Source organism: Vulpes lagopus, chromosome 10 (assembly GCF_018345385.1).
Source record: "Vulpes lagopus strain Blue_001 chromosome 10, ASM1834538v1, whole genome shotgun sequence".
Taxonomy (NCBI): Eukaryota; Metazoa; Chordata; class Mammalia; order Carnivora; family Canidae; genus Vulpes; species Vulpes lagopus.
In genome coordinates, this window is record NC_054833.1 from 85,098,184 (window position 1) to 85,170,272 (window position 72,089).

At 49.4% G+C, this 72,089-nt stretch overlaps 1 pseudogene; it reads right to left on the reverse strand.

The window, feature by feature from the left end:
• Window positions 1-4,093: 4,093 nt before the first annotated feature.
• On the reverse strand, window positions 4,094-59,884 carry LOC121500941 (annotated as a pseudogene).
• Window positions 59,885-72,089: the final 12,205 nt, after the last annotated feature.

The window sequence follows — 72,089 nt, forward strand, 5'->3', positions numbered from 1 at the left end:
AAAGGAATGAAAATAATTTCCGAAGAGATCCTGAAAATCTGTTAGAATGAGAAAGTCGCATTGATTCTTTCAATTATGATGAGGAACATGCATCTGTAACATGCATTTTAATAGGCATTAAAGACATTTTAATGAGAAAACAATTTAAAAGTTGATAAACATGTGTCTTTTGTTGGTATGCAGCAGAGATTTTTTTTTTTTTAGGGTGGAGTGATGGGGGTTTGGAGGAACATTAACACCAGGTTGCTTTATTAGGTACTGTGTTGTTCTGAATATTTTAGTAGCTGAAGTTCAGACTGGGTGCATGAGGATTTGGGTGTGACTATGTATAGGGTCTGATGTTGAGGGAAGAATGAGAATGTCTGTTTTAGAGGTAGACTGATGTCAAACCCCAGCATGCTGGTATCCAGTAGCCAATATCACATGACTCAAAACACTCATTATTCCTGCTCAAAACAATGTGGACTTGAGAAGAAGGCAAAGAAGTCTGAGAATGTAGTCTCACAGAAACACGGGCCTGGTTGAGGAGAAAACTGTAGGTTACCTGGTGTGGAAAATCAATTGCCTTTTAGGGCCTTTTAGGGCTCTGTCTTTGGAAACATTTTTGGCCAGAATTTTGTCTCTTGATGCAGTCATTGTACCAACTCTGGTTTTGAGAAAGGAGTACCAGCTGGTCTAATCCTGGATGTTGGCTGGTTTCGTGGCTGAGCAACTAGATGTGGCATGTGACTATTGCTTCTTAGAGGTTTCATCCACCAGTTGTGTGGATAGCAGCTTAGTTATTCAGACTTACAACATGCCAGACACCATGTTCAACATCCTACATGGAGTCCAAGTAGGGCTTATCTGGGTTCTCTGCACAGGGTCCCACCAGGCTGCAGTCACGGGGTCAGTTGAGCTGTGTTCTCATCAGAGGCTTGACTGAAGAGGGATCAGTGCTCACTTTTCCTTAGGTGGTTGGCAGAATTTATAGCCTTGCTATAAATTCAGGATTTATTGCTAAAATTACAGGATTTATTGCTAAAATTACAGGATTCATGGAGACTTTCTTCTTCATGGCCATCAAGAGCGAGCCTGCTGCTTGGAACTTCTGATTTCAGGGAGGGCTCCTACCCCTTTTTAAAAGGGCGCCCTTGATCGGGCTAAGCCCATCCAAGGTAATATCCCTTCTGATGAACTCAAAGCTGATTAAGGAACTTACTTACATTTGAAAAGTCCCTCTATGTTTGCCACATTCTACTTATTAGAAGTAGGTCACAAGTCTCACCCACATTTAAAGGGAGGGGACCACACACAGGCAAGGATATTGGGGAGCAGTAGTCAGTGAGGTCACTCCAGGGTGTGTTCAGCATAATTCTAATACAATCTAATGAGCTGGATGCTGTTACTGTTATCATTCCACCAGTGAGGAAACCAAGGCTTGCCAAGATAAAATTGCTTGTATAAGGTCACCCAGCTAGACATTGGTTGAGCTGGGATTCAAACCCAAAATGTTTGATTCCAGAGTCCTTCATGGTAATATCCTGTGTTTCCCTGGTTAGAGAATAATGAGGCAGAAAAGCTCTATGACAGAGGCCATAAGGACTCTGTCATGTGTAATGGGTATCATAAAAATATAAGGGTGAATTTGCTCTTTGACGTAAGCAAGTACTGAATAAACATTAACCACCTGGTTATTCTCATGTTTTATTTTTTTTTAACCACAGAAATAATGTTTAACAGAATTTCTTTGCCTGGTAGAAATACACAGTAGCTGGAGTGAGAAAGAATACAGGAGTCAAGGTTAACAAAAGCTTACATAAAGGACTGCTCAAACTATATTTCACTGTTGATCTTGAAAGAATCAGGATGACATATTCATTTAGCAGCCCTAGGCTTTTCCCACACATTATCTCAGATTGTCTTCCAAGCATTCATCTGAGCATTACCATCATTTCTACAGTAAAGGTGGAGAAATAGGAAGGTCATTGAGGGTTGAGTGACTTGTGCCAGGTCACACAGCTAGTAAGTTGCAGAGGTAAAGTTTGAACCTGAGTCCAGAGTTAGCACACTGCTCAGTTTTGGTGCATGGCAGTCATGATGAGCTGTATTCTATGGTACAACTATGACTTGTGTTTGCTCATATAGAACCTGAGTTTCTTGAGGTCTGGACCCATCTTTGTACCCTGTGCCTTGCAGGATCCAGCATAGCTGGCTGACCCATTTACTGAAACCTGAGTTCCCAGCTTGTCATGGAGGTACTAATGAGTAGGCACGGGGACCTAAGAGTCAATTAGAAACCAGCATGCTTCATACACAGCTCCATGTCCATCCCAACTTGGGTCCAAAGGTTCTGCTCCTCCAAGCTGAGCAATGGTGGAGAAAGTACTATCTCAAAAGGGTGCTGAACAATGGCTGTGCACACTGATGTCAGGTCACCAGTCAGCTCAGGTTTATGCCCCCCCCCCATAGGGATTGGGGGTGGTCTTCTTCTCAGCCTTAGCCATCTCATTGGAGTTTGTGTTTGTTTCCCTTCTTCTGGGCAGGTGGTTAATGGAGTAGGGATATGGGTCATGGTTTCAACTCACTTTTTGGTGGGGATCAGACCAGGACACCTTTTTGCCCCTTAAGTTTCATAGTCATGTCATAGACCTGCCTCTATCTGCGCTCTTCTCTGTGCGTTTTGGACCATGGCAGTGGTTGCTGAGATGGGTCTCAGGACCAGAAAGTCACAGCTCCATCATCTCTGGCTTTTAAACCTCTCTCCCACACAAAGACCCAACTTTTTCTTTCTTTCACCTACAAGAAATTAGAGCCATCAATAACTTTCCAAATCAGGCTATTACCACTTCACTCCAGATTCCTTCCTGAGTCCTGAGAGGGACCGTGAGAGCTTTGGCGGGTAGGGTGTGGGAAGAGCAGCAAATTGACTGCAGAAGAAAATCAGGGCGTTCATTGAAGATGCATTTTCCGCATGAAGAAATGTTCAAGAAAGGGCACCTTTTAGAATCTGTGGGAACATGCTTGAGGTCTACCAGAAAGGTTTGTGAATCACAAACCTGGGCAGTGGCTTATGATCGATCTGGTTTAAATGCATCTCTCCACAGAGCTGCCAGACACATGAGCTATTGGTAATTATACTTTCAGGAGCTAAATCCCCCAGTTTCACATATTTTATAGGGAGCACAGTTTCCTCTGTCGCTCTTGCTTTAATTCTCTCTCTCCCTCTCCTCCTGTGTCTAATTTTTTTGTGCCTGAGAAAGATGTAGACATCACAGAGAATTAACTACATTTGGGGAGGTGACTTGTGTATCCAGCTTTACAAATCGCCCAAAGCAATCCTGCTTTCTGGATTCTTGCGTGTAGATGTTTCTCTAATGACTGCTCTGCGCACAGATTCTATTAACCTCAATCAGCAGCTTCCCAAGTAGACGCAGATCTTTTCATGCCAGAGATTTCTGTCTTATCCTTCTTAGGAGCTGCTACGGCTCCAGGTATAATATCTGATTCACAAAGGGCTGCATAAATATTTGTTGGTCAATTTAAAACAGACTCAGATGAAATAGGATGTCAGAAACAGGAGCAGTTGGTATTGGTGAAATAGTTTAGTATCTCAACTCCTTAACATGGTACATCAATCTGCAAGATTCCCAAGCATCCTGTGAAGGAATTTCTACTACTATAGACATATGCACATGGTGTGCATAGGGCATTGCTGGAAGAATATTACAGTACTAGCATTGGGTTAACATTTAGTACCTCCCATGTACTATGAAGGGGCATGTGCTGCTCCTTGGCTCGCCCAATGTCCATTCCCTCCAGTTTTTTTTTTAAGTACCTAATATAACTTTAATAAATGTTTGTTGATTAAATCAATATAAAACAACAACCATCAAATTATACAATCATCTGATTTATAGAAAGATGCAACAATACTTAAAATGATACAAAATACTGATTTCAAAACATCAAAAAATGAGTATATTTAACCATACTCAGCTCATAACAGAGCAAATGGGTAAGAAGAATAATTCATACTATAGCATATTGCTAATATGAACTGGCAACAGAAAAAGTTGGTAAAAGAAGGCAGAAAAACTCTATCTTTTAAGAATTAGAACCGAGGGGCTCCATAATCATCTGGCATCCACTTAATGTTGTACCTATGGTTAGAAATGTACATGATGGGGGGCAGCCGAGTGGCTCAGCAGTTTAGCATGATCTTCAGCCCAGGGCCTGATCCTGGAGACCCCGGATCAAGTCCCATGTCAGGCTCCCTGCATGGAGCCTGCTTCACCCTCTGCCTGTGTCTCTGCCTCTCTCTGTCTCTCTGTGTCTCTCATGAATCAATAAATAAAATATTAAAAAAAAGAAATGTACATGATGAGAACTCCAGGGATCTTCTAGATCCTTCGTTTAAGGTCCCGGTCAACTGTGGCCACAATGTAACGTTTGTGCTGAGTTACTCTCTGTACTCAGCAGTCATCTGCATAGGTTCCTTTGTGTGTGCATGGCAATTGTTCAAATCTTGGATCCTTGGCAATCCTTAGAGGCACTCGATACTTTGGCCAATTTCTCAATTTCAGCCATTACACAGTCAGTTATACAAGGGATACACTTGGCATACAGACAGTCTATCACTGAGTGTACTAAGTCAAGTTTGGCTTTCATGGAAAAGTTGATAAATTTGGTATCAACCAGGATGTGATATGGTAGGTCCAGCTGTGTGTTATATTGGAAGAATAAGCAGGAAGGATGTTGGGGGACTTCTCTTTCCTTGAGTGCACTGGGATCTTTCTTTTCTTTCTTTTTAGGTTTTAATCTATCCTTCTCTTTAAGCCTCTGATCTCGGAGACTAAGCATTTGCTTCATGGTCACATACTTTCTGCTTTCTTTTGCTTTCCCATGTTCACGCCGCACTCTTGTTTCTTCTGGAATCCAGTTTTTAAATCAAAGAATCTTGGTTTATTCATGTGACATGTGCCCAATTGGAACTCAAGTCACACAACCTAGTTTCAGTCAATGAGACCCAAATGAAAGTTATTGGGGAGAGTTACTGGAGAGAGACTTTCCCAAACAAAAATGCAAGGACATGCTGAGGGAAGAAGCTTTTTGCCCTTCACCTCTTTAACCTTCTCTTTAATTTCTGCTTGGAAACTGGAAGTAATGCCTGGAGACACAGCAGCCAGTTTAGGGCAATGAGCATAAAAGCCAGAAGTAAAGGTGGTGGAGCAGAAGAGAGAAGAACCAGGCGACATCTTAGACGTCGATGCGGATCATTACCCCAGCTCAGGACCTCCCATTACTGTTGCATGAGTTATGTTAAATACCTTCATGGTTTCAGCCACTGTTGGAAGATTTCCTGTTATCTGAAGCTCACTGGGTCCCTCTGTGCTGTTGCTACTCTTCCTGTTAGCCTCATTGGTTGGGTATTATTAATTATGTTCTGCAAATAAGAAAGTCACAGCTCACCAAGAGGTTTATCACATGCTTAAGATCACAGAACCAGAGAGTGGTGAACCTCGACATGAATGTCTTATTCCAATCCTATATTTTCTCTCTAGGTATGAAGAAGGGAAAAGGACTGTATTTGTACAAGAGAATCACATTTATTCATTAGATTATTCATTCAATAAATATTGAAATCTGTCCCTGGTGACATTCTCATGAATAAGGCCTCCTGCTCCCGAGCTCTTGTCTCCTGTGGGAATTTTGTGCCTTGCTTTTTACTAAGGGGGAAGGCAATTTCACACCAGCATCTTCACCCTTCTGCCCAGGCTTTCAGTGTTCCTGTTGGACCAATAGCATCCCAGGGAAGTGAGTTGTCAAGGGAAATAGGGACCAGAGAAGGTTTTATCCATTTGCTACTTACTGAATCATGGACACCAATTGTCTACAAGGCAAAGTTAACTTGGGTTTTCAATTAAATAGAACACTTGGGACCAGCATCTCAATGCTGATGTAGCTTCCAGGATGAAAGCAATATAAATCCAGTGGGCTGGGTGTGATTACTGATTTCATGTCTGGCTTGGAAAAGCAAAGATGGGTGCACCTGTGAAGAGGTCCCCATCTCCATTTGCATATTTTCTAGTTGGTTTTGAAAGGAGTCTGCAGGTTAGAGACAGGAACTGCATAGTCAAATGGCATGGCTGCTGCCAAATTAAGGGACTTGAATAAAAACTAACAAAAGCAAACGTTCAGTAAGTACACACCTGTTCTTGGCTCGTGCTAAGCACTTGTGCTACATTGCCTCACTTACCCCAAGACAACCACATGGGATGGTTGTTATTATTGTAATTACCATTGTAGAGGTGAATCATGGGATGGCCAGAGAGGCCCAATGGCAAGCTCAAGGCCCTACAGTAACATGGGTCACAGATATCTGGCCCAGACTCTCTTCCTTTGTCATTGGGCTGGGAAAAGGGGAGTCTGAAGCTGCTGCCTAAAGTCAAATGTGTCTATTTATCACTTAATGAGCATCCCTGTTAGGTGCTCGGATGCAAAATCAGTAAGACCAGATGCTTCTTTCTGAGGAAACCTAGGTTGGGGTGAGGAAGTAATGAATTCACTGAGAAAACAGATCAGATATTATATAAGAAAATATTTCCAAACTCTCTGCTTATAGCTCTATTCATTCCAGCTGTGCTTGCAACAACTTGTTTCCCTAAAGTCAAGAACTCAACAAATTCTTGAGACCAATGAGACTTAAGATTTACTGATTGCCTCCTATGTGCCAGGCTTCATTCAGTTTACCTCATTTAAAACTTAGTGTACCTAGGAGGACTCTCTTTGTATAGGTTGTCCCCAGAATAAGATCTGGAGACAACAATTCGAGTGCAAGTTGTTTATCCGGGAGGAGTATGAGAAACTGATACAGGAAAAAGGAGGCATTACCAAAGGTCTGTTATCAATGGGTGTCTAGAGCTTAAACCCACAGGAAATGATGTAAAATATGTCTCTAATTTACTATGATGGTGATGATAATGAAGATGTAATGACGGTGATGGTGATGATGGTGATAGTGATGATGATGGTGATAATGGTGGTGACGATGATAGTGATGGTAACGATATAATGATGATGGTGGTGATGATGATGATGATGATGATTCTGTAATGATGGTGATAATGGGGATGGTGGTGGTGAGGATGATGATGGAGATGTTGGTGATGATGGTGACAGTGGTGATGCAGTATTGATAATGATATGATGATAATGGTAATAATGATGATGGTGATGAGTCCTTTCTTAAGTTTGAAGTATAGTTTGTACTTTAATGGAATTTCTGTCTTTGTAGAATACATTCTTGGATATTGAAAACCTCAAGGTAGGAGATTCAACTTTAAGACACATGCAATATGAACAATAAATAGATGAACTCATACCAAGTATGTTCTGGAATCAAGAGAAATTCAGCCCAATCTTTTATGCCTTCCACAGAGTGTCTTGTAGGATATTAATCCCAATGAAAGTAGAAGTTAATACTGCATTGAAGCACCTAGAAAGGGGCTGATACATCGTAACCTCCAACAAATCTTTGTTGAGTGAAGGCTGTGTGTAGACAGTGTGTTCAATGATGACCCTGTGGAAGTCTAGTGGGCCTTTTTTATTAAGAAGTGTTAAATTTCAGTATAGTTTTTTGGCATCATTTTGTTTGCAAATATTTGTCTTAGGCTGGAGTACAACCACACAGAGTGAACTGTATAAATCTTAAATATACATCCTGTTGAAGTTTTACAAAGTGAACACACCCATGTAACCACCACCAAGATCAAGGTGTGGGGCATTACCTGCACTCCAGAAGCCTCTCTCATGCCTGTTTCCCAAAATTATCCCTCAAAATAAGCCCTCTTGACTTCTACCACCATAGGGTAGCTTTGCTTATTTCTGAATATCATTTAAGTGAATCATGCAGTATTACTATTTTGTCTGTCTTTTTTTTTGCTCAGTATTATGTACACGATATTCATTCATGTTTCTGCATATAGTAGAACCTCATTTCTTTCCATTGCTGTAAAGAATTTCATCGCAAGACTATGGCACAATTTATTTATCCATTCTACTGTTATTGGACATTTAACTCATTTCCAGCCTTTTATTATTATGTTAATGGTGCTACAAACATTCTAGTACATTCTTTTGAACTCACTTTTTTTAAAGTGTTTACCAAGAAATGGAATCCCGAAGTTCCAGGGTGAGAGTATGTTTAGTTGTAATGGGTTCTGAGAGACACTTTATTGGAGTGTTTGTGGGAGGTGTGCTCTCCACCAGCAATTTGTGCATGTCCTGGATCTGCAGTCTATCATATGCTGGCTCAAATCTTGTTCTTGCTGCTTCTGAGCTATGCGATAGTGCAGTTCTGAGAGTTTCAATAACTTGACTGTTGATAATTGTAAAAAGAATTATAACTTGTCTACTTTATGCTTGCAGAATGCATGTGTTTACATATGTAGAAAAAGAACATACTAAGTACAGTCCTGGCTTCTAGTGTGTGTTCAAAAAATGATAGCTCTGATTATTCTTATTGTATTTATCTAAAATATTTAGTGCAACATGCTACCCTCTTCTGAAAAAATCATAAATTTGGTGTAATTAGGTTACTTAATTTTGATGTTTTACAAGAGGAAGGATGTGATTTGAAGCAAGTGTCGGGGGTCTATGAGCTGTATCTTGGAGATGCCCTCTTAGGAACTGTGCAGATTGTCTGACACTGTGTTGTTTTGGAGAACACGGGGTTTCCACGAGTGCCTATCAAGGGTAGAGTAATTATTGTCTGTGACAGAACACATCAGTCAGCTAAAATTATCATTCTAGCCAAGCATGTAACTAGGATCAGCTAAATATGCAATCATGAAAAATGCTTATGAGGTTAAAGATTTTTCTTCCCTTTCACATGGTTACTGGGGCCATGAATAAATGATTGTCTTGGCAGCTTCATTTCCTACAAGGTTTCCTCCTCACTCCATTGTTGGAACATGCTGACTTTTCTACATCTCAGGGTCTCCTCCTTAAATAACTATCTCCTCTTTTGCCAGTGACTTTGTTTTTAGCCCAGCCCAGAGGTCAGCCCCTCAATGTCATCCTCTCTCCTGCTGGTGCCTGAGCTGCTGGAGAAATCTGTCCCCCTCCCTCATGCACATGCCATTGCTCTGTGGCCCACTGCTTCTCTTAGTGTTCTAGGGGCTTTTCAGAGCCAGAGATTTCTAAAGTTCACATCTGTGACTCCTGTTGCCTACCCAATAAATGACTGATAAATTAATTGACTCACAGAACATAAAACAGGACATCTCTGATCTAACTCCAAACATCTATTCTATTCCATTCTATTGTATTGAATGCAATCTTACTGGGTGCTGACTTGCTCCAAGTCATTTAGAGAGGCAGGATAGAGCAGTGGTCAAGTACATGGGCTTCAGGTTCAGGCATGTTTGCTGGCTTTACAGACTGTGCTGGGCCTGTCTGGGCTGCAACTGCTCCTCTGCAGTCTAGAACTGCACTGGGATTTCAGTGGCACCTGTGATAGTGGCCACTTGGCTTCCACAGACAGGAAGGTTGACAGTCTGCTCCATGGCACTGATGACAAAGGACCCTGGGAACCAGGTTCCAGCAGAAGATGGTGCCTTGGGACGTTGCTGCCAGACCTGGGGGATGTCTGGGTGGGACAGTGCCTGGGAATCTATGAGAAGCTATTATTGGGTGAATGGCTGAGACCTGTGTGGGCAAAGGACAAAGACATAGAAATCAAAAGTAAAAGAGATTTTATTTTTTAGAAGATGCCCAAACTCTCTCTACTCTTCTTGCTCCAGCACCTGACATGCCTGGAAATTTTTCAAAGGCCATAATCAGAGAGGCTAAACAGCATCATCTGTCTTCCCTCAGTGGAGTTCACCTCCAGGTTCTTAAAGGGGCCCCATGCAGACTGTATGGATGAAATGTTTCATTGACTTCCCTACTAGCTCATCATCCCGCCTGTTATCTCAAAGTGCTAATGAAAACAATTCTCTAAATCAGACGTTTTGCTCATTCTTTCCCAACGTCTGGATCAGTGAGATAACAGGAAAAATTAGTGAATATTTCTCCACTGGTAGAAGCTGCATAATTGCAGACATAAGGGAGTGTGAGAGTGGGCCTGGAAGCAGGAGCTCCAATACCCATCCTCCACCCCCACTCCCTACCATCCCACCCCTACCCCCTACCTCTGTCTGCATGTTTCCAGCAACAGCAGAGAGCTGTGTCCCAGGTTGCACCCCAGATGCCAGACTGAGCTATCAACCTTGTTCAGAGCCAGCATGCTGGACTTGAGAGCCCAGGGGAAACATTTCAGGTTTTCACAGGAGATGGGCAGCAGTTGATTCACATAATATGAAGAAATAATCCCACACATGATAGAATAGCAACAGCACCCAGGAAAACTGCAGATCAACATTGCCAGCCCCCAGGGACTCAGGTGACAACCAGAGGTCACAGCTCACCTGCCGGGACAGATGTCACTCAGAGGAGCAGAGAACATCAAGCACTTTTTCCCAAGGCAGAGTGTTGGGGCTAGCTCCTCATCCAACAGTCCCACTTCCTTGCTTGTTACCTTTAAGACCTGAATGCCCTTCTCTGAGTGGGGACCTGGTGGGATGACCAACTGTCCTGGTTTGCTCAGAATTAAGGGGGTTTCTGGGACACAGAACTTTTGGTTTTAAAACTGGGACAGTCCCAGGCAACCTCAGATGGAGGACTTTAGTAATATAACCAGAAAAGTTCTGAGTGAATGGGATGAGCTGGTGGCCCTGGGCTAGGAGATCCATTTTGCTTTTGTGCCTGTTCTTCACCCCTGCTGCAAGCTTGGCACAGGTGCAGACCCTACATGTCTAGGGTCCTGGCATCCTAACAGCTGCCCCCATCCTGTTTCTGAAGCCCCTGGTCCCAGAACCCTCCATGCTCTGACCAAAAGGGGTAGCCCCCTTGACATGTTCTTTGTTCCTAAAGTCCATCTATCACCACAAGTACCCCCTATACCTAGCCCTTCCCACTGCCTTGGTGCTGCTGTTTACTGATTTCAAGACATATTTCCCAGTGGAGACCAGGATAGAGACTGGCCTCTCCCTTCATGGCAGCTTCACACCTCCCCACATGGCATGTCCAGCCCCCTTCTCCACTTCACCATTTTCCACTTTCATGATTCTCATGAAAGGTGATGCCTCTCAGAGAAATCACCTGGGGGGTATCCCCAAGACAGGAAAGGGAAGAGAGTAAATGTGCTGAACTCCTCCATGGCCTCAATGCCTCATCAATAATCCTGACCTGAGACCCTGAAGACCCCGGTAAGCATTGCCTTACCTCTCTGAGCTCCTCAAATTATAAAATGGGCTCGTAATAGTATTCACTTCAGAGGTTTTTTTTTTGTAAGGATAGATGTGTGAAGCTCTGAGTCCAACCACTGGTGCAGAGTAAGCACTATGAGAATTGGCTCTTCCTGTTGCTTCATCCATCCATCCCTCCCTCCACCCTCTTGCCCATCCATCCATCCATCCATCCATCCATTTATCCATCTATGCATCCATCTAACCATCATCCATCCATTACCCGGATATTCATCCATTCATTCACCCACCTGTTCATCCATCCATCCATCCATCCATCCATCCATCCACCGACCTCTTTCCTTCCTTCCTCCCTCCCTTCCTTCCCTCCTTCTTTCCAACCACACCTGTCCATCCATTTTATCTACCTACCTGCCATTCATTCCATCTATCCACTCACCTGTCCATCCATCTACCACATGGCCGGCCTTCCTTCCTTCCTTCCTTCCTTCCTTCCTTCCTTCCACCCAACCACCTGTCCATCCATTTATCCACCCACCAACCATTCATCCCACCTAACAACTCACCTGTCTATCCATCTACCCCACCATGGTCAGTCAGCCTCTGACCTTTGCATGACTGCCTTCTGAATTCACTCAGAGGCCCTCTCCCATGACGACTGCCTTGACTGTTTGATTCAGAACATGAGAGAGAGAGAGAGAGAGAGAGAGAGGGAGAGAGTCTCTGAGCATGCAGATGTGGTAGCCTCACAGATGTGGGTCAGGAGAGTCAAACTGGCTCCACTGTGAAGGGCAGATGTTCCTGGGAGGAAGGCCTTCCCCTCCCCTGGAGATGAGGGCAGTGAGCTCCCTCTGAAGCAAAGCTAACAGCCCTTGGCTGATCCTGCCTGTGGATCTTCTAGCCTCAGGGGCCAGACTCAGGACCTATCCAGCCATACTCACCCTCCATGGGACAATGTTCTGGTTTCTAAACAACTGACTAGACTAGCTGCATTTGCCACTGAGCCTTGAGCAGTGAAGGAGAGGAAAGGTTTGGTGTTGGTTATGACTTTTGCATGACAGGGGGAGGGGAGAATGGGGGCGGGATGCTGGTTGTGCATTTTCCTGGAGCTGGACTGCTTAGTTATCCCCCACAAAGGAGTGGAGGTGGAGAGGGAACCACCTGCAACTTACCATCTAAAGTATACAGCTATTTTCACCCAGGATCTGCCTCTACATGAAAATAATGATGCTATTGAGCAAAAATTTCCCCAAATTACAGTAACGAATTTGCCCTATAGAGAATTTTATAGGGGACATGAGCTAAAGGCAACATTCTAAGTGGGTGTCAAGGGAACAAAATAAAACCTGTAATTAGGTATCTAAGGCTGTTCCAAAATGCCAAATCAGACTCATTATTCCTCAAGATTCCCAGCGTCCACTCTGATTGGTGGGGCCAGTGCAGACAGCCCATCCGGTGTTACATGCACACCCTTTCTTATCTCCAGAGGGTTCATTTCCACCACAAATGCTCCTAGAAGCAATAAATACATTGATTGATTTTCCAGGTGATTGTCCTCACAGAAGAGCAGTGATAAAACATGCTTGGATTACAATCCCGCTCTGCTAAATTCCTCCTCTTGTGTGAAGCAGTCTTTAAGAAAGCAGTCCCCCTCTCTCATTGTGGCCCTGGAGGTGAGATAGACACAGCATGAGGCTGGACCACTTGCACTTCCAATTACTTTCTCACATAGCTGATGATGATCATCTGCTCCACTTGGTAGGAGGCTGATTGCCAGCACCTGACCCAGGTACCTGACCCATGGGCTGGGCCCCCAGACCCAATATTGGAGTCATTTCTTATGGCTTATGTTTCCTTTCTAATGGCCCTGGCTGGATGTGAAAGAGAAAAAGGCAACACACATGCCAACCAAGAACATTTTATTCTCCATCCTTTGTGATAATTCCTTTTGCCTGGGGCTTCATTTTTGAATTAGTGTCTTCTGGGGGGAAAAGAAGCAGGAGCCCAACATGAGCAAGGAATCATAAACAAGTCATTACTACTCTGATGTTCCTCTGGCTGCTACTGAAGTTAATGTCTCAGTGTCAGGTGGGGAAGGAGAGACCCATGCATGGGGCGGTGGAGGCTAGGGAAGGGAGACTCAGTCAGGCCTTCCAAGTGGGGCTCTGCCTGGGACCCCAGCCTCCTTCTCCATCCCAGATAGAACCCCACAGTTCATTGTGCCCCATCCAGACCTTCCTACAAGGTGTCTGCTTCTGGGCATGTGGACAAGAAAGCTGGAGGCATGTTGTGATGGTACCTGGGCTTTATTTCAACCAGGAATGGCAGGACATGATCATAGATCCCCAGAATCAAGAGGCATGCCACACCATGTAGAGCTATACAGGGAAGCACCACAGTCAACCAGGAGGCAGAGGGAGGAGGGAAAGTATGGGCATGGGCCTTTACTATGGTTTCTGTGGGAAGGAACAGGTAAAGCAGGGTGATCAGGCTTAGGGCTGTCCAGTGTGAGACCTCAGTAGGTTCTGCGGGGAAAGGGCTGCCCTCTGTTGTCTGCACCAAGAGGAGGTGGCGTGTAGGCTCTGGGTTGGTTGGTCTGCATATTTGCCATCATTTGCCAGCTTCAGGAACTGGCTGACCCTGGAGGAGCCATCTGTCCAGGCTCACAAGGCCCTAGATGTCAGAGCATCAGGAATACAGCAAATGAAAAGCATGGTTAATACAGGATAGGAGGTGAATGCCTTGGGTTGAGAGAATAGAGTATCAGTCTTCCTTTTACAGAGAATTTATTATAAGCCAGGAGTTTTTGGTACATTAACTCACATATTTTGTGCTACGGTCCTAAGTGGTGGGCATTTATACTCCTTTCACAAATGAAGAAACCAGGCCTCAGAAACATTCAAGGAATTATCTGTATTCATGTAGCTGAACAGTGGCTCCTCCAGACCTGCACCACGTCCCTGACCATTCCCTGCACCCAAACTGACTCCCCCTCCTGCTGTGAATGCCTGTCTTACCCTTTGGTACACCCTGGATCCTGGATGGCAAATCCCTCCTCCTGGTCCCACCAGGGACTGAATTGCACTCAATTGAATGGTTGACTCATTCGTTTCACACATAGCCACTGAACGGCTCCCGAGTGCCAGGCACAGACCTAGGGAAGTGGAGCCGAGCGTATGCAGAAGAAATAGGATCTTACACTGCTGGTACAAGCAGGGACCCTGGGCTTGGAGAAATATGAGGGAGGCCTCCCCTGAAACAAATAAGTCATTCATTATTAGATAGATGTGTACTTTTAAGTGGAAGGCAATGGGGACTCTTCGTTCATGGGAAGCCAGGCGTGCAAAGTCTCTCCAGCTCACTTGCCTTTCTGCACTTTGGTGGTACACAGATTGATAGACCAAGTCAGGACAAAAGGCACAGGAGGACCTCTGAGGCACACCTGCACAGAGCACACGGCCTGCTAGATGAATTTCCAGCCTCCTCCTATTCATCAGCTGCTGACTGGCTGTGCTGTCTTGCGTATTTATTTGGGCCTTTGGTGGGACTCGGAATGTAGCTGGAGCATGACTGGCCCTGCGGCCACTGGCCTGAGATGTGTCAGGGCACCAAACAAGTTTTCACTGTGAGTTGCCAGCCCAGCGTTGCTCACTGGGCTTGAAGCCGAGCCTTGTCCTGGCCTGAGTCCTCTCTGGGAGGAGGGCGTGATGTGGGGGCAGAGGTGATCCAAGGACCACAGGGTTATGGGTCCACTTCACCTCCTCCCAGATGTCCATAATGACAGGGTCAAAGTTGGGCCTCTCTTCTTTGACCAAATAATTACTTTTGGAAGAAACCAAAGAAATGCACTGCGTTTTTCAGTGCAGCTCCTGGTTTGCCCCTTGGGTATCTAGTCCAGGGGCCCAGAGGAAAATCCACATCCTAACTGGGGTCCTCTGCCAGGGAAACTTCCAGCTGTCTATTGGAGCCTTGCAAACACGATCAGCTGAATCAGGATGTAGAGAAGGAACATAGCCAGCTGTCCCTGGGCTTCCCAGAGCCTGAGTGATGGCCTGTCCCTCTTCACCACGTGCAGGCACCACCAGCTGGCCCCTGTCCTTCCTCCTGCGGGAAGGGTGATGCCAGGAAGGGGCAGGAGCTCTGGGCTATGCTGGACCCTGAGACAGCATCTCGGCCCCAATGGCAGGCTGAGTACTGACTCCAGGCAGAAAGGGACCCTCAGGGGACCCAGCTCTGAGCAGGTGGGAGCCAGCCTTCTTCTTCCTCCTGCTTCTGCATGGTGGCTGCATGCTGAGAAACCCTGCAGAGACCTCTCCTTCCTAGTGTGGGCCTCCAGCCACTATGGATGCACAGAGAGATAGACGGAGGACTCCCTGTGGGCCAGGCTCTTGGGGATGCCAGCCTTGCCCCGGAGGCCTCTGCTTTAGACGCCCTCCTTCCACTTCTCTCAGGGCCTCCCTGACTCCTGACCAAGAATTCCTGTGGGAAGCAAGCTTGCCTTCACCCCGCAGGGCCTGTCATATTCCTTGTGTGGAATTCTACTGTGGGACTTTCCACCAGACCTGTAAGTGCTGACCAGCTACCATTTTTGTCACCAGCTTGTGATGTCTCAGGGGTTCTGGACTCTCTCTGGGCTACCATGGCTTCCAGTATCTGGCCCTGGGCTGGGTGCCTGCTGTGAGCTCCATCAATACTTGGAGACTGAGGGGTACCTGGGTGGCTCAGTGGTAGAGCACCTGCTTTGGCTCAGGTTGTGATCCTAGGGTCCTGGGATCGAGGCCTGCATCGGGCTTCACGCAGGGAATCTGCTTCTCCCTCTGCCTAAGTCTCTGCCCCTCTCTCTGTGTCTCTCATGCATACATAAATAAAATCTTTTTAAAAAAGTACTTGGAGACTGAGGGAGGGTAGTGGTGAATGGATGAGCGAGTGTGTGTGGGGGGGCTAGTTCCTGGCTCTGCAGGACCCCAAATGTCATGCTCAGGCATATGTGGACTTCAGTGGCTGACAGCTGGCTGAGCACAGACATCCCAAGGGAAGTGTGAACCCGATGAGCAGGTTCTGCATATGGAGAAGAATCAGCTGGTATAGCAGAGCAGATGAGGGTCACTGAGTCCTGAAAGGGTGCTGGTGAAGGGCAAATGGGGGGACAGGCTGGAGCCCAGCAGGATCAAGGGCTAATGCATCTGGGCCACACAGAATCTGGGGAAACACTTTGGTCACATGCTCCACACAACCTGCTCCCCCAAGACCTGCCTGGTCATTAGCCTCATCGGTATCACCTGGTGGGGGCAGAGCAGGGCAGGGGCACCCAGGGCTCTCATCCCAGGCAGGTAAGACGCCAAAGGGGCTGCCCCCTTGGGGCCAGCTGTGGTCCCTGCTGCATCCTGGCCTCACCCTTGTTACCACCTAAGTTGTGGGGTGACATGCACGGAGACTGGGTCAGTCCAGGGTTTTCCTGCTGAGGGCTGGGGAAACTCGTCTCCTGGTGGCAGAGTCTCACATGGGGAAGTGTGTGAGCAGACAGTGAGGGAACGGTGGCCTCTCAGGTCATCTGAGGAGGCTTCCTGGACACCACCTGCCTTCACTGGGTCTGAGATTTGAGGGTAAGAGGCCACAGATCCTCAGTCTGAATGTGGTGACTTGTGCCCCCCATTTCCCAGCTGTCTGCATCCTACTGCTTGAGATAGCCAAGGGTACAGATGACCGACTGAGGGACAGGCTGCGGTTCTGGCTATGCTGTGACAGGTGGCATCTGCACAAGATGTCTGAAGTGGACATTTCTCTCAGAACAACAGCTCATCCTCAGCCTGACTGACAGGCAGTGGTGCTTCCTGTGGCTTTGTAACAAAGTGCTGCAAAGTTAGTGTCTCAAAAGCACATGGATTTATTATCTCACAGTACTGGGGGGCAGAAGTCCCAGAGTCAAGGTACTGACAAGATTGGTTTCCTTCTGGAAGCTCTAGGAGAGAGCCTAGTTTGTGCAGGCACCTGCACCCCTTCCCCCATCTTCCAAGCCGGTGGGAAGCTTCTTCTAATCTCCCTCCCCAACTTCTTCTTCTCTGATTCTGGTCCCTCTGCCTAACAAGAGACTCTACTACATTGAGACCACCTGCATCATTTGGGAGACTCCACCCCAAAAAACATTAACCTAATTATATCTGCCAAACTCCTCTCACCATGTAAGGAACATATTTCAGTTTCCAGGGATTAGGATGGGGACATCTCTGGGGGACATCATTCAGCTGACCAGCTGATCATAGCCGCCTTCCCTGTGCCCTCTCTTCCTAGCCACCCTTATTCCTTCCCTCTGCTCCACATTGGCTTCCATACTCCTACTTGACTATGTTAGCTATGCCCTTGCCTCACCATTCCCTCTGCCTGGAGTGCTTTTTCCACAGCTATCCATACAGTCTGCTCCTTACTGCCTTTGGATCCCTATTTTTTTTTAAAGACTTTATTTATTCACTCATAGACACACACACACACACACACACAGAGAGAGAGAGAGAGAGAGAGAGAGAGAGAGAGAGAGGCAGAGACACAGGGAGAGGGAGAAGCAGGCCCCACACAGGGAGCCCGACATGGGACCCAATCCTGGGTCTCCAGGATCATGCCCCAGACTGAAGGCAGCGCCAAACTGCTGCGCCATCTGGACTGCCCCTTTGGGTCCCTATTTGATTGCCTCTTCCTTTGGCCCCATACTCAACTACAGTACCCCCTAGACTACCCTCCAGTGCTGTCCCCTGATGCATGTGTACTATGTGTTTGTCATCATTTAAGAGTATCTATCTGTGCCATCCTGCATGTTGGTCACTGGTCACTTGTGGCTATTTAAAGTTAAGTTAGTTAAACTTAAATAAAAGAAACAATTCCAGTTACTCATGGCAGTGGCCACATTTCAGGTGTCAGGGGCCAGATGTGCAGCATAAATAGAGAACATTTCCATTGTCCCAGGAAGTTCTGCTGGACAGCATTGCCCTACATGGTCAATGTATATAGAATCCATATAGAATGCATCTCTTGTATACCCTCAACTAGAACCTGAGCTGCCCATGAGGACAGAAATGCTGTCTCATTTGTCTGTGGCTATGTTCCCAGCTTTTAACAGGGCCTGGCACCCAAGGAGACCCTTGTGGGCATTCACTGAAAGGATGACTGTGTTGCCAGAACCCTGTCTGCCTTCAAGGTGATGTACTTGAAGGGTCACAGTGGGGCTGCTGTGACCCTACATGTGCCTGTTCAAGGCCACATCAGCAACGCTGCCAGCCCCACTTCCAAGTGCAGGGCTGTTAGCTCCCACTTACATAGCCTCTTGCACTTCCTGGGCACATGCTGATTGCACTTGCCTGTCTCAGTGGAGTTAGGAGTGGCTGTGAGACTTTGGCTAGTGGTATGTGAGTGGAGGGGACATGACTTAGCTCCAGGGGGAAGCTTGAAGAGCCAGTTTGTGATTTTCCTGTCCTCTGCTTCCCTCAGCCACAGTGACCAGCAGCATCCCAGATAGTGGCTATTCTGTGGGTAGAGCAGGGCCCCTATCCAGTAGACTTGCAGTCACAAGTGTGAGTAAGAAATAAATTTTTGTAGTTGAAGTCACCAGTTTTGGGTTGTTTCTTACACAGCTCAGCCTACCCCACCCTGACCAATACAACTGCTTACTCTGTGCCAGATCTTAGGAGGTTCCACGTGCTATGAGGTGCATCCAGTCCCATTATAGGTGGGTAAACAGAGGCTCCTGGAGACTCAATGACTGACCAAGGTCAGATCCACAAGTGTGTCCTGATGTCCTGTCCTTCCCAGGGTCTGGGTGCCTCCCATTCTGCAGCTCCATCATTGCTCATGCACTCTAGTTGCCTTTCTCCCCCAACAGACTATGAGGTTTGAGCAGGGACATGGTCCATGTCAAATTATTTCTAATACCCTGGGGCTCGGTGTAGCTCCTGGCCCAGAATCATGGAGTCATCACTGAATAAAACTGAATTTGAAGCTAGATGGTGAAAACAGCTGGAAGCAAGTGTCTGGGAGGAACCCCCCCCCCCCAGCCACCTCAGCTTCATTGTTGGGGCCCCACAAATTAAACTGACAAAGACAGAATAACCAGAGAAACAAACGGAAGTTTAATAACACATGCATCACACACACACACACACACACACACACACACACACACACACACACACGGAGGAGTTCTCAGAGGGAGTAACTCAAAGGCATGGTTAGAACTCAGGCTTATATAAAACCTTAGCAATGGAACAACACATTTGAGGAGAAGTGACAAAGCAAATGAAGAGGGCTTTGAGTCTCTAGGGTGGCAAATTCTGGGCAGACAAGGACATGGGGGAGTGGAAGATAAGGGGTGCTTGGCAAGGTCTGTTGTGTAGATGCCTCTGATTCTGTCTTTGGTGCTGATCAGGGTCTGGTGTTGTCTCTGGTGATTAACTTCTGTCCTTCCTGGCACAGAGGGGAGGGGGACACTTTCATAAATTCATGTCTTGCTTCTAGGTAGAGAGAGAGAGAGCAGGGAGCTTTTCTTGTATCTGCTTCTTCTCAATTGTCTTCAGCTCAAAATAATCTTTATGCTAAAGTGGTGTATTTGGGGGTTTCCTGTTCTGCTGCCCTACATAAGTTACAGGGACTGCAACACCAGCAGCAAGATTCAGCTGCTGCAGTCAGTCCCTGGCCTGGGGTGGGAGGTGCCCCCCTCTGCTCTTTGCAGAAAGCAGAGTGATGGTCATGGTGCACCAACCTCTGAGGCTGTGGAGTGGCTGGGGGGTGGGGGCTGTGCATTAGCTGGTGTGGATTTTTCTTTCCTCCCCTTGCGCACTTGTGCTGCTCCCCCCTGATCTGTTTCTGCGGGGTTTCCATTTAACCCAAGGTCTGTAGCCTTAACTTGTTTTTCATGCATAGGCTTCCCTGAGCCTCTTGTGTTCCATTAATTCTTAGCTGACCTTTCTCCCTTTCTCTCCTTCCCTTTAGAATACTAGCTTAGCATCACAATTCAAGACCAGTGAACACAGTTTCCATCCTCAAGTGCAGTGTCTTTCTCCTACCTTTCTATCTAGATGAAGTGATTGCACACATTATCAGCTCAGTACTTAAACATCCTCCCCCTACCTTTGTGCTTAGCTCATCAGCATAAGTGCCAGTGGGAAACAGTGGGTTCCCCTCTGCATCTGTACTGGGCTCAGTGCCCAGGTAATGGAGGCTCGGTGCACCAGTGTGGTATGTGGGGTGTGGGAGGCTCTGCTTTACTAAGTTCACTGAGCTAGCATATACCCTTCTCTCTTCTCCAGAGCCCAAAATATTCTGCTCATCCATGTGAGGTCTCCCAGGTGGGAGCTGTGCTGAGGGAGCTCCTGAGTGGGGGCCTCTGAGCACAGGGAGAGATTTCCCTGGAAGCAGACCAAAGCTCAGGCCCATCCTTCCCTACCCCACCCTCCAACCCCATTCTCGGGCCCAGAGGAGGAGCCTCCCTGCAGGGGTGGTGAGCTTTCATTTTCCTTGTGGCACAAACTCCCTGAGGCTTCCAAGTCTTCTCCATGCTGACAGGAGGTTGCTAAGCTGTCCTCTGTGTCCTCCCTTCTGTGTTCTGAACCCTCTTCCCGGAGTCGTGCTCTCCTTTGGGTTGTGGCTGATGCTTTTTCCTTTTTGTTCCTCTGGGCTCTGCTGCTCTGAGTAGCTGCTAACACAGGGCCTTGGGTGTCACTGGGACCACAGGACAATTCACAAGGAGAAAGCCCTTTCTCTGCAGTCTCTGCCAGAGCTGGGGAGCCCAATGCAATCCCAGGGCTCTCCATCATCGAGGCTGCTGTCCTGTTCCTACTGCAGAGATGAGAGACATATGCCAGCTCATGGCCTGAGGACTAAGGAGGTGATATGAGTCTGTAGTGTTTATTTGGGTAAAAGGAAACACACATGCAGATTGCCCTTAATGGAGGCTAAAAGTGGACTTGGAACCAGAATCAGGATGTGGCTCCGGAAGAGAAAAGGGTTCAGGACAGAAAAAGGACCTAGAGTAAAATTCACTTATCAAAATCAATGTGTCCTGGCTGTGGGTGGGGGATATGCAGAGAGGTGCTGGAGTTTCTTCTGCAGGGATGGCCATAATTTGGACGTTTCAAAGCAGAGGGAGGGACAGTCAGCTGGACCTGGGCCCTCTCCACCATCACCAAAGCTGTTGTGTCCCCTTCCTGGGCTGGCAGCCGCCTTGACATTTCTTTTCCTCAATGTGATTCAGTCCGGCCAGCCTGAACTTCCTCCCGGGAGAGCTGAGCTGGCACGTGGTGGTTTCAAAGGCTGTGTCTCTCCCACTTTGAACAGGAGTCCTGTCTCTGGGATATGAATAATGGATCAAAGCCGCTCTTCCTCCAGTCCCCTCTCCTTTTTAACAGGCAGGATGCTGGGCCTGGAACAGCATGTTGGTAAATTTGGAGGGATTGTCCCCCCTCCAGTGCTCTGTAGGAAGAATGCCAGGAGTTTGGGGACTTCCCTGAATTTGAAAAACAGTCCCATTGGCAAGGAGACTAGGACTTGGAGCTAAGGCAGCAGAATAGGAGATATATTGCAATAAGTTTTCTTCTCCTGAGTCAATGTCTGCCCAGAGGAAGGATGATAGGGAGAACAGGGAAGCCAGGTAGAGGCCATTGGAAATTTTGGTTGAGAAAGAATCCCTAAAGACCAGGCCTGTCCTGCTGTCATAGCTTCAGGTCATGTGGGACTTGGTGACAGAAAGGGCAGGTGCTTCCTGCAGAGTCCTCAAGAGATGGGTCTGTGGACAGAAAGGAGGGGCGCCTGCTTACTTTTCAGGGATATTCACATCAGAGGGTGGGCACCCTCACAACACCACACTGCCCTTGGTCTTTGCCACTTAGCTAAGGCCTCATCTCCACACCCTGGATGGGCAGGTTCAGGGGTCAACCCAGGTTCTCAGGCTTTCTTGTCCCCATAGGACTTGTTTTAAAGGCCTATTTGCAAAGGTGTCAAGCTTGGTCCAACCCTCACTGCCCCATCTTGGTTTCAGTTGGGAGGGCTGAGGAGAACTGTGTCCAGCATTTTACTCCTTGCTTTTTATTCCAGGAACCAGGGATGTCACCGCCTCTCTGGGGCCAGGATTTCTAGGCCTACACAGGGCACCCTGGATGGAGGCTCAGTGTGAGGAGTGGCTTGTCTAAGGCACCACAGCCCCCTCCCCAACAGGACACTGGGCTCAGCTTCTCCTCAGAGAGGTTTGAAGCTAGGCCCCTGAGATCACCAGAGGGGACCAGAGCTAGTTCTTGTTCTTGCACATCTTCAAAACCAGTCTGTTTTTCTCCTGGGCTGAAGAACAGGGGCCATGGGCAAAGTCAAAGCCCTTGAGCAGAGGAGTCACTCAGCAGCATTGTGAATACTCCGGGATCCAGGGCTATGCCATCCAATACGGTGGGCAGTAGTCAAATGGCGTTATGCAAATAAAAAATTGTGTTAGTGAAATTAAATGAACAGTTAAGTCCCCTGCATACTAATCACATAGAAAATGCTCAACAGCCATATCATAGAACATGCTCATCAGCTAGAAGTTCTGTTCAACAACACTGCTACCCCTAACCTTACCTCCTGTCTTGAAATACAGTCCCTAGCCAAGACCTGGCCAGAGTTACTGTCCTCTCATAGCTGAGCTAAGATTCAGAGGCCCCTCACGAACCAGTGTCCACACTGTATCCTGTCCTTGAGTGTCCCCAGAGGCCTGCTGGCCTGAACAAGGAATAAGAGAAGTGTCCCTTGGGCCTCCACAGGCCAGACCATTTCCTCTCAACGAACTTGTGGGTAGAGGGAGCTGTAGGTGGGGGTGTCCAAGGAGCCCTGGTTTTGGCCTTGCCCTGTGGCCCATCCCAGAGTGGGAAGGAGATGTTGGCCCTGCCTGACCAAATCTCAGATGGCGTCTGGCTGAGGCCCTGGGTAAGGCATGCAGTCGGCTTAGCTAGAGGATGCATCCCAATGAGAACAAGATGTTTTGTTCATTTATCCTTCGTGGCATTCCTGCTATATCTCTGCCTTGATTCACCTTTGCAGCTGGGTCAGCTGCTGGCTCCCTTGTGAAACCTGCCCTCCCAGAGGCCTCCCAGTCTCCCTGCAGCTCCTCTCCTGCCTCTGGTTTGGCTGCATGAGTAGGTGGGAAGCTGGTCTGTCTTAGAGTGGGTTGGATTCTCCAACCATAAGGAACATTAATGTTCATGGTTGCTCATTCCTCCAGGGGACACTTGCAGGAGGCCACCTGTGTTCCCACAGGCATGGATGTGCTGAAGCTCCCAGTCTGGAAAAGGAGTCCTGCAGGAGCTCCAATGCTTACCATTTAGGTGGTCAAGGCTCCAGAGATAAGTGCATCATCTGTGAGCTTCTGGTGCTACTTGGAAGCTGTGGATCTGCAACGTTGCTCCATAGAAAATAGCCTTTTCTATGTTGGGCATCTCTGGTCCTTGCTGCCCCGTCAGAACTGCTGAGGTTTTTCCTGTTTGCATCCAGTAGCCAAGGATCTGCCCCGGCGGCACAGTCTTTGGGATGGCAGCCAGGAGCTGGGTAGCAAGTAGCCCCACTATGCAAGGTTGAAGTCACTCAGGGGGGGTTTTAGTAAAAGCCCTCCCATGGCCTGGATTCACTACTTCACTCTCTGAGTGTGTTGTCCTGCCTTTAGAATGGGATAATAATAGTAGCCTTCCATGGTTGTTATGAGATTTACATAAATAAATGCAAAGCAGCCAGAGCATGGAGAAGAATGTAGGGTTGAAGACTCTGTGTTCAGGTTGCCTGCTTGATATTTTGGCTCTGTCACTTTACACAGCCTGGGTGACCTTAGGAAAGTCACCAAATGTCTCCAGGCCCAAGAAAAACTTTCTGTTCCAGGGGATTAGAGTAGGTACTAAATGGGATAATGCACGTGAGACAGTTAGCACCATGTCAAGAAAATGTGTCATGCTGGAGGAGACAATAGCTTCCATGCTGCAGTGATTCTTTCTTGCATTCTTTTCCTTTTCCTTTTCTTTTTCTGCATATCATCACTCAGTTTGTTTTAAAGTTATTTTAATGGTGCTTTATTGAGGCATAATCTACATACCATGAAATGCACAATTTTAAATGAATAGTTAGTTGGATTTTGACAATTATATCTTACCCAAATCAAGATATAGAACATTTTCATCACCCCAGAAAGATACCTCCTGCCCCTTTGCAGTCAACTTTTCCTTCCTAACCCCTGCAGGCAACTATTGATCTGACTTCCATCACCACAGATTCATTTTGTTTGCTCTTGAACTTCACATAAATGGAATCACAGTTTGCACTATGTTGTGTCTGGCTTCCTTCATTCCATGTAATGGTCTTGAGATTCGTCCAAGTTACTGTATGCATCAGCAATTTTTTTTTTTTTTTGTCCTGAGTTGAATTCCTCCGAATGGATATACTACAGTTTTCCCATCTATTGATAAGCATCATTTGGGTTGTTTCCAGGGTTTTGCTATTATGAATCAAGCTGCTGTGAACATAGGTTCTTTTATCAGTCTTTTGATGGACATGTACACTGTTGGATCTTGACTATGCCTGGGAATAGAATTGCTGGGCCTTAGGGCAAATGTATATATTTACACAAGAAATGAATACAAGAAACTATGGAAGGGTTTTCCAAAGTGATATGAACATTTAATATGCCAGCCAGTAACAGGTATATTTTCCAGTTGATGCATACGCTCACCACCACTTGTGGCTGATGAGCTTCATGATTGCGGCCATTCTGGTGAGCGCATGCGGTTCTTCGTGGTGGTTGAAATTTGTATTGGTCCCATGGGTAGTGATAGTGAGCAACTTTTCCTGTGCTTATTATACATTTGGTTATTTTGTTTTTTTCTGATGCCTTACACATTTGGGGGGGAAGTCATGTCTCTTTATTCTTTTTTTTTTTAATTATTATTATTCATGAGAGACACAGAGAGAGAGGCAGAGACACAGGCAGAGGGAGAAGCAGGCTCCATGCAGGTAGCCTGATGTGGGACTTGATCCTAGGTCTCCAGGATTACGCCCTGGGCTGAAGGAGGTGCTAAACCGCTGAGCCACCCGGGCTGCCTGTGTCTCTTTATTCTTTTTTTTTTAATAAGAAATTTATTTTTTATGGGTGTTCAATTGCCAACATATAGAGTAACACCCAGTGCTCATCCCATCAAGTGCCCCCCTCAGTGCCTGTCACCCAGTCACCCCCATCCCCCGCCCTCCTCCCCTGCCACCACCCCTAGTTCGTTTCCCAGAATTAGGAGTCTCTCATGTTCTGTCTCCCTCCCTGATATTTCCCACTCATTCTTTCTCCTTTCCTCTTTATTCCCTTTCACTATTTTTTATATTCCCCAAATGAATGAGACCATATAATGTTTGTCATTCTTGATTTGTCAGAGTCTTTTATGAATCCTGAGTGTGTGTTCTTTGACATATGTATTGAAGATATTTTGTCTCAGTGTGTGGCTCATATTGCTGTTGTCTTAGTAGTGACTTTTGATGAATGGAAAGCGTAAATTTAGAAAAAATCAGAGCTGGAGTGCCTGGGCGGCTCAGTTGATTAAGTGGCTGACCCTTGGTTTTGGCTTAGGTCATGATCTCAGGGTCCTGGTCCTGGGATGGAGTGACATGTCAGCTCCATGCTGGACAGAATCTAGTCCATTCCCTCTGCCTCTCTCTCTGCCCCTCCCCCTGCTCTCTCTCTCTCAAATAAATAATCTTTTTTAAAAAAGAAAACAAGTTTTTTTTTTTTTTGGTAATGGGAGGTATAATTTTGTGTCCTGAGGGATCTTTGTATATCCTAGACTATAAAGATCTTCTATATTTTTCCTAGACGTTTTATGATTTGGGCTTTCACATTTAAGTTTATGGTCTATCTCAAATTAATTTTTGTGTATGACATAAGATTGAGGTCAACTAGGGGCACCTGGTTAGCTCAGCGGTTTAGTGCCTTTGGCTCAGAGCATAATCCCAGGCCTGGGGATTGAGTCCCAAATTGGGCTTACTGCGAGGGACCTCCTTCTACCACTATCTGTGTCTCTCATGAATAAATAAATAAAATCTTTTTTTAAAAAAGATTGAGGTCAATTATTTCTTATTTATATGTGGATGTCCAGTTATTATGGTTACATTTATTAAAAACACGTTCTTTTGTCATTGAACCATGTTGGTGCCTTTAAAAAATTAGTATACACACATACACATATACTTTACATATACACATAAATACACATATACATATATGTATACACACATGCTACACATTTCTGGAGTCACTGCTCTGGTTTGTTGGTCTTTTTGTCTATTCTTTTGCCATTACCACACTGTCTTAGTTACTGTAACTTTACAGTATGTTTTGAATAAGGTAGAAAAATCCTCCAACTTTATTCTTTTTTAAAAGAGTATATTAGCTATTTGTTCTTGGCCTTTTAAATTTTCCATGTAAAATTTAAAATCAGCTTGTCAATTTCTACCAAAAAGCCTGCTGAGAGTTTGATTGGAATCACATTAAATCCACAGATAAATGGATGCTTAGCAATACAAATTCTTCTAATTTGTAATCTTTTTCCATTTATTTAGACTTTCTTTAATTTCTCTCAGCAATGATACAAGTCCCACACATCTTTTTTTTTTTTTTTTTTTAAATAGGGCCACCATGTTGCACTATGTCACTCTGGTTTGGTGTGGGGAAAGCACTATTTATTTATTTATTTTAATTTTTTGATAATCACAGAGAGAGAGAGAGAGAGAGAGAGAGAGGCAGAGACATAGGCAGAGGGAGAAGCAGGCTCCACGCACCGGGAGCCCGACGTGGGATTCGATCCTGGGTCTCCAGGATCGCGCCCTGGGCCAAAGGCAGGCACCAAACCACTGCGCCACCCAGGGATCCCCCACACATCTTTTGTTAAGTTTAATGCCATTGTAGAAGGTACTTATATCTAATTTTCCAATTGTTTAAGTTAATAGAAACATCATTTACTTTGTATATTAATCTCGTATCCTGCAACTTTGCTAAATTAACCTATTAACTTTAGTAAGGTATGTAACAATATGACTTTGTATTCTCCATATACAATCATTGTCTGGGCATCAAGACAATTCACCAACCATTATGCCTTTGCTTTCTGGATTATTGTTTGGGAAATATTGGCTTCTCTTTCCCTCATTGAGAGTAGAGGGCACCTACCTACCCTATTACAGTTAGGCGTGGCTATGAAGCTTACTTTGACTGAAGGAAGGTGGTTGACACAATGCAATTTGATGGCTTAAGTGTATTAGCGCAATTTGGCCTCTTGTGTTTGAGGAGTCCCCCTGGGAAGAGCTTCCCCCACAGCCTGGGCCTTGGGATGAATACAGGTGGTTGAATTTGCACTTTGCCCAAAGCCCGGGGTTGATCCACCTGCATGAAGCAGAGAAGCAGAGCAAAGCACCTGATTCCAGCCAAACCAGTCAGCCTAGGAAACTGGGAGCATGAGAATACACATGGGTGGCTGTAAGCCCCTGAGTCTGAGGGTAGTTCATTATTTTTGCAGCATTACTGTGGACACTTCTGGCTAATGTAACCATGAAGGTTTAAACCTTCTGTCAGTCAAATGCTTGCATCCTGGGAGTGGGGGGAAGGAGGGAGCTGTGTAAATTTGTCACTCAGGGCAGGTCAGGCTGGTTTACAGAAATGTTAGCTTGTGAATTCATGGGTAAGACCATCAAGGCAGAGAGTGCATAGAAAGACAGAGCTGCATACAAAGCCCTGCAATGTCGGGGAGCTGAGGGGGAATTCAGCAAAAGGAACCTCTCCTGGGCAGCAGGTGAGTTATGGGAAATCAAACATGTGGGGGTTGCATGCTTAAAGAAGGAATTATTTCATAAAGGAAGAAGCACTCCACTGTGTGGAAACAAAGAGCACCCAGTGAGAACACATGGAGGGCATTTACTCAGAACTTGCTTTAGCAAAGGGTCATCAAAGGCAGGCAGAGGAGTAGCAGAGCTCACTGAGATAGAAATGGCTCCTGGTGGGCTCCGATGGAGGCTGTGGACCTGCAGAAGCTGGTGTAGGGTGTCCCATGTAATTGGTTTGGGAGCACATTTGGCTTTGTCTTTTTTGGTCCTGAGTTAGAAGAGGGGGTACAAAGTGGGGAAGCTATAGTCCCTTACTGGCTGGGCTGATTGCTGCAGAGTTTGTGGTTGGGCGTCTAGGCTGGCTGCTGCAGCTCTGCTGGTGGGTCAGAGTTCTGCTATTACACGAGCTCTGGCCATTATCTGTTTGCATATTCAGCCTCTCAGCTGTGTCAAATGGTGTTGAGAAGTTGAGTAAAATGAGAAAAGAGAATTGGTAGCATGTATGTGGCTGATGAACCTTTCGAGGGTGCTGTGTTGATGTGTGCTCACTGGGGTGGCAGGGGTGGGAAGAGATGGAGGCTGCCGACTGGGAGATGGGGAACACGGGATTTGGGGGGCTTTGCTGGAAGGGGGGAGAACAAGGGGGCTATAGTGATACAGAAACATGCAGTCAAGGGTTTCATATTTTGTGATCACTCTTCCAGGACAAGGCTTTTAAGGCGGGTTTGTAGGCAGATGGGAATGATATCCCCTAGGGATAGAGAGGCAGTAGAGATGTGGTGTCCAGAATGTTGGGGACCCCGAAAGTGGGTGGAATTTTGTGTCCTCAAAATTCATGCTTACTGGGAACCTCAGAATATGACCTTATTTAGAAATAGGGTCCTTACAGATATAATTCGTTAAGGATTTCAAGACGAAATCATACTCATATAGGGTGGGCCCTAATCCAGTGAACGATGTTCTGAGAAGCAGAGAAGAGACACAGAGTAGGCTGTGTGAGGGGCAGAGGAATGCCAAGGATGGTCAGCAAACACCCAGACGCTGCGAGAAGTCCGGAGCAGATTCTCCCTCGGAGCTCCCAGAAGGAGCCAGCCCTGCTCCCGCACCGAGATTTCAGCCTCCTGCTCTCCTGAACTGGGGGAGGTTGAAGTTCTGTTGTGTTGAGCCACGAGGCTTGTGGCAGTTGTTTTGACCACCCTATTCACTCCCTGCCCAAATCCACACGTGGCACAGGTGGGATGTATAGGTGGCGGCCATCCTTCTGCTCTTACTCACGGCTCTGCCTGGGGTCCTGGGGAAGTGGGGGTGCAGGGAGGAGCTGAGGCCCAGTCCGGGCTCTTTCTCTTTCAGGTCCTTCTGCTGCTTGACCACGCAGAGAACATGCTGGGCAGACCCTGGTCTGTGGATCCTGGGCCGGTCCCGGCAGATGGAATCCTGGGAGTGTGAACAAGTCCATGTGGCCTCGTGTCTAATCTTCCTCCTCAGTCAGCTGTGGCTGCTTGGTCCCGCCCTCCCACTCAGCACCTGTTCCACATAGTGTTCCCCATGGATCCCTCAAACCCCAGCACTGAAGGAGGGCCTACCACTTGGAGGAGGAGGAAAGCCCTGGTGAATGCTGCCCAGATCATACAGTGGGGAGCAAGGCCTGACCCTGGGGGTGGGACTGTGAGGATGGGCTAGAGAGGGACCAGACTCCATGTGCCTTCCATTCTGTTCTTTGATCCCTCCTCATACCTTGACTGGCCACTTGTACTTTATTCTCCAGGCTTCTGCTCTAGCAGCTTCTCCCACCTAGAAACTCCTTCTCTTTACTTGGCACATTTCCTTTCTTTACAGCCTAGCTGCATCCACATCATCCTGAATACCATTTCTGGGTGATTCTGTGTGGCCCAAAGGCCACTGGGGTACACACTGCGTGCATCCCCTTTGTCTCTCGTGTGTCATTTGCTAGTGGCATACTTGGTAAAGCTTCTGAAGCCACTTCTTTTGTATGTGATCAATAAGATCCCTGAGGACTTAATTGAATCTGGAACTGGGGCCCAGATTTCCTTAGGATCCTCAAGGAACCCTGCCTCTCCTTAGCCTCTGCCAAGTCTGAAATGCCCTGGGCACCCATAAATGCCCACAAATGCCCATGAATGCCCATGATGTTCACAAGTACCCAAGAATGTCTGCAAAATGTTAGTTTGCCTGTTTTTTCATTGGAGTTTCATGTGTCAGCACTCTGAAAATTTATAGAGCTTCTCTTATGGGCAAATCAACTTTTGAAACTGAATTAGAAATAATTCTGCATGTTCGGGCTGGTCCAGTAATCAACACTACATGGGAGACTTTGACTCTAATAAAATCCACAGCGTAGGTTCTTCTCACATCATTTTTCTCCATGATTGCTCTCACAGCTGCTGAGGATAAAGAACGGATGGTGTTAATTTCCCAGAAATTTTCTGCAACCTCAGGGCTTTGATCTACAGCCCCCAGGCCCCTCCCAAAAAGCACAGCCATATTTGGGGCACACCACCAAGTGGAAAGAGGATCTTCAGCACAACTGCATACAAAGCATCAAGTCTCCACCCGTGGGGAGTTAAGCGGGCTGGGACTCACCTCACAGGTGTGATCTGCCACAGTTTCCTGTTCATGTTTGTTTTTCAGTGTCTCCAGGGCAGGGGTGCAACTCTGTAAGCCATGAATTCATTCAACCAACAAGTATTCATTGATGATCTGATGGAGATTAGTCATCTTGGTGGGTTCAGAACTAAGAGGTTTTCTAGGAGGTGGGACTTTCAGAGCTAAAGCAGGAGAATTCCATGTGAGCTGGGCAAGTTGCCCTCCCTGGAAGACCTGCCACTGTGCTGGGCTCTGAGGCTGCTGTGGGTGGATGGCAGGAAGTCCTCCTCCCATAGAGCTCACTTTCTACAGAGAAGGAGTAAAAGTAAGTAGCTTTTGATTTAAAGTTGTCATTTGAGCCACCCAGAAGTCAATTTGCAGTGGGACCATGCAACAAGAACCTGTCCCTTTTGGGCTCAGAGGAAGTTTCCTACTGACCCATAAAGTCAGGGGTTCTGACAGTGCCCAAACTTCCTGTGTGTACACGTGCCTGTACATGTGTGTGTCTGAGCATGGAGCATCTCTTGTGACACGCCTCAGTTCTGCAGAGGTGAGTGATTCCATTGCTCTCCCCTGAAAGGGGAAGGTGGTGGGTGGAGGAGCAGCAAAGGGGTGTGTGCAGCTCCACCTTCCCTTCCCCTCTCCCTGGGAGGCCTACAGGGTGTGCCCTGGTGTTCTTTCTCACTCTACTGAGGGAGTGGGTATGGGTGAGGCTACAGTTACCCTGCAGATCTGGTGGCTCCTTACTGTGGCCTCACAGCTGGCTTGGGCTTCCAGTTTTTTTTTTTTATTTAATTTATTTATGATAGTCACACACACAGAGAGAGAGAGAGAGAGAGAGAGAGAGAGAGAGAGAGAGGGAGAGAGGCAGAGACACAGGCAGAGGGAGAAGCAGGCTCCATGCACCGGGAGCCTGACGTGGGATTCGATCCCGGGTCTCCAGGATCGCGCCCTGGGCCAAAGGCAGGAGCCAAACCGCTGCGCCACCCAGGGATCCCTGGGCTTCCAGTTTTTATCAGTGATACCTGCTTGGTTGCTGTCTCTCTCAATTGACTTTGTTTAAACTCTGGGTCAGGGAAAGGGGTTTATTTATTGGCCCTTTAAAGCCCCTACATGGAAAAAACCAAAACCCAACACGCAGACCATATTTTGTTTCTAACCACAGCCTGCATCTGAGCTCTGAGGCCTAGGTGAAGATGGGGCTGGTGCAGGGGAGGTGGAGGTGGTGCAGGGGGTGGCCTCACTAATATAACTTACCTTCATTGTGTGGCTCCTTGGGAGTTCCTGGAAAGTGGGGGCCATGTTGAAGCATCTTTCCATCCCTGGATCAACCATTTCTGACACATCTGAGGCATGGGATGTGAATTATTATTATTTTGAATTATTCTCCTAGATTTTGCTCATTGTCTCTTTGAAGGTATGCAAAAGTCTCTCATCATTTCTCCTGTTATTTTGAAGTATGGAGAGAATAGAACTTCTGTGATGCCCTGCAGCAGTGTGAGTGTGGCATTCGTGGAGGTGGGAGCAGGGCTGGAGCAGAAAGCCAGCACACCTCTTCTTCTTCACAAGGCTCTGGGCCATGCTGTCTCAGGGTCAGCTGCTGAGGCCCCTCCATAGGAGAGATCTCTCCTGGAGATGACTTTCTGCCTGAATGTAGTATCTTTGCCAGGTCTCCTCTCTCTTTTCTAGGGTGTGGTCACTAGGTTTGCACCTGACATTGTTCAGGGAAAGAGACAGGGGCTAGATGGTCGTAATTTCAAAAGATAATCCGTCACAGGAACTCATGCATTGATTCCTGCCCCTGACATCGTCCATTGTCCCCATAATCAGCTCCTACCAAGTGCAAGGGGTTTCAGAGAGGAAGAACAAAGACAAAGAAGGCAGAGGCCTCTCTGGTGGACATGGTAACAAGATGCAAAAACAACCCAGTCTAATAAATATCAATAATACATCCTTCAAGATTCTCACAACCATCACCTCCACCAAGACACCTCCCTGCTTTCCTGCCCACCAGTAATGGTGACTTCCAGAGCACCATGTGGGCACTTGCATCAGAGGGCAGGTCTTTCCCTTGTATAAATGTTTAGAATTTAGGACAGTGTTCAGTGCCTACTCACTCTGTGCCTCTGGCTCACTGGCCATCTTTGGGATTCATTTGTTCATTCATTCGATCTTTATTAAACATCAATCATGTCCCGTCATGGATCTGGGCATGGGGATAGATTGATGAGCAAAACAGACCAAACTTGCCCTGAAGACCTTTGGTCCTGGTGAAGAGAGCCTGGCAGTCAGCATGGAATTGAATCCCAGGGAGTGGAGTGTGGGGAAGAACTAGAGGTCAGTAGCAAGGTGGCTGAGGTGGGTGCGAGGGAGCAGCGCAGGCAGGGAGCAAGGCCAGGGGTCCACATGGGGTCAAGCTCTGCACAGGGCCCTAGAGATAAGGCTCAAAGTGGACCTGGGATTGGGGGCCCAGGAATTCAGCTGTGAAGTGGGCAAGGGGCAGAGACACAAGTGCCTGCAGGGAACCAGGGCTGCTGTTGGGAGCCGTCCGTGGTCTTGGTGTTGGAGGCCCCTCCCAGGGAGGGTCCTGTGCCTCCATCCAAGCCTCTGCTCTAGGGCTCCGATAGTATTTCTCAGGGGTGGACCATGCCTGCTTATCTTTGTGTCCCTAACACTTGTTCCAAATCTTGCATTAGTTAGGGTCTCAATACTTGATTATGGACCTGTATCCAAATATTCACCAACATTTAAAACATATTCGTTAAAGAAAGGAGTGTGAATTGCTGTGAGGAAATGCACTTCTTGGGAAATTGAGTCGTAAGGGTATCAGAGATGAACCCAGGAATGAGATGGGGCAGGTATAAGGTTGGCAGAGCTGGCAGGAGGAGGGATGTAAGGGGTGGTCCAAGGTGAATGGGGCCTGTGAGCCATAGCTGCTGCTCCATGCATTGATCTTGATGTGAATATTAGTTACCTGAGAAAGGCAAAAGAGCTTTTTTAATGTATTCATTTTCCCCTTTATTTTTAGCAAGGTAGAATTGTTATAGATTTAATGGGGGAATAAATACCGCCCTTTACCACCAAAGTACTAGTTCTGTTAATAATTTTTCAAGCAAAGAGTAATGACAAGGCATGTAAAAATAGTTACATACCAATTTGGCCTGATTTCAAATTATCTAATTAAAGAAGGGTGAAAGTTTCTTGTTTTTAAAAATGTTTACTCAGGCTGTTTCTGGCTAGGTGGTGGAAATGAAGGGAATAAGTGAGTGTCTTGCAAAAGGTGGGGGAGGAGATGGCAAGAGCCGATGACTGAGTCCAACCAAGGCCAAACCAGGGGACTTGCCTGGAAGACAAATGCAGACCCATCGGGTGATCAATCACTCCTCGAGAGAACAGATGGTTAACGGTAACTCTAATGCCATGTTAATTTGTTTCATTTAAGATGAACATTTATGACACCAGCACCTTCTACAACCTTTTCTTCATTATTCTACTTCACGTGGACCACTTTCTCTCCAACTTTGCCCTTCTTGGAAGGAGGGTGATAAATACATTTGAAGTATGATTATCTTTTATTGTTCCCAAGGTGAGAGTCTTTCCCTTGTGTTACCGGGCTCCCTGGTAGATGGGCAACGTGAGGACAGGGAAGGTGATGGATGCTTGGTGGTGCCCATCACCCTCCCTGTCCTCACGTTGCCCATCTACCAGGGAGCCCGAGTATCTCTCTTCACCCCTGGGCAAAAGTACCAGGCTACAAGGACTAGTGTCTGGCTCCTTGGAGGGAGGTGGCAGTGATGTGGCAAGATGTGGTCAGGTGGTTATTACATGGAGTGTCTCTCTTTCCACTCCCAAGTCCATGCATCTCTCCAGATGAATGGATGGACCCCAGAAAAGCCCACAGGGCAATTACGCTGCGACCACAGTTTCCTAGCGCAGAAACCTGCTGGCTTCATGAGCTAAATTCTAGTATGTATTCGACAAATATTCACTGAATGTACCCCCTGCGCTGCCCATGAGGAACTGTTCATGAGTGAGTCAGAGAGATGAGCTCCTGCCCATGCAGAGTCTATAGCATCCCGGCAGACATGAGCAGAAACCAGGTTGATAAGAATATAACAGCAAGATAGCTGTAAAGAGACTAGCAGGACAGCTGTGGGGGGCCAGGACAGAGCTTGGTGACAGGAGGTGAGCATCCTGGCCGGCAGGTGGGCAGGGAGGCAGTTGGAGAGACTCGGGGTCTTTGAGGGGTGGGAACTTCATGTAACGCTGCATCCTACACACATGCCTCACGTCAGAGGCGCAGTTCAGACCTATGTTGGAATCACGCTCCTGCCCCTATCAGCTGTGGACTTTGGGAAGGACCCTTCCTGCCTCCCACTCCCACATTTCTCTGGGCCTTGTCACCTGCAGAATGAGGTTAATGATCTCTGTGGGTCTATTTTTCAGGCCTAGTTTGAGAATCAAATGCAAGGGAGTTGTAAAGTGCTTGGTGGACCACTAATCCTTGTAAAAGGATCACATGTAAGGGAAGGCCTCCCCCAAAGCAAGCCCTAAGACAAGTACTTGGATCTTTCAGGAAAACCAGTGAGGGCTGTGGGGGCTATGGGGAGCACATGGCAGAGACAGGGAAGAAGTGAAGCAGAGGTGCAGTCTGGGGCACAATACCAGCCTCAGCCTGACCCTATAGAGAGCCCTGGTGCTCAAGACTGGCCTCTGAATGTGTCCAGCTGGAGGTGGGAGAGCCGAGCTGCTATATCCGTGCCTGCGCCAACCTGCCATTGACCTCAGGCCACGTAGAGCCAAGGGGGTTGGAGAGGGAGAGTGTCAGTTCCTACACTTTCCTTTCTCTTGTCTGGCAGGTGAGGCTGCCCCAACGGTCTGTGTATGGCTATTTTGATCTTGGAGACCAGAAGGTCCTTGAAAAGTCTGATGCAGCCTCCTCTCCTCCATGCTGCTCTCACGGATAAGGCTCCCCATCCAAATAGGCTTCCTTGTCAGGGGACCAGTCACAGCACCTGTGTGCTCCCAAGTGCTGGGCCTGTTCCCCACCAGCCGTCAGAACTATTCAGACAAGCCCAACATATACTGCCAAAGGAGGCTGGAACTACCCTGACCTCTGGTCTCTAGAAGCCTGCTTCCCAAGGCCTCTGCGGTTCAGTCAATATCTGAGTACAGCCCCCTGTGGCCCCTCCTGGGGCAGGGGCCCCTCCCCTGGGCAGTGAGTACATGTGACTAATAAACACCTGTCCGGTGTTGGTGTCCTGTGTCTAGTCATCCCATGACCCTAGGATGGGAATCCTTCCCTTCCCACCAGGGTGAAGGAGGGGTCAGTCTTCTGGAGAGAGTCTCAGTTCTGGGACTATAGGAGCAAAGCTTGCTGATGCTGGGGTGCACACATGGAAAGGCAATGGGCATCAAAGCAGTCTGAGCAATCTGTGGAGGTGACCCCTGCAGCTGGCAGACTTGAAACAGGGTAGGGTGTTGGCAGGCGGCAGAATTTTGTCAGCCTCTCTGCAAAGTCTGAGCTCCTAGGTGTGAGCGTGCTTCCCATGAGAATCCCTTTCTGATGTGTCTACCTTGGGGCCATGGCTTTATTCGGGGGGTTGTGTGGTTTTCCCACATTCCCAAGGGATGGATAAGGCTTGTATGCTCGGGCTCCGGGGGGCGGGGGGCAGGCGGCAGCTGATTGTATCATCCACAGGACCAGTGAGGCAGTGAGAGGTGGGTCTTCCCAGCAGACATGGGAACCAGCTAAGAGGAACATGGATTTTAGGCAAGAGGTTGGGATTGGCGAGGACTGGTCAGCCAGCAGGAGGCCCTGCCGTAGCTGCAGTGACCACCCAAAGCTAATATGTGTCCAACCCTTTAGCACCAGGCATTGTGTTCAGCACTTCACCTCCATCATCTCATCATCCTCACTGCCCAGAGCGGCAGATGCCAGCGTTACCTCTAGGGCAGAGACACACTGGGTCTCTGGCCTACAGCCTTCCAGCCAGCTCACGGCCCACAGGTGCGGCTGCCACTCGGTGCTATATCCTGTCGGCAGCACCCTCTCCCCTTACAACAGACCCACCAGTCTCAGGTGGAATGACCCAGACCGTCCTCAGTCTGACTCAGTACAACGGACACTTACTGAGCATCTGTTGTGTCCCAGACACACTGCTGGGCACTGGGGACACACTTCTGAATAGGTCAGTGCCACACAATAGGGCAGGGATACCAAGGAAAGGGCGGGGTACCCAGCCCTGCCCAGCTTCCTGGAGGAGAGTTTGCCCGAGACGGGATGGCAACAAGTTCAGGGTTTCCCAGGGGGCCTTGCAGGTAGGATCAAGAGCTTAGGCAAAGGCACAGTGAAAGGAGCAGCCCTGGGCATGCCTGGAGGGCACCTGGTTTGGCGTCATCAGATAGAAAACACTGGGATGAGATGGCAGCAGTCCTTGGACTCAGCAAAGGAGGAAACTGAGCACCAGCAGGTGAGGAGGGACCCCAGTCCATTTTCAGAGACAGCATCCAGACGATGTGAGAAGCAGCAGTGTCTGACCACCTACGTCCCGATGCGTGTCTTCATTGCACTTCCACGTGCCTTCTTCATGCACCCTGCCTGTTCCTTCTGTGCCTAGAACCTGAGCACCAGTCTGAGTATGTCCTGCCATGAATGCCACCTGTCACACACTCCCTAGAGGGCTGAGGGACACTGTCAGGGTTGGATAACTCAGGGATTGAAGGGAGAGCAGTCAGAGGAAGGGTCAAGACGTAACATCCAGGAGGCTCTGCCCGCATCCAGGTGAGACGAGGCAGGAGGCCGGATGGAGAACGGTCAGAGGACATTGAAGGGGTGGCGCTGTTGACAGGCAGCAGGTTGGAATTGGGCCTGAAGCACAAATGACATATTGAGAAAGCTCCATCTCCTAGTTGGATCCAGAGACATGGTACCCGGGCAGGCTACAGAAGCTCAGGAATGGAGCCCGAGAAGCTGGCTGAGGCTCCAGAGCCAGGGCACCCTCCCAGGTGCAGACACTCAGGAGGGTTCACGCCCTGCAGCCTCCACCTACCACAGGGAGGGCAAGAGGGGGAAGGGGCTCCGGCTCCTGAGGGACTGCACAGCAGTGCTTTTCACCTCCGAGCTTAAAGGAGACCCTTTCTCAAAGGACTGGTCTGCTTCCAGCCTGGGCAGGGCGGCAGCACGGACTGCAGCCGGGTTATCCTCAGGCTGGAAGACCCTGTGCCAGCTGCCTTCCATCTATATGCACATGTCCATTGTCCTTGGCTGGAGGGAAATTCTGCTTGGCTGAGCATTGTGGTTACCTGGGACCTGAATACGTCCTGCTTGGCTGCACACACATTTCATTTTCCGTTAGAGCATATGCGTTTCACTAATGGGGAGATTTTAAATGAAGATCTAATTGCTCCAAGTAAAAATAGTAGCTGCACTAGGGCAGTGGGATTATGGGGGGGGGGTCTAATATCTTTAAATTCCTTTAAAAGTGCTTCTACATTGCTTTCCGATGACTGTTTTTGAGACATATAACAGTAAAAGGTTGTGCTATGGCCACGCAACATTCTTGCCAAACAAAACAGAACTCAGGGCTGGAGGAAGATAGCCCTCCTTGAAGGTTCGGGTGATGTGCAGCGTGAGCTTCCCCATGTCTCCACTGGGGCCTTAACCCCATCTTGGGATGGAGACAGAGTGGGCTGCTGTCCTGGCAGTCCAATCAGGAGGTTGCATCTATGTGTCCCCGTCAGGCAGGGACCTCCGTCACACAGAAATGGACACTGGTTGTGGAAAACCGCAATGCTAAGGGGAAGACAGGAGCTGTCCACTGAAAAATGATGGGCTCTCTGTGCAGGCATGTCACACCTTCTGAAGAGTTCCAGATCTCAGGGAGGAAACGCACCTGAGAAAGGGCAGAATGGCCACAAGGGAGAAAAAACTAAAATGAGTTAGGGGAAACTGGACCACTTCATTGCAAGAGTCTGCAGGGTCCAGTTAGAAGTAGTAGCAAAAGGGGCTTATTCCACATGGTACATGCCTGAGAGCAAGATGCAGGGTCAGGTAGAGACAGGCAAAAGGGGCAAGATGTCTAATTTTGTGTTGGGGTCAACTGGCTGTAGGCTCAGCACATGATATGACATGATTCTGAATGTCTGGGAGGGTGTCTCTGGATGAGAGTAACATAAATCTATAGACTCAATATGGGTGGGCCGTATCCAATCAGTTGAAGAACTGAATAGAAGAAAAGGGCAGACCCTCCCTCGGGTAAGGGGAAACCCCTCCTGCCTGACTGCCTTTGTGTGGGGTCATTGGCTTTTTCTTGCCACCAGACTTGAACTAAAGTTACACCATCAGCTCTCCTGGGCCCCCAATTACTGACCGCAGATTGCAGATCTTGGGACTTGCCGCCTCCATCATTGCATGGGCCCATTGTAATAAATTAACACACACTCACATGCACACACACACACACACACACATGCCCCGTTGGTCTGTTTCTCTGGAGAACCCCAACCAATACAGGAGGGTAGGAAAGGCAGGGTGACCCAGAGGTCATAGCATCTCTGTCCTCATAGGTTTGAGGGAAGAGCCATGGAATGGAAACCCAGAGCTTTGTCCTCCTTAAGGAAAATAATACAAACTTCCAACATTTATGAAGTAGGAAAATAAAACAAAAGATGACTCAGAACATCAAGCCCATAGATGAGAAAATTAAAGTACATAAAATATTTATCCATTTAACTTTGCGGCGGCCAGCCATGCGTGCAGGGTGGAAATGTGAAGTTTCTGGGCATAGTTATACCCCCTCTTCCTTCCCCCGAACAAGCTCAAGCAATTTGGTAAATGGGAGCTGAACACAGAGTTCATTTTTCACATTCCATTAATGTTTCATTTCTAATACTCTTTTCAGTATAAATTTAAAAACAAAATGGGAATTGGGTCTCAATGATTATTCTCTATTAAGAGGAAAGGAAAGTGCTTCTGCTCTGCAGTCAGGACCCTACAGAAGGGCTCAGGCTTATGGGATAGTGTCCTGCTCTGCAGCCTCTCTCCTTTCTTACTTACCCTTCTCCAGAAAGGCACCTGCCTGCCCAGCTGACCCTGCAGACACCACTCTCAGCAACTCCCTGAGAGACCTCTGGAGGGGGAACCCCTGGGATGTCAGTGCCTGAGATCTGGCATCAGTGTATGTGCACGTATAACACACACACACGACAGCGGCAGTACATACGTGAAGCATGGACGTCGGAACAGAGATAGGAAGTTCCCAGGAACAGGTCAGCAAGGATGCACACCCGCCTGTCTGTGATGGCTGCGCGCAGAGACGGGAAGGCTCTTGGAGCGTGATAGGAGACCACACTCACCTTCTCCCTGTTGAGAGACTAAATATGCAAATGGACCATGGCCAGACCACACACAGAAACAGAACTGCAACCCATGACCTGCAGCCACCTGCCAGCTCACCAGCCCCCTGGATACACTAACCAGCCCAGGAAGCCGACCTGCTGTGAGTCAGACTCGTAGGAAGTCAGACTGCCATCTCTAGTAACAACACAGGAAGCAAAATAATAACTTCTATGATAATCAGCCCCCAAGGGGCCAGGACTTGGTGCATCATGGGCGGCTTCTCCAAGGTGTACCCTGCCTCCAACTCTGGAGCACCCAGAGGAAGCCGCATGGTCCCCCAGACCAATCAGCTGGGACGCTGCTTCTTGTCACTGTCTCCGGCTCCCCGGCCACATGTCTGGGCCCACCTGGAACCTTCCCTGTTTCCACCACGAAGCTGCCTCACTCCCCTGCCTGCCTGCGTCTCTGCCCGATAAATCAGGTGCTGGTGGTGTCTCCCTGCCGCAAGGAGCGCTGAGTGCAAGGCCTTGGCCCGCTCTCACGGCGGCGGGCGTGGGGTGGTATGGGTAGCCTTCCTTTGTGTCCATACTGTATTCATTTTACTGCAGCACAGGAACACCTACCGATCTTTTTTAGTGTTAAGAACAGCAAACAAACATGAGAGGTTTCCACAAATTCCTTTAGTGGACATTACTTGGGTGCCATCACCCCAGTGGAGTTGGCTGCAGGGTGAGGAAATTGGGGTGAACAAACACAGGCCTGCCCTCGTGGGGCTCACAGGCCATAGGGGAAGGGTCATGATGATGAGGGGCGAGGAGTGTGTGCAAGGGGTTGGGGGAACAGTTCTCCACGGAAGCCTAGCTCATGGGTGGGCCAGCTCATGCTTGGTGGAGGGGTTTGCTGGTTCATAACGGCAATATTTTTGAAGGTTTACTTTGTCCCAGGCTGTGTTCACGAGTTAACTCATGTAATCATCATTAAATTTAATCGTCCCTGTCGGGAAGGCAGTATTATTATTTCTGTTGTCCAGAAATGGGAATGGAGACACGTGCACTTGTCCCGGATGGCGCTGCTGGCATGAGGCCACACCAGGTTAGCACCTGCACTCTCTGCCCTCCTACTGACCCATGGGGACTGTGGAGAGAGTGTGTGGCTGAGCCAGCAACCAGGCAGACAGGCGGGCGGGGTGGGGAGCTCCTGTCAAGGCAGAGGTGGGAAGGTGCAGAGGGAAGAGCAGCCCGAGAAGAAGGAGAGGGAGCATGAGGCAGGTGCCTTCAGGTGATGTGGGGGGTTTTAAAGAGATGCATGTGGCTGCAGTGGGGAGCCTGGTTCAGAGGAGGCAGGAGAGCTGTGAGTGGCCCTGAAAGCTGGAAGTAGAGACTGGCAGGTGCAGGGAGGCAGACAGCCTCAAGGTGCTCAAGGAGGTGAGCTCAGCAGGACTTGGGCATCAGAGAGGGGGAGCCGGGTGGCCCTCCAGGTTTCTGGCAAGAGAGACTGCATGGATAGTGGTAGCTCTTAGCGAGCTGTCCCTTGCCCACAGGTTCAGCTCTGCTGCCTGGCATCTCTGGATGGTGTCTCCTTCCAATCTATTCCCATGGACAGAGTTAACTCTGGTGCTCAGCACTTCCATCCCAGACAGCCTTGAGCTCACAAGAACTCAGCATCCAGGTTCCACTACTGGCACGTCAGGGAGCCTGGTTGATGACCTGTTCTCCAAGACTGTGGCTAGTATACGCAGTGGGGCGGCAAGCTCAGCTGGTCAGTCCCCCTGTACTGCTTTCTAACTGTGCGGATTCCTTCACCTTGTGAGGCCTTGGTATTATGACTTGTAAATGGGACAGTAAAGCATTTCCCAAGGGAGCTGCCACCCTCACTTTACCACCTGTTGCCCCCACTCCAACACTGCACCCCCTCCTTACCATTCTGCTAATCCTGAGCTTGTCAAGGTTATGGAGGCTGTTGCCAAATTCAGTGGGCACTACAATCCTCCCTACTGTTAACCCATGGGTGCCATTCAGCACATCTTCTCACCACTGCTTTCTTAAAGCTCCCAGTTCGCTCAGGTCCCAGAATCCCCACATTCTTCTTCCTTCTCTCTTAACTGCTCTGGGCTCTCAGCTTCAAAGCTGCGTGTTGGCCACACCTTTGCTGTGTCAGTCTGCTCAGGGGCCATAACAAAACACTGCAGGCTGGGCATCTTAAACAACATGCCTTATTTCTCACGGCTCTGGAGGCTGGAAGTCCAGGATCAAGATTCCACCTGATTCCGTTTCTGGTGAGGACTGTCTTCCTGGTTTGTAGATAGTCACCTTCTCTCTGCGTCCCCACATGCCTTTTACTCAGTGTGTGTGCCTGGAGACAGGAAGCACTCTAGTGTCTCTTATAAGGGCGCTAATCTTATCAGAGCAGAACCCCACCCTCTGGGGGTTAGGGTTTGTGCATATGAATTTGGGGAGACACAAACATTCAATCCGTAGCACCATCCCTATGATGGGCAGTCCTTGGGCACCGGCCCTGCCTCCACCCCAGCACTTCTTTTGCCTGCAATGACAGGAATGTTCTAGTCCATGTGACTTCTGAGTGCTAGAAATGTGGCTGGTGAGTGAGGAACTGAGCGTGTCATCTTATTGTAAATGCTTTCGGTGGTAGTATCCGGTGTGGCTCATGCTGTGGTCCCAGACTGTCACACGATCCCAGTGTAGAGTTCATAGCTCCCAAACTCCCACTGTTCGCCCTGACCCCTCGTTTGGGGTCCTGGCCCATCCGTGTGATGCAGGGCACTCAGCCCTGTCTGAGACAGGACTCCTGACCCTCTCCCAGATGAATGGATAAAGAAGCTGTGGTTTATGTACACAATGGAATATTCCTCAGCCATTAGCAATGACAAATACCCACCATTTGCTTCAGTGTGGATGGAACTGGAGGGTATTATGCTGAGTGAAGTAAGTCAATCGGAGAAGGACGATCATTGTATGGTCTCATTCATATAGGGATTATAAAAAATAATGAAAGGGATTATAAGGGAAGGAGAGAAAATGAGTGGGAAATATCAGAGAGGGAGACAAAACATGAGAGACTCCTAACTCTGGGAAACGAACAAAGGGTAGTGGAAGGGGAGGTGGGTGGGGGGATGGGGTGACTGGATGATGGACACTGAGGGGGGGCACTTGATGGGATGAGCGCTGGGTGTTATGCTATATGTTGGCATATTGAACTCCAATAAAAATATATATACAAAGAAATAAACTCTGGAAATAATATAATAAAGCTCTGATCTGAAGTTCAAAAAAAAAAAAAAGAAAAAAAGAAGGGGATTAGGCTCCAATGATGGTTGTGTTGGGAAGGAGGCGGGAAGCTGAGTGCCTGTGCCCTGGGCCAGCCCCAGTGGGCAGCCATGACCTCCCTGTGGTCCCGAGGGAGCCAGACTCCTTGTGTGGCTGCAGCAGGACTGACCTCCGGGAAGTGGGGATCTGCCCCTGCTCCTGGGGGCACAACTCCTGTTCAGCTGGGTCTGGCCCAAGGCACCAGCCTGTTATTAGCCACTCAACACATGCTAATTTCAATCTGCTTAATGGGACGTGCAATCTGCTTCATGTCACATCCTTCTGAGCCCATCATGGTGCTTATTTTCTTCATACAAGTTTTGTAAGTCACTGGGAGCAATTTCTTGTCTCTGGGGAGCTCTGGCAGAGTGCAATCCCTCCCTGGCCCCCACTCCCCCACTTCCAGCACAACTTTCATTACATCCTCCAGTGCATTTTATCCTGAGCTGCTCAGGGCACTTGTACCAGCAAGAGAGGAGAGCAGGAGGTGCCTCAGCTGCGGCCAGCCATTCTTCTCCCCGTAGTCACAATTTTAACAGTGGCTCAGGGGCATCTGTGCACACTCTAATCTCAGCAGCAGTCCTGCCAGGCTGATATTACTACTCCCACTTTACAGGTCAGGAAGCTGAGGCTCAGAGAGTTCAGAGGGACCCTGAGATCCACTGCTGTTTCCCAGTAGACAGGTTCCTCTGTCTACAAGGGAAGTGGAGTTAAGTCATTCCCTGGACAGAAGATAGCAAATGGGCTGAGTTTTGCTCCTACTGACATGTAACCTCAGGCTTGTCCTCAACCTCTCTGGACTCCTGGTTTCCCCACTGGAAGAAGAAGGGCCACTGAAGTGGGAAGAGCAGAGGGCTGCAATCAGGGCTTGCTGTAGGAGGTTTTGATACCTTGTTTGGGTCAAGAACCTCTGAGCCTTTTCCTTGCCTGCACGGTAGGGGCAACAAAGTGACCCGGTGAATTTCCGAGTGGTGGGAAGCCCAAAGGAAGACATATGGGAAAGCACTTGAAAAGCATAAGGGGTCAAGAATCCCTCTTGCTATCACATGAGGGTGAAAGGCATCTATCTCCACCTCTGGGATCCTATGTCTGCCTCTGGACAGGACTCACCCTGGATGTGGGTGAGGGACTACTGAGGTGTGCTATGTGCCTACCACCCCACATGGGGGCCCAGGGCTCATCTCCTACCCTGTGGCCTATGGCTGCCTTCCTGGTCTTTCTGACTCAAGTATAAGTCTCTGAGCTGTGCCACACAGCTGGTCCACCTCTTCCAGCCCTGCTAGCACAGAGTCCACTGAGCTGTCCGTGAGTCTATATCTTGGACAGGCATCTGTTTCCTGGGAGCAAAATCATTTAACGGCTCTAATCTCTGGTCTGCTGGTTTCATTATTTAAACCAAAATGAAATGTGACCCAGAGTGAGACAAAAGACCAAGTGTGCAGCTGAGAGCCGTAATGAGGCATTTACAGCCTAGCTGGGAGATGCCACGTCCCTTCACGAGGAAGGATCAGAGGCCCCCCCAGGTGGGCAGGAGACATAAATGACTATTGCCAAAGCTAGCCAGTGGGAAATCTAACAATAATGGTACATTTTGGAGAGAACAAATCAACTCCCACATTATTCTGATTATAGTGGTCCAGAGCTAGAGGCCTGGCAACTGTGGTCTGCCAGCTAATTATCATTCCATTCTCATTCCTAGCCCAGGAGGACTTTTTAATCAGCCTCTAAGAAGAAACCCAGGATGCCTCTCTGTTAAGCCAGGAGGGCTAGACAGAAAGTTGCTGCGGTGGGAGACATGCCCCTATAAAGAGAAGGTATATTTGGGTGACTCAAGGAGATTTGACCCTGGGGCAGCATGCTTGGGCCTCTGCTATTGTGTTCACACATATTATGAGAAAGGGGAGTGACACTCCAGAGTTAGAGTAGTGGTTATTCCCCCAAGATGCAACATTTGGATCAGAGGGAGAGAAAGAAAAGGCTAGGAGTCAGGAAGGAGGAGGGTGTAGGGAGACTCCAGGCTTCTATGAGGCTGCTGCCATTTGACCCCATCCTACCTTTGCCACCAGGCTTTGCTGCTGGCCCTTCAAGGAAACTGGCCCCAGAAATCCTCCCACTTACCACCCTCTGTTCCTTACTTCTCTCATTCCACATGTCTGAACTGCTTCTCCCTTTCTTCCATCCCAATATAACACATCTTTTATGGCCCAGCATAATTTCTACCTTCTAGGATATAATGGTTATGATAATGTTGTTGTTGATGGTGGTGTTGGTAGTGATGGTGGTGAAGATCATCAGCATAGTGGTGACGATTATGGTGATGGTGGTGATGATGATGATGATAGTGGTGATGATGATGGTGATGGTGGTGATGATGGTGATGATGGAGGTCATAATGAGGGTGATGGTGATGATGCTGATGGTGATGGTGGCGATGATGATGATGGTGGTGGTGATGATGATGAAGGTGCTTCTTCTTCTGCTGCTGCTGCTGGTGCGGTTGATGCTGATGGATGGTGGTGGTGATGATGAAGATGGAAATAATAGCACCTGACAAATACCTAACACTATTCTTCACAGGCATTAACTATATATTATATATAGTATATTAACTCATATAAGCTCCACTATAATCCTATAATTTGGGGCTATTATCATGCCCATTTTATAGAGAAGTACACTGAGGCCCATATAAGTCCATGTTAGTGTCCATGTTCACCTGACACCCTACTCTGATGACCAGTCATCTATTGGGCACTCCCTGAGGTGTGGCCCTATTTTTCCCCATCCTACCTAGAAATATTGCTTATATATTCTGTGACCATTAACTTCCCATTTATTTCTGCCTGTTCCCTCACTTTGGCTCTTTGTTTCCTGTCCACTCCTGCATCTGCCACTACACCATGTGGGTGTTTTCCTCCACAAAGTGTTCAAAGAAATTAAGGAGAGCAATCAGGGCTTTGGGAGCTGAGGTTGACAATTGTTTGGATATACAGCTCCAGGAGCCCTTCCAGAACTCAAAATATGAGTGATTTGGGGATGCATGAGGAGAAGGCAAGCACCGGGTAAAGAGAGTTTAGGTACTTCTGGGGTTGGAGTGGCATGATGACATCAGCTCTGAAACTTTACCACCAGAAAGAAGATCTCCTCCCTCTTTCAGAAGTGGAGTCTCCTCCCACTCTGCTAACCTTCCTGGGTCCTTTTGGACACATAAATAGTATTTGTTTTTATACTGAGTCATGTCCCAGGGAAGTTATTGTGAAATTCTTTAGTGTCTCATCCCCCGGGGACACCAGGACTTCAGAGAGAGACAGAGAAAAATCATTTATTTTCCCTTCCTAAATGCCATGGGCAGCTTTTTATGCCAAGGCGACAGGATGTGTCTAGTTAAGCATCACAATGCTGAGGGAATGAGGGATGCTGGGCCTGGAGAAGATGGGGGTGGTGGTGGGGGATGTTCTCCAGGGATGCTAGTCACAGCCTCACCATGATTGTAGGTAAAAATCACTTGAAACCAGAGGGACAGACAAAACACTCATTTTTTATTTATTCACACACACTTAAGAGGCACTTATTACACATCAGACACTGTTCCCAGTACTTGGTGACATTAACTTGCTTACTATCCTATAATCCTATGTGGTAGACATGAATGCTACTTCCATATTTCAGAACAAGAAACTGGGCCCAGAAAAGCCACATAACTCCCTGAGCCCTTGATAGGGGCACAGCTGGGTTTGTCTCCAGCATCTGGGGAGTTAGCTCCAGAGTCCGGGTGCTACCCACTACTCTGGTTGCCTAACACACATTTCACTTATTTCTAATATGCTTCAAACTTATTCTTTTAAGTCAAGGCATATAGGTAGGAGAAGACATTGAAATGCAATGAAAGGACCAGAGAAATGTACGGCTAATGTCAGGGCCCCAAAGACAGGGGCCCACTGTTTTGTGGGAGCCATGGCTACACTATGAGGCAGGGGGAGTGGTGGGGCTTCCTTTTAGAGATGAAGACATGGGTCAGGGAGTTTGTTTAGGCAGGACAGATGGGTAGGGGCAGATGGGGTCTACTTTGGAGGACCCCTGCTCTTCATCCAATGAACTCAACACAGAAGATGGCCCTCCTTAATGTAGGTGGCATCACCCAGTCCACTGTGGATCCAAAGGAAGGATAAAGTCACCCCTTCTTCCTGATTGTCTGATCTGGGATATCAATCTTCTCCTGCCCTTGGAGCTCCTGGTTTTCAGGGCTTTAGACACAGATCGGAGTCTATACCATCTGCTCTCCTGGTTCTCAGGCCTCTGGACTCAGACTATTTGATACCACCAGCCATCCTAGGTCTCAAGCTTGCAGACTGTAGAACCTGGACTACTCAGCCTTGCTGGTCACCTGAGCCAATCCCTATAATAAATCTCATCCCCACTTTCTCTTTCCATACATTTATATCCTGTTTCTATATATTTCATTTTTCTGGGGAACCCTAACATGGTGGGTGCAGTGGGTGGAACAGTGTACTCCCCCAAATTTATGTCTGCCTACAACTTTGGGCCTTCTCTGAAAGTAGGGTCTTTGCAGATATGATGAAGATAAGGGTTGAGATATTGGATTAGGGTGGTTTCCCAAAATCCACTGAGAGTGTCCTTGTAAGAGACAGAGGAGGACACAGAGGAGAATGTCATGTGAGATCTGCGTGACACATTTACAAACCAAGGAACACCAAGGAATGTCGGCAGCCAGGCAAGGAGACCTGAGACAAACTCTTCCTCAGAACCCACAGCAGGAACCAACCCTGCCCACACCTTAGTTTCGGGCTTCTGGCTTCCTGGATTGTGAAAGAATATATTTCTATTATTTTAAGCCATCTGATGTATGGTAAATTGTCATAGCAGCCTCAGGAACTAACACAAGGTCACTGGTCATCTTTGAGAAAGGGTGGTTGGGGTTTAGAGGCAAGGGCATTCAGTGAGAGCATGAGGAACACCTGAGGACCTGAGGAGAGGAAGTGAAGGCAGTAGGTGTCGATGAATATTTCAAGGACTTTGGTGGTGCAGTGAGGGAGGAGCCAATAGAACCGGAAGGAAGGTATCAAGGGACTGTCTTTGAAGAGTGGCCTCAGGGAGAAAAAGGAGAGACAAGCTTCCTGCTGGGCTTGCTGGCATGCGGGCTGTGTCTGGTGGGCTCTTGTGGCCCTGATGCTGGCACTGGGCCCCCACATACTGAAAGTGGCCTGTGGGGTAGGACAGTAGGAGGTCAAGAGGTGGAGGCAGAGGTGAATGGGATGCACCTGTGTCCTACTCAGTTGTTACTGAGTCCTGCATGCCATATGCACTGTGCTGAGTATCAGCATTGGAGATGTGTCCCACCTGGGGTCCACCACTTCCTAGCTGTGGGCCCTGAGACAAGAAAAAGTCTAATCAACCCTTCTTTGCTTGGGTTCCTGTCTTTCCAATGGAGCTCAAGGGTTAAACAGAATTGTCACATAATAGGCTCAGCATGCACTCAAGCTCATGCACTTTGCAAGAGCTCTTCATAGCTTGTGACTTAGGTGGTATCTCTCTGGTTTGACTTCTACCTGAGGCTCAAGTAGGGGACCTGGAAATACCCGGGAGGTTCCTCCCCTGCTCCCCGTGCTGGCTGCTTCTCCTTGAGATGGCAAACATATTTCATGGGTTGGCTCTGCCTGAGGTCCCATTAGCTAAGTTTGAGGTCTAAGGACCACCTATGCCTCCAACACATGGCTGAGTGGCTGGTGGAAAGGTGCAGAGTACAGGATATGCACCCAGGAAATGATTTGGTACCTTTACTGCACAGGTGGCCTTGGGACCAATGGGATAAAAAACACCCCCACTTCTTGCCTTTCCAGGTTTGGAGTGAATTGAGGATTCTAATACAAGAGATCCACTCCAGAGGAGACTGCAGATGGAGATAAAACACCAGCTTCCACCCTGAGAGCTTGATGCCAATGCAGAGCTTTGGTTTTAGGCTCAAAAGGTCTGCAGTTTCTCCCTCCAAAGGTTAGAACTGGGAGTGACCCACTTAGAGAAAATTTTGGACAGCAGAGCAGACCCTTTCCTGCTTGCAATGAGTGGGAGAGATGAAGAGAACCCCAAGTACCAGAGCTTTTCAATAGATTAGCTCCAAGCACATGAGAATCTGAGGCCATGGCCGGCTGATCACTCTCTGGGTTGTGGTGAGTGAGCAGGGGGTTTAATGTCCATCTGGTATTCCTCCGGAGGTCTTCAGGGGAGAAGAAGAATGCAGGGCACCAGCTGGGGGTATCAGGAGGAGTTTGCAGGGGCAGGTGAAACCATTTTACCTGTAAGGGCCCCAGGAGACCCAGAGCAGTGTGCTTGAAAGGAGGAGCTTCTCTTCTGCTCAAAATACCTGGATGGGCCATAGGGCTGTGGGAGAACCACCTCTGAGACTACAGAGACAGCAGTGGGGGGTGAGCAGGACACCTCTTTCTCTTGCCCACCTCTCCCAAAGACCCCACATTTCCAACTGTGCCCTGTTTGTCCGTCAGCTCTGTGCAGCTGTCAATCAGAGCAATCATCCCCATGACGTGGCTCTTAGGACATAAAGTGTCAACTTAGGCTGAGGAGCAGCTTGCTTCTTCCCTTCTGGTTCTTCATGACTTCTTGAAATGGGCTGGAGTGCATCCACCAATCCCAAATTCACATGTTGGAGTCCTAGCCCTTGGGACCTCGGAATGTGACTGTATTGGGAGATGGGGTCTTCACAGAGAAGATTAAGGAAACAGAGTCAGCCCTAATCCAATCTGGCTAATTCTTTATAAGAAGTGTTCAGGACACAGACTCCTACAGAGGGACAACTGTGTGATGACATAGGGAGAGGATGGCCATCTACACGCCAAAGAGAGGCCTCAGAAGGAACCCACCCTGCCCACACCTAGATCTCCAACTTCCAGCTTCCAGGACATACATTTCTGTTTATGTCCCCTGCCTCGGGGGCAGGGGTTGGGGGCGAGAGCCCCAGAGAACTAGTACATGTCCCCTTGAGGCAGTGAGGGGGTGTAGAGGCCCCAGCTCCCACTCCCAGCTGAAATGGGCACAGGGATATTCTGGAAGTCCCTGGAACCAAGTCAGGACCCAGCACTTGGGGGAGGGAGGGCCGGGAAGCTCTGGGCAGTGCTGCCCACCATCCCCCAACCCCCATTCCGTCCACATTGGTTGGGCCAGTGGCTCTCAGACTCTGGACTACACCAGGATCATTTTGAGGGCTTGTTTAAGATGGAGACTCCTGGGCCCTGCCCTCAGAGATCCTGACACATAGAACTCAGATGGGAGATGCCCCCAGGGGATGACACAGACACATTTAGCTGTCCTTGCTGCCGTGTGACTCTAAGGTCCGCTGACACTGGTGTTCTTCCTCGGAATGGCCCATCTCGACATTGTTGCTGGCTTCCAGAATCTCGCTCTCAAATCTGTGAGGCCCTGTGACTTTAAAAGCTCCTCCTGCATGTTTTTCTGGATGGTGCTGTGTGAGAGCAGAGGATGTCTGCGTGGGGTGCTCCGGCCATCAGGCTGACCAGGTGGAGGGTGCAGGTCACAGAGTGACCATCTCTCCTCAAAAGTGAAAATGTGGAGAGGGGCAGAGAGGCCATGGTGGGGGCGCAAGCTTGGAGGGTCAGCAGGGAAGGCTGGCTGTAATCTAAGACCTCTGACAAAGGCATTTTTCTTTCTGGGAGCTCTCCAGTGCAGAGACCTGTATTTAATAACATAACCCTCCCGTAGAAGAAAGGCAAGATTTGGACAGCTCGTCTGTTGGGGAGCTGTCTAATCCTGATAAATGGAACAGAATCCTACCCGCTGTGAAACGTCCCAGTGTTAGATTAAACATATCAATCCTGTTTGTTACCTTCTCTTATCCTCCAACTGGCACCTGGCCGGCCTCTGGGGATCTGTCTTCGATGGCCTTTCGTGGGAAATGACACGGTTCAGCACCAGACACCGTGGTAATTGCTGTGCAGTGCTCCCAGCCCGGGGAAGCAGCCACAGAGAGCCGGATATTGTGCTGAGACAAGGCTGGGCAGGCCCTGTGATTGGTTTGTGATCACAGTCCCCTGGGAATCCTGTAAGAAGCTGGTAGAAAGTGCTTGTTTCTGTAGTAGATGCCCCATCAGGCTGGTACCCCAGCCCCAAGTTGTCCCCTGCTCTGGAGAATAGTTCTCGATGGATGGAGCCACCTCGCCTGACAGGTCACACTCCCTGTCCCAGAGTTTATGCCCCATCCTGGGGGGCTGCCCTCAGCCAAGGCAGGCATGGGGGAGGTACATGGATGGCCTCTCACCTGAAAGCAAAATCAGTACAGGTGCAATCCCCAATCCAGTGCTCCTGTGGAGTCAGACGGAAGCTGTTTTAGCCCAGGCAATTTCTTGCTCATCTCTCTGCCCTCTTTGCTCTCCTTGCTCCCTTCCCTGAGAGCTGGTCCTTAGTCACAGACCCCGAGCCTCACCTTAGGCTCTGCTTCTGAGGAACCAAGAGGAGCCCCAGCCTCAGGACCCAACCTCAGGGGAAGAACTTCCAGGAACAGCCTCTCTAGGGCTGCATTCCTGGCTTGAGAGTTTCCTCTGCTAGAGGCAGGGACCCAGTGAGGAAGCAGATTGACCCCAAGATGGGTGGGAAGTCTAGGGAGATGCAACTGAGCAACTGGAAGCTTCCGGCTCCCTGAACCTTCTTGGCTTGTGGGAGTAGCATGTCACTCCTTAGAAGATGAAGCCTCCTTCCCTGCCTGAAAACTATACTGAAGTTGTAGAGGAGCAGGTACATGGGGTGGGACGATGGGGCTGGTGGTGCAGGGATAGGGCTATAGTGCAGGGGGATGATGGAGAGGGTGGTGCAGGCTGGGGATGTGGTGTAGAGGGATGATGGAGAAGGTGGTGCAGGGATGGGGACGTGGGAGCAGGGGGATAATGGAGAAGGAGATGTAGGGCTGAGGAAGTGGTGCAGAAGGATGATGGAGAGGGTGCTGCAAGGCTGAGGAGATGGTGCAGGGGGATAAGGGATTCCAGAACAACAGAGTCCAGATGGCAGCACTCATCTCTTAGGAGCAAGTTACCTAGTAGGCAACAAGCCCAGAATGGTGGTTGATCCACTGAAATCTAGGTCAGGGATGAATGGAACGTGGTACTCCAGGACATGGTGATGATGAGTGGCCAGCAGGAGAATATGGGAAGCCTTTGATCAAGCAGGGTCAAGGATGGGAGGAGTTTGAGATCAGTTGCCCTATTTGCACATGACCTCCTGCTGTATTTCCAAAACCAAGCTAGTTCTTGGACCCAGACCCATGGGGTGCAGGAGAAGCCCAGTTCCCTGAGGAAGGACATGGCAGTAGTGTTATATACAGTCTTCCCCAATGATACTCATGGGCATTTGTTTGGATGACTGTCCCTGGTGCAAAGGGAGCTGGTGGGGACAGAGTTTCTCCTGACTCTGGGGATCTCTGTGCTCACCGGCAGGAAGCAGAGTGTTTTCCATTCATGTGGAATGGGCAGCAGTTCCTATGCTTGGGCTTGCTCAGGGCTGCATCTTCCTTTGCTCCCCAGCGCTCTCTAGTTCAAGGGGCTGATGAGAAATCCCACGGAGTAGAGCATGGGCCCTCCTGTCATCAATAGCACGTTAGTGGACTTTCTGAGCAAGAAATGGCAGGTTTGTTGAAGGCCTTGATGACCATACACACTCCCAAGGTAGGAGCCAGACTCTAGTTGAGTCTAGACTGGGCATATCAGTGATTGGCTTAGGGATCCAGCAAAGGCTTCTCATGGTCTGGAGTATACCAGGACACCTTCCCCAAATAAAGGATAGGTTATGGCTCCATGAGCCTCTCATTGCTGGGAAAAATGCACAAACCTTGGATGGCCCCTTTGGATTTTGGAGGCAGCATATTCCATACTTGGAAAGATTGTTCTGAACTATTTATCAGGACAAGGATCTGATGATTTTGAGTAGAGCTCAGACCAGGGAAGGGTTCTATAGCAGCACCAGGGCCCGGTATCAATGTTGAAACTTTCCTGAACCCCATGATCCTGGTGAACAGTGACTATTAAAGAGACCCCAATAATCCTTTAGAATCAGGTCTCTCCTTATCGAAGTTTTAGATTGTGTTTTTATTTGACATTGGATATGCACCAGAGAGAGCTCTGAGGGAGACCCTGGCCGCTCCTAAAACCTACCTTCTCATTGGGTCCCCATGGTTACCTAGGGTGAAGCCGTGCACAACTCATTGGGTCCCCATGGTTACCTAGGGTGAAGCCGTGCACAAATCTCCAAATTCTCATCCTTTGCTTCATCAATGCTTAGCTCAACTGTTTTGTCCTTCCTGATCGATAGGAACAAAATGCTTGTTGGTAACACTTGGTTAAGATTCTCTCCTTGCCCCAGGCCCCTCGACCTCCACCCCCTCGGCCTGAGGCAGCAGATGGCCCCTCTCGACCCCAGGGCTAGACATTCTCTGGTCTGTGGTCCCATCATGATGCCTACACCCTTTATTTGAGGTCCACATGTCCTGCTCTGTCTAGTCTGTTTGCTCTTCTCCAAAGGAAAAGGCCCTTTCAGCCTGGCCTTTGTGATGCCTGCGACCTCATGATTGGAGGTACCCTGATTGCAATCACCTCTCCCCTCCTCCTGTTGCCATAGCCCCCTCCTCAACTGCAGCAGACCCCTCCCTCATGGCATAGCCCCTCCCCCCATAGCAATAGGCACTTTTCCTCTCTTGCAATAATCCTTTAGAATCAGGTCTCTCCTTACCGAAGTTTAGATTGTGTTTTTATTTGACATTGGATATGCACCAGAGAGAGCTCTGAGGGAGACCCTGGCCGCGCATGTACTTGGGGGATGGGGCATCTTTGGGAGCTCGGGGCACCCCTCCTTTAGCAAGTCCTGATCTACCTGTGGAGTTCCAGGTTAGAGGTTGGGTGATGGGACTGAGGGGGAGGCAGTGATTGGGATGAGGGGGAGGGGAAGGAGCCATAGGATTCTCTCCACTGAAGTCATGGGAATCTGGAACCTCCCTTGATGTCTGTGATGTCAATCCCAAACATGAACACACTGGGTCTCCCCCACCCCCAAAAAACACACACCGACAGGTACCCTATTCATCGCAGAAACTCTGAGTCCTGACCAAACACACTCAGAACATTCTGCCTTCTTGAACTGGGCCCCTCTGTTCAGGGTCCTGGTGAAGGCTCATTTAGGGGAATTTCATTCTTAAAACCCCAGCATGCCTGTTTTCAGCAGCTCCCATCTCCCCAGATGAGTTCCCTGTGGTCTCTGACTCCCTGACTTCAGACAGAAAATCCAGCCTGCATGGGTTCGATTGTGGATCTTGGGAAGGTTTACTGCTCTGTCTCCCAGCCCCATGGGGAGCATCCCTGCAGGCTGACAGGGATGACCTCTGAAGACCCAGGGAAGCTGAGAGATGCTCACCTGAACCTGAGGTGTGTGTGGGAGGACACTGCAGAGGCTGCCTCACCTGTGACCAAGTTGCCTCGTGTCTGTCACACCCAAACTCTGCATCCAGACTCCCGTGAGCCTTCACATCTTCCCAGGTGGAGACCATGAACCTGACGGCCAGATGGGGCCTGTTATCTGCTGGCAGCTGATGAAATTTCCAGATTGAGGATCCTCCCTTTTAGATAGAAGTTCTTGAAGGTGTCAGGGAAACGAGATGTGGTTCACTTTTCCTTGGCTTCATCCTCTGGAGGAACCAGGTAAAGTCCTTTCTTCCAGGAAGCCTCCTGGCCACCCAGCCCAACCTCAGGTTTCTCCTCCACATGCCTGTGGCAGAAAACACCTGCACAAAAATAAGGGAACGTAAAAAAAAAAAAAAATAAGGGAATGTGTACTAGCTTGTCCTTAGGCTCTGGTCCTGCCATCTTATCTCTGAAGGCAGACACAGAAATGGGTTCCTTCGTGTGATAGCCCCTGCCTTGGTCCACGATATGGCACTGTCTGAATTTGTGATGGGTATTGATTGGTGACTTAGCAAAACCTGTTAATTGACATTGGTCAATATTGTCAGGCATTTAGGGGAGGATTTATTTGAAGGGGCTTAGAAAATGGGGCTCAGACCACTGCCCATCTTTAATAATCCAATCCCTGTCCCCACTGCACCCATACACATCTTCCTTTCCGGAATCTTCACTCTGAGCATGCCCATGGCAGTCAGAGGGGAGCTCTCCTATTTTTTATTATCATCATTTTCTGCAGATGGACTAGACACTCCGTAAATGTTAACAATGACAAATCGCCGGCCCCGGCAACACCACAATCACATAATGATAGTCATTACACCATGGGTGTTTGACGGGCTGAGCGGCAGGAGCCAGGGACCCAGTTCAGCCAGAGACAGACGCCTGGGAAGCAGACGAGATGCAGCAGAGGGCCTGGGGACCCCTTGACACCACCCTTGCCTGTGCTGTGGCCACACCTGAGGATGGCTTTCCCTCTGAGAGATCAGGGCCAGGTGTGCAGGTGGCAAAATGGCAACTCAAGGTCACAGTGCTGACATATTGGGGTTGCCATACCCAATCACCACTAACTGGGAAGCTTCAAAGTAGAAACCTGTCTTCTCGTGGTTCTGGAGACCAGAAGTCCCAAAATGAGGCATGGCAGTGTTAGTTCCCTATGAGGGCTCCGAGGGGAAATCTGTTTCAGGCCTCTCCCAGCTCGAGCGCTGCTGGGGGTCTTTAGTATCTGTAAGTTGCAGACCTATCACCAGGACCTCTGCCTCTATTGTCACATGGCCACCTTCTCTGTCCCTCCACGTGGTCCCCTGCTTATATGGATGCCAGTCATTGGGCCTAAGGCCCATCCTATCTAGTATGACCACATCTTAACTGCATCTGCAAAGACCCCATTTCCAAATAACCTACATTTGTAGGTTCTGAGTAGATGTGACTTTGGGCGGGGGGGGGCTACTGTTCAACCCAGTGCACTTGTTGAGCTAAGATTGATCTATGACCTGTAGACTGTGGGCCTCCTTGCCACTCATTCTGTCTGCATTGTGCCTGCATTGGCCAGATGAACATAGCACTCTGTCCCACATGCCCCCACCAGGTGGACCTGGTTGAGGAAAGGCTCTGTGGAGGTCCTGCTCTCTTGCTCTTCTATGAGATCCTCTGGCTTTGGAGGAGGGACAGAAGGCACGATCTATTTCCTATCAAGACATTTTGTGGCACATCAAGCCACACAGGGCCACCTCAGAGCCATGTCTGCACACAACCAAGATGTCCAAACCACAGAATGATCCATCACCCCTATCTTGAGCAGCGTGAGTGGCCACGACTGCTTACCCATGACGATTTCTACTTCTCTCTGTCATTGGATATTCAATCATAGAATTTCCCACACTTGCTGTTCACACAGAACAACATCTGATCCAAAGCAAAGCCCCAAATCCCTCTCCAAAATCACCTGATACAAGCCCAAACTAGAATAAGTGCTTCCTAACACTCCCTCCCTGAGACACTCTGGCTCTCCAAGTGTGGGAGCTTCCTCATTGCAATGAGACAACAAGTGTGTTGTGTGCCTTCCTGGTGGTCTTTGGTGGCAGTACATTAGCCCCAGAGAAATAATCATAGTTAGCAGTATGGGCATTATTTTGTGCCAAGCACTGAGCTAAGTAACTTTGTATTATCTCATGTAACACTCATGTCAAACCTTGGGGTAGTTGCTGTGAGGTAGGAGATTGAGGCATGGAGGAGACGTTTATGGTTGTGCATGTCTGTACCCATGCGTGTATTTATATCTGCATGTGGTTGTGTGTATTTGTGTTCTTGTAACTGCACCTACACTCAAGTCCACGTCATCTGTATCTTTCTCTACCTGTGTCTCTGGTGCATATTTGTGTCTATGTGTGTGTCTATATCTGTATATATATCTGCATGTATTTTTAATTTTATCAGCACTTACAGATGAGGAAACCAATGTTCAAAAACGTCCATGACCCATGCAAGGTCCCCCAAGCAGTGAGCTGTGCATCTACACAGTCTGGCCCTGGAGCCTGTGCTCTGGGAGGGCTGCTCTGCAGCACAGATGATTCATTCATTCAGACCTATGTCCCCTGCCCAGAGTTGTGTCCACACTTGATAGGTGTTCAATAAATATCTGTTGAATGAATGAGTTGATTACATGAACATGTGAGAGGTTTTGCTGCCCTTGGGAGTATAAATTGTTACAACCTTTAGGACAGTGATTTGATAATATAAAGTAACACTGAAAATACTCATAATCTACAGCCCATGACATCCTTGCTAGGGATACCGCTGAGGGAATTTTCACACACATGCACGGAGACATATAAGAAAATATTCAAAATATGTTTTGGGTATTGTTGCATCTGTGTTTGCTCCTGTGAAGTGGACTAGACCTGCACATCTGTGAATAAGGAGTGTGGATAAATACATGACGGCACTTCCTACCGTAGGGTATCATGCCACCATAAAAATGCATAAATTACATCAATATTTATCAACATGGAGAGATCTCAAAGTTATACTATTAAAAAATAGGCAAGTTGCAAAAAAGATTTGTATATTATGTTATTTATATAAACATGTAAAGTATTCCTAATATCATATAAACATATATATGTATATATATGTATATGTATTTATATTTAGATATAATATTTATTTATATATATTGAGAGAGAAAAAGAGATGCAGAAAGAGGAGAGGAGTTAAGAAAAAGAAAGGGAAGGACAGAGAAAATACAAATGGACAGAAGCCAAAACTTCTGGTGGGGTGGAGGGTTGGGGCGCAGGGACCTTGGGGACTTCCGACTCCATTGGCAACAAATAATTTTTGAAAAGACCCAAAATACATATAGTAAAACATGGACATGGCTTACACACAGGGGGCAGGTGCACTAGTGTCTGTTAGACTGATTTGTTTTCTTCCTGTTTTGAGACTTTTCCTAACAGAACATGTGAGAAGGGATGTCCTTGCAGGCACAGACTGCTCCTGCTTTGGTGGCCACACGGGCCGGTAGGGCAGCAGGAGAGGAGGGGGCAGGTGACAGGAAGCCTACTCAGGCACCTGGAACCAGGGTTAAGAGTTTATACTTCTGAATTCAGTGAAATGGGAAGCCACTGAAAGTTTTTGAGCAGAGCAGTAAATGGGGAAATTGAAAGTTTGCTCCCCCTGCCAAGTGGTGCTCAGGTTGTAGACTGTATCCATTTCTCAGAGCCGCCATGACAAATTAACACAAACTGGGTGGCTCGAAGCAAGAGAATTGTACTCTCTCATGGTCTGGGGACCAGAAGTCCAAGATCAAGGTGTCTGCAGGGCCACCCTCCCTCAGGAGGCTCTTGGGAGGATCCTTCCTTTCTCTTCCAGCTTCTGGTGGTTCCTGGTGCCCCATGGCTGGCAGACATAGAGCTCCAGCCTCTGCTTTGTGGTCACATGGTTGTCTCCCTGTGTCTTCACATGGCCTGAGGACAACGTCATTGGGTTTAGGGCCCACTCTAGTCCACTATGGTCTTTCCTCACCTTAACTTATTACATCTGGAATGATCTTGTTTCCATATAAGGTCACAATGTGAAGTCTCAGGTGGACATGAATTTGGGGAGGGCACTGTTCACCCTGGGACCCCGGGGCCAGAAGGGAAGTGGGACGTCATTCATGAGGCCGCCATGGTCCAGGGGCTGATGGTAGCTCAGCTCAGTATGGTGGCGTGGTCGTGGGGGGTGGAGGTTCCAGAAGTCCTGGGTGGCTGTGTGGTTAGGCCTTGGATGTGAGGGAAGGGGGGCACCCAGGATGACTCGGAATTGCTGAGATTTGAGGGGGCTAGGTCACAGGCAGCACCTGCCCTTCTGGGATGGGTTCCATGTTCTGCAGGGAGTCAGGTAAGACCCACCTGGAAGGCCTGCTCACTGGGGGGGCCTCTGGACCGCTCCCTCTGACCTGCACCTCCCAGCAGCCAGCTCTCTGCTCAGTCTGAGGTCTGAGGGGGGCGCTCCACTGCTTCTTTTTCTAAAACATTTTTGCGGCAAATATCATAGGGTGCAGTGAAGCTGGTTTCCCTTAGCTGGATTGGAAAATCGAGGTTTCTGTCAGCTGGCAGGGCTGGGAGTCACAATGAGCCCACACACCCACTCCGGGTAGCTGGAGAAGCGGTGGGTGGGGCCTGAACATGGCAGCAGGAGCCTGGAAGTCAAGACACAAGTGACACAAATGAGCAGCTTCTCCCAGGATGTGCAGGAGCAGCTGAGGCCACAGCGGAAGGCAAATCGTCCCTGGAGGCTTGGCTGTGTCAACCTTCAGCCCAGAAGACAGTGAAACAGCACTTACTGTGAACACAGGTGGGGATGCCAGGCATGCAGGTCACCCCGGCTGCCCGTCCCGAGGGGGGTCATTCTCATGAATCCCGAGAGGTGGGCCGGGTGCTCTGGGCTGCTGTGCATGCTCACCTGGCTGAATGCCGAGGCCAGAAAGGGGATGCGCCGAGTCATCTGTGCAGGCATCTAGACGTCCAGTGTGCCTGGATTTGGAATCTAACCAAGATGTCCTTGGGCCAGGATCCCCTCTCGATGGCTTCCTCTGCTGACCACCTCTCCTGGCAGCTGGCCAGTTTCAGGCTTGCCCACGTCCTGCATCTTAGCAGTACTGCCGGCCACAGTTCTAGCAGCATGTGGAGCACATGGGTCACTGAAACAATATGCACATTAGCCAGGGTGGGGTCGGGTGGAGAAGGGTGAGGGGGGGATGAGTGGGGCCAGGGGTCACTTCTCTGACCTAAAGAGAGTAGGGGTGGGCCAGGATCCAGAGGAAGCCTGGGTGAGAAAACTGGGCTGCTGGTGCTGGGTGGACACACGGGAGAGCTGTCTTCTCCAGCAAGCACATCTATGAGGCAGAAATCACAGTGCAGACCCATCTTGAGGTGGGCGCCACCCGACGGTGCAGGGTCTGGGGTGTGGAACACTACACACTGGATCCACGTCCCCCTTGCAGCAGGATTGCTGGATGAGGACTGGGTCACCGGTGAGGCTGAGTGGAGGGGCCTCTTTATCCCGAGGATGGATGTTCTCCGTGCTCAGAGTTCCCAGGAGAAGCGGGGGGAGAAGGATCGTGTCTGCAGGGCTGGGTGGGTGGGGAGGTGTGGGGCACAGAGTCTGCTCTGTCACGGCCACCTTCTGCTGCTCGTTTATGGAGGAGGAAACTGAAGCTCAGAGACAGATCCAAGGCTCCAGGGTGTCCGTGGGCTTCTGTGTGCAATGGTGGCACGAATGCCTATGCTCCACTGGCCGGAACATTCCATCCACCAAATCCAGCCCAGAGCTTGGAAGGGAAGGTTTGCAAAGCAGTTGTGTCCTCAGGTCATGAGCGCAGCTGGGGTCAGGGAGGTGCCCAGGGAGGTGGAGGCCCAAGCCCAGCTTTGCCTCTGCCCCTGCTGCCTCCCCATTTCTGGGGGCCTCACTTCCACACACAAAGATGGGCACCCCGAGATCTGGCACTGGGCATCATACAGACTAACCCTACGTCTCCTCAGCTGCCAGTGTCATTCCTTCTGGTTTCAGGCCCCAACCAGGCTGAGTGTCCTACCTGTCCCCCCCACTTCCTAGGGTGTGAGCTGGTGCTAGCTGGCTGCTGCCCCATAGCCTCAGAATCCTCAGGGGGCTTAACCCGATCAGAATTTGTTTCTTACTTATATAAGTCCCTGTTCAAGGGAGCACAGTCATGCAGGGACCTAGGCTGGAGGAGCTGATGCCATTTCCAGCACGTGGCTTCCCAGGGCAGTGCATTGGTGTCTGGGGTGGCTGTGACAAAGGACCCCAGCTGGGTGCCTTAGAACAACAGAGATTTGCCATCTCAGTTCTGGAGTAGGAGATAGAGATGTTGGCGGAGTTGGTTCTTTCGATGGCTGAGAGGGAGAATCTGTTCCAGATCTTTCCTAACTTCTGCCTGTGTGTGTGTGTATGTGTGTGTGTGCATGTACACATGGCTGTGTGTGCACTGTGGTGGGTGTATGTGTGTGTGCATGTAGACATGACGGTGTGTGTGTACCTGTGGTGTGCACCTGTGGTGTGTATGTGTGCATTCATGTGCGTGTGTGCATGTAGGCATGGCTGTGTGGCTGTGTGTGCGCATCTGTGGTGTGCACCTATGGGGAGGTGTGTGTACCTGTGGTGTGCACTGGGGCATGTATGTGTGTGCATATGTGTGTGTGCATGTAGACATGGCTGTGTGTGCACATCTGTGATGTGCACCTGTGGGATGTGTGTGTGCACACAGGTACACACGCTGTGTATGTGGACCTGTGGCGTGCATATGTGTACACACGTGTGTACACATGCCTAGGTGTGCCTGTACAGACTTCTCCCCCAGTGCTGGGACTTCCATTTCTTACCACTGGCTGCACACAGTTGACAGCAAGCGCAGCCAGCTCTGCAATTAGCACAGACGTCAGTTTGAAGCTGGCACAGAGGGAGGAGTGGGCTCTGCTTCCATTCATTTATTTGCTTTGTGGAGAGGACGTTATGCAACCAAGGTTTGCCACTGAATGTCCAGCAGGGCTGTGAGGGCTTGTAATGGTGTCACTGGGCCGGAGGCACTCTACAGGCCAGCTGGGCCATCCTGTTTTCCCTGAAATACCTTGGTGTTTGGAGCAAGACCGAGAGGAAAGCCAATGAGGCAATGACTTTGCAGACTCATGAGCACTTCATGGGTGTGCCGTAGACTGCATGCTGGGCTGGGGTCATCAGACCGATAGAGAAAGTGCCCCACACAAACCTTCCTCACATGTGGATTATATGAACATTTGTTCTTGCATCTGCTGTAACGTAGTGGCATCTGTCATTTTGTTTGGGTTTGCTCCGGGCATTGGTGGAAGCCCCTCCGCCTCCTGCCACGTACTGGTGAGTCGGGATTGAAACCTATGTGCCAGGTGAGGGCTCACGCCTGGACATCTCCATGGGCAGAGCTCCCAGGGAGGCAGGTGGAGGAGGCACTCAAAGTCCACTACTTTTGGGGAAGTGACACAGCTGTGGAAGGCAGCCGGCACCCCATGCCCATCAGGCAGACCTGGGAGCCAGACCCTGAGCTCTGTGACTCTGGGCAATGATGTCTCATCTCTGTACTCAGTTTACTCCCTTTGAAATCGGATGCCTACCTCCGGGGGAAGGAACAGGATTCAAGAAGTTAGCAGATGTATCACACTCAGCGCAGTGTCCGATGCATAATGTACACTATAAATGTTGGCTATTATTCCTAATAGTTGGTATTTATCAAGACTGTGTTATAGGCAGCACTTAGTGAAGCATTTTATATTCGTTATATCACGTAATCCTCAGAGTGAATCTACGAGGTCCATGCCATTGTGTGTCCAGCCTGAGGGCACACATTTAGCGAGTGGCCATGCTGGGACTTTGATTCCTCCTGTGATTTGCAACCCCAGGGCTTGCACTCATCACCTCCACATCACATCATTTGATAACAACATTAAGAGTGCTGCGGACGCTCTGTGACTGTGCACCACAATGACAGCATGTGGAAGGCTGCTGGGACACTCTCAATCCACCAGCATCTTCTGGATGGAGGGACCCGGGTTCAGCAAATGGCAGTGTTGCCCTCGGTTCCAAAGCCAGAAAGTGGCAGGACTGGGGTTTGAACAGTCCTTGGTCTTAACCATGCCCAGCATCTTCAACCTGCCCCCACTGCCATGTGTCCCGGGCCGCAGCCACAAGCCGGGAGACTGGGCGGTGGGAAGGAGGCAGGGAAGCAGTTCTGAGACGCAGAGTCAGATTAGTATGCGCGGTGTGGCCCCTGCCAGTTCAGACAGATGAAGAACGCTAGTTTCTTCAATATCATTGCCATTTGAAGGTCTTGGCAAGGGGCATGTACATGCTGTGCTGTGTTAGATTTAGAAATAAAATCTGACCAGAAGGTGTGGAATCCTCCTAAAACGTCCTGAGCGGAATCACTCTGTGAAGCAGCTTGCTCAGTAGAGAGTTGTGTCCGGGGTTTCATGAGGACAGGAATCTGTGTTCGGAGAGAATGTGCCCACAGGCAATGCACAGAGTAAGGGTCTGTGCACAGACCATTAAGGGTCACATCCCTCCTCCCGGCAGGCCAGAGAGGGACCAGGGTGAGGACTGGACTTTTAGGAGTTGATGGAGAAAGCAATCACATGGCCACAGGCTGATATGAGAGGATGTGGATCCTGGTGTGGGCAGGGGCTCCCCAGGGGTGAAGCAGGAGCCTAATATGGGCAGGTGCTCCCCAGGGGTGAAGCCATAGCCAGACATGGGCAGGTGCTCCCCAGGTATGTACTAAGGTATGGACAAAGGTCTGGGGACCTTCTCTTATACAGCAGAAACTCTCACTTCTGAGACCTGGGAAGACCCTTCAGCCCCCGCCCCATGGGGTGCAGAGGGGCCCACACTGCTTGCCTTTCTGGAGGGCATGGGTCTGGCAGCCACCGTGGGGTTCTGGACTATCTTGGGAGCATTTTCTCCCCAATGACGGCTGGTTCTTTCTCTCCTCTGAGTGTCTAGGCCTCTTGGGTTGTAGCTCAGGCTTTTCCATGTGAGTTAATATATGCTCTTGACCCAAATTAAATGTAATTTACCTTGTTTCAGAGCCCAAAGGAGCATGTGGGATACACCTGAAATGTAGCAAAGGCAGTTACCTGACTCAGACATTACAGGAGGATTAAGCGGGCCTGGGAACAGGAGGGCTTCGGCGTCTCGGCCCCCTGAGGCCCACTAGCGTGGCCTGTCCCTTGAAGTATGGCGCCTCTTTGGACAGGAGGCCTGGATTCCCTTCCCTCAGCTTCCCCTGGGCGGCCCAGCTCCGCCCCTCCTGAATCCCGAGGGCTCCCGCTCAGCTCCCCTCACTTGCTCCCTGACAGCCTGGGGGATCCCCGCACACACGCACAGCCGCCTGCTCCAGGCCCACGTCAGATACCTCCCGCACGTCCATGGAAACGGCTCCTCTGTCATCCACCTGGTCTCTAAGACGGGCGAGACTCTCATCAGGTCTTACATGGATGGGGCTCGGCACGGGTTAGTGTCAGAGGAGGAAAAGGGGACGGTGTGCAGCTATGCCTCTGCCCTTGGGGGGTTTCCACTCGTGATGGGAAGTCAGCATCAGGGGTCAGTTCAGGGGTGTGGGTCTCCGGGTGTGACGGGGTCACACGGAGGTGAGCCCGGTCCATCTAGGAGGAGTTTAAGATGTGAAACCAGTGGGCAGGATGGAGAACCCGGCTGCAGCCAGCACGGAGCCCTTAGTTTCCCCTGAAATCCCTGCTGCCCCTGTCTGCCCAGGGAGGCCACCCTGCTGCCCTCTCCCCACAGATGCTTTCCCATGACAGCTCCTCTGCACAGTGGCTTCTGCTCCTGGGACAGGACGACCTCTTGCTCAGGGCATTCCAGGTGTGTCCGGCCCGTTCTCTGGGTCCTCCCGATGACCCAGCTCTTGAGAAGGATGGGAGACAGGGAGAGAGAGAGGAGAGAGAGGAATGGAAGTGAGAAGAAACCCCGTGTTTTGCGAGGCTAGACCCCAGCCGTCTGAAGGGGAGGACAAGAATGTGAAGCTGCCACCCTGGAGGGCCAGAGCCTGCTCCAGCACTGGCCTGCCGGTCTAGGCTCTGCACTGGCCTCTGCCCTGACCTCTGACCTCGCTCTCCTCAGCCCTGACTATGGGTCCCAGTACCCCCGCTGACTCTCACCTGGCCTATAAACATTTCCTTGTTGCGTGTTCCACTTACCTGGGGCTCACTTGCACTTGGTGAGGACGGGTCATTAGTGGACCATTTGTTCATTCAAAACATGCTGGTCAACCTCCCCCTAGGTTTCGGGGTCTCGTGTAAGCCATGGGGGAGACATGGACGCAAAGGACCCAGTCCCCTCCCGCTGAAGCTCAGGGTCCAGCATAGGAGACATGTGTGGCTGTGGCAGACAGATGGCACATGTGACAGCAGAGAAGGCTCTGGGAACACCCAGCCTCGGCCAGGACTTGACAGAGAGCCAGTGCCTCAGTTCTCAAGAAATCCAGGAGGAAGATTTGTTCATTCATTTGCTGCTCTACGCCATGCACCTAAGACAGTGCCTGGGGGCACAGTTGGTACTCAAGAAATAGTAGCTGAACGAGTGAATGACCACAGAAGGAAGGGGACTGAGGGCATGTCAGCTGGTGGGAAATACTGACAAAAGACACAGAAGCACGTGTGTTTGGTAGCGGTGCCCGGGGAAGTGGGGATCGCTGATGCTGGGGCCCAGGCAGAGGCTCCAGGGAGCCCTGGGAGGTTACTGAGCAGGAGAGTGGGGAAGATCAGAGCCATTTTGGGGGTGACACAAGAGGTCGGAGCACCTGCCTCTGGGCTGCTGTAACGGTCTGGTTAGAACTAGGGTGGGGCGGCTGCAGCGACGGAAAAATCAGAACCTTTTTTTCTCTTGCTGCCTTAAGGATCTTCTCCTTATCTTTGGAATTTGCAAGCTTCACTATTAAATATCAGGAAGGGAGACAGAACATAAAGACTCCTAACTCGGGGAAACGAACTAGGGGTGGTGGAAGGGGAGGAGGGCGGGTGTTGGAGGGGAATGGGTGACGGGCACTGAGGTGGACACTTGACGGGATGAGCACTGGGTGTTTTTCTGTATGTTGGTAAATTGAACACCAATAAAAATTAATTTAAAAAAAATAAACAATATACAGTATTGCCAAGTAAAAAAAAAAAAAAAAGTTATCCACATGGATGTTTCTTCCAGAAAACTGAAGATATTTCTATCCTTTACGTGAATGCAATAAATCTGGGTTTCTTCCATTTTGTGGAAAAAAAAAACTATTCATTTGTTTTCATTTCAATGCATTTGAATAAATATGTTTTAAGAAAAAAAAAAGAAAAAAAAAAGAAAAATCAGAACCTCTGCATCCTGCAGCACAGTGCCTACAGCATCTCCCACCTGTTATCTCTGGTTCACCTGAATCTCTACTGAACTCCCACGACATGTAGGTCAGTGGTGCCCAAGGGGGGTCCACCTGTGTGTCCTTTCAGCCTCGCAATGCAGGGTGGGTACCCACGTTGCTCAGGTGCACCTCTTGCCTTGGAACAAAGAACGGGGGCATCTTGCACTTTTGAAGGAGGGTCAGCTCTGAGACCAGGTGGGTTGTATTTTCTTGAGAGCTCGTTGTGTTTTAAAATAGGACTTAACTGTTTAAGTGTTCATTGGGCATCAATTTACACACAGCACTCCATTTAGATTTTGCTGAAGAGAGGTGGGGGGAAAAATAAAATCTCTCCTCTGTTTCAGCAAGACCCAAATGGCAACCATTTATGTGGCTTTCAGCTTTAATCAGGAGCTTTCTGACGCCAGGCACCAGTGGTAAAATACTCCCCAATAATCTCGCCAAGATGAGTTGCTGATATTCATACGTGCACTTACAGTATTATTGCTGCCGGGGAGCGAGGCATCCTACGTCGTTTGTTAGAAGTGCCCCGTAAACCATTTTCCTCCTTGGGCTCCACAGTGACGGAGGCGTCCTATTCCACTCCTCAGAATTTTACTCATTTGGAAAACTTGGTGGCTCTCAAAATTATAGGGTAAAATCCCGTTATAGCACTGCATGCTCAAGCACCCGCCACTCAGATCACATGCCTGGGTTATTTTGGGCTTTCAAACTACACAAGCAGCCACGGTGGCATTTTCTTCAGCGTCTGCCAAGTGTAATTAGGCGTAATTAGGTGGGGCTCTGGTTACTGCTTTTATGGGTAAATCATATTGCATCACCACATGAGAGGCAGTGAGGAGCCTGGGGTGTGTGTGTCCGCGATCGCCGAGGTATGGAAATAATGGTAATAACAATGAATCTAATCTACGTGAAATCCCTAAGCACGCACATGGCAGCCACGATCTCTTTAATCTGTGAAAACAAGGGGGGAGCTCAGGCTGGGCGGGGGGGGGGGGGGGGGGGGATCAATGGGGAAGCAGGCGGGCATGAGGCTTTGCTTTGTCTTCTCTTTAGTGAATCTATTTTATTTATTTATTTATTTATTTATTTATTTATTTATTTATTTATTTTTAAAGATTTTATTTATTTATTCGTGAGAGACACACACACAGAGAGGCAGAGACACAGGCAGAGGCAGAAGCAGGCTCCCTGCAAGGAGCCTGATGTGGGACTCGATCCCAGGACCCCAGGATCACGCCCTGAGTCAAAGGCAGATGCTCAACCCCTGAGCCACCCAGGTGTCCCTCTTTAGTGAATTTAAATCACGATACAGGGTCTCCAGGAGTGATGCTCTTACCACAGCACCATGGTGACGAGAACCAGAACTCCCAGGCCCCCTCTCAAGCAGGACTTGGAGCCACTGGGCAGCATCTCCTGGGACAACGCAGCCATTCCGAGGTCTGAGCTCACGGCTTGTGTCCTGTCGTGGCACAGAGAGACGGATCGGCTCCCCTAGACTGCAGTGCCATTCCAGTAAGGGAATATTTAGCATTTTGTATAATAAAAAAAAATGACAAAATCAACTTGCATTATGTAACTACTTTAAAAATAATGATGGTCCATGCCTGCAGAGCTCGCACCAAGTACCAGGCACGTTTCGAAATGCTATTTTACAGAAAAATGACTGTAGTCCAAGGAATAGTGTACCCTGCAAAGATTCATGTCTACTCAAGCCTCGGAATATGACCCTATTTGGAAATTTGCCCTTTGCAGGCATAATTAGCTAAGATAATGCTGCCCTGGTTTAGTGTGGTCCTCATCCAGCCGTGAGATGGGCCGTGAGAAGACAGGCAGAGACCGGGGCGGGGCAGCTTGGAGCCAAGGCTTGCTGGCACCACCAGAAACCACAGGAGGCAGGAAGGTCCCACCCTGAGTCTCGGAGGGAACGTGGCTTCATGATGCCTTGATTTCGGAATGCCAGCCTCCAGACCTGAGGGAGACCACATGTCTGAGCCCCCGTCTGTGGCTCCGTGTCACGGCAGCCACAGAAGACCCCTGGGCTAACGCAGATCTGCACAACCGCTCTGGGAGGGAGTGCCTGTTATTTCCCCCGGGTGTGCTTTCCTGTCCTTTATCCACGTGGACGTTCGCAGGTTCTGTGAGTGTGGTCCAGAGCGTCTTTACTACTTCACCTGGAAATGGGCCTGAGCGGGCTCAGAGAGGCTCAGTGCTCAGCTCAGGGTTACACATTTTGGCCCCGACACGGGGCTGCTGTGAGGGAGCTGTTGGGGTCTTTCCACCACCTGTGTAGACCACTGTTGAGGGCAAGTGCGCCGCCCCATTGTCAGAAGACGCAGGCAGGGTGGGACCTGCAGAATGTGTTGGGCTTGGGCCTGGCTTTAAATAGAATCACTCAGGTAGGTCAGATCTCACGGTAGCAAATAACAGTTCATATTACGTGGATGTTGGTACAATTTACCCCAGGTGGGTGGGGAGGAATGGGAGTGGGGGGTTGAAGAGTGAGGGGGTTGGAGAGGGGATAGGGGGTTAGAGGGAGTTGGGGGGGGCGTTGAGGGGTGAGGGGTAGGAAGGAGGTAGAGGGGTTGGAGGAGGGCTGAGGGGGTAGGAGGGAAGTTGAAGGGTTGGAGGGAGGTAGGGGGTAGGAAGGAGGGGTGGGGCAGCTGCTTCCCCTCCCCCTTCCCCAAGCATTTAAACAGCACCCACCTCTGCTGGAGTGTGAGCTTTGCTGGGTCCCAGAAAGCCTGTAATTATCATTAAAATAGTATTGTGTATTTGGTAATGAGACCAGGCCCTTGTTCTAATGGGAGCTCTGCAAAGAAAACAATGCAGTTTGCGTAGATTAAGCCTGGAGAGGGAAGCGGTTGCTTGAATAATCCCGGAGGCTTCTCCCTCTCTGGAGAAGATGTGTCTGTCCAGAGGTGAACTGAAGCAGGAAGGCTAAGAGGGGAGTACAAAACTTCTCATTCTCAGGGTCAGCATCTGTGCTCACAGGAAACCTGCCTGGACATCTTGTCACACAGGGCAGAGCACCACGAAAGCAGAGCTGGGGGGCCTAGCCCGAGGTCCTGGCTCTAAGGGACGCGTTGAGACAAGGCTGGAAGCTGGGCGGGCTAGCAGACTTCTCTCCGCCTGCAGACCCAACAAGGATTCTCCCGAGCCGTCCTGCCGTGCCAGCCCAGCGGAGACCCACCGCAAGGGATCTCCCCTGGCCCTGCCTGCTCCCTTGGCCCCCGCACGTGTGGCCTAGGGCTTCCACAATTTCCCACATCACCAAATCCTTCCGGGTGACCTCCCATGCAACTGCAAAGCTCTCCTGCCTTCTCCACATGGAGCACCTGCCTTTCCTCCTCTTGCGGCTCTTACAGCAAACCCAAACTCCTCACCACCACCATCTGCAAGCTCTTTGACTATGGTCTTCAGGACAAGGAGCATCAGCTCCCCCAGGGCTTGGAGAAATGCAGTTTCTTAGGCCCCTCCAGACGTCTGAGCTAGAACCTGAGCTTCCTTGTGGCCCGGGGTGATCCCAGTGGGTGTCTGGGGAGATTGTATTCTCCGCAGGGCAGCCCCTCCAGCCCTGGCCACCCATGCTTTCCTCTGTCAAGCCCCTGACCTTCTGGGAAGCATACCAGCCTTTCTCCTATCTCTGGCTTTTTATTTGCAGCTCGCCCTTCCACCCAGAAGACCCATGTTCCCTCTCCCCGTGCTCCTGCCTCAAGACTCTCATTCACTCAACAATGTTAGTGGAATGTCTGCCATGGGTAAAGATCAGGTCCAGGCACTGGGGACACAGTAGGATAGATGGACAGAGGGGCTTATGTCTTATTCCCCCTTTACCCCACTTTCTAGCATAAGAAATGCTTGGTAAATGTTGAGAAGATGATACACTAGTGGGATTCTCCACATCTGTTCTTGGACACACTCTGAAAGCCAAGCACACGGAAGCCCAATCCTCACACTACCATGAGATTGCCAGGGCTGGACACAACTTCCAAGACCTGGGACGAAGCTGCCAGGGCTGCTGTGGCCCTGTCCTTGAGTGACTGTGTGGGCCAGTTTGTTTGGCACCAGGCCACTGGCAGGTTGGGGCAGGCTGGCAGCTGGGCCCCACCTGGAGCACTTTGATCTGCAGGCAGAAGCTAGGCTTCCTTTCTCTCAGGTCCTAGTTTGGGTTCATTTGATCATTTCACTTAATTGGATTAATCCCATGGTTTAGGCAGGTCTCCTCAGACTTGCCTTTGTCAGAGCATAGCGTCAATTCTAAGTAATTATATTTCCCTAACTTCATTTCCATGGAAATTTCAATAGGATTTCCTCATCGGATGCTGGCATCAGTGTGAGGCATCCCCCACAGGGGCTCTACTGGGCCCCATTCCGCTCTGCAAAGGCCCTCCATGGGGTCTCTTCAGGAAGCCTCATGACAGGACACTCCAGGATGAGGCTGGGCCTCTATCTCTCAGAGCTTGCTTTCTCCATCCCTAAATGGGGGTCCCCCAGTTCCTGCCTGTTTTCTCACTCTCCTTCTAGGAAGTAGACCCTGCTCTGAGCCTCTGACTCCTGTCTTGGGACTGGGGCCCCAGCCTGTCCTGTACCCCTCAGGTTCTGAGGTTTGCTGAGCTGTTTTAATTCAGAGACACCATCCTGGTGGGGTGCTGCTCCTCGCTATGTAAGGACTAAGTTGTGTCTGCCAAACTCATATGTTGAAGCCTCAACTCCCAACGTGACTATTTTAGGAGATAGGGTCTATGGGAAGGTAAAATTAGGTCATAAGGGTGGGCCCTGATCCTATAGGCTCGTGTCCTTATGACAGAGGGCTCTTTCTTCCCACCATGTTAGGACACAGAGAGAAGGTGTGCCAGGAAGAGCGCTCTCACTAGAAACCACATCGGCTGGGAGCTTGCTGTGGGACTTCCAGCCTCCAGATGGTCAGAAATGAATGTCTGTTGGTTAAACCCCTGGTGTATGGTGCCTTGTCAGGCACCACCCCAGGAATTAGAAGCTCTGCCCTGCAGCCAGCCTGGGAAACCCAGGGGAGGGATGCTGTGTAACACCAGCCTTTCTCACTGTCATTGGTCTACAGGGGGACTTCTGTTCCAAAGTGAATCTCATGGTACAGGTGAAGGATGTGACACTATCCATCCAAAGCTGCCATTGGCACAGAAGTGGTGCTCGATAACCCTGGGTGCCCTGTCCCCCATTCTGGGGGCCTCCTGTGGTTACCTGCAGAGCATCTGTGCTGCTGGCCAGAGCTGCAGACCTGCCTGGGACATTCTGGTTAAATTACCTCTCTTTTTCTGTGCCCATGAGGCATCACCTCGAATGCCTACAGACAGAAAGCACATCTTTCTTTCCTTCCGGCATATGGTATTTTGTAAGGCGACAGGTCTGCCAAGACATCACAAATCCCTCCATGAGCGAGGCAGCTTTCCCCAAGACTGGGGATGCCGCTTGCCACTGAGGCCTGTTAACAGATGGCCTGGGGAGAGGCGGGCGCTGTGAACCAAGCTCCGGTGCTTGAAGCATAGCCGAGGCCTCATGTTTCTTTTCAAGTTGATACTGATTTGCACAGGACAGGGAGAGCTGCTCAGGCTGTGGTTGCTGCAGTCCAAGTTCTGGAATAATCCTCTATCTAAGGAGAAAGGGCCGTAAGGAGAACTGTGTGGGTGCTGGAGGGGAGGTGTGAATGGTCTCGTGTCTCCATGGGCAGGCGTCTGAAGAGCTCTGCGGGGGAGGTTTGACTTTGCAAACATCTCCAGAGCAGGG